This window comes from Pelodiscus sinensis, chromosome 3, assembly GCF_052426305.1.
Source record: "Pelodiscus sinensis isolate ZL-2025 chromosome 3, ASM5242630v1, whole genome shotgun sequence".
NCBI classification, from domain to species: Eukaryota; Metazoa; Chordata; order Testudines; family Trionychidae; genus Pelodiscus; species Pelodiscus sinensis.
Window position 1 is genome coordinate 22,169,063 of NC_143054.1, and position 72,089 is coordinate 22,241,151.

The following is a 72,089-nucleotide window of genomic DNA, read 5'->3' on the forward strand; positions in this document are numbered from 1 at the left end:
CAGTGGGGAGCACAGCCCCAGTGAGGCTGGCACGATGGGGTGCAGAGCTTTGGCCAGGGCTGATGGCAAGGAGTGCAGACCCAGCTGGGGCTCGAGGCAGTGGGGCCAGTGGCCAGAAGCACAGCTCTGGTTGGGGCTGGTGAAGCAGGGAGCACAACCCCGCCCAGGGCTAGTGCGTTAAGAAACACAGCCTCCATCAGGGTTGGCACAGTGTGTGTGTGGGGGGGGGGGGAGTGCAGCCTGCCCCTGGTCAGAAATGGTGGCAGGAAGCAGCAGGGCTGTCAGCCAGGAGGGCAGTCGTGGCTGGTGCTGGTGATGGAAAAACACAGCCCCGGCCTGGGCTGGAGTCAGTGGGGCCTGCAACTGGTTGTGCAACCTGCACCAGTGCCATGGGGGCGAGGGGCAGCCCTACCCAGGACTAGAGGCACTGGGACCTGTCCCTGTCCAGGTCTGGCATAGTGTGGGTTGCAGTCCCGGTCAGGGCTGGCAGGATGGGGGCTAGAGGCAGCGGCAGGCAGCAGGGAATGCAGCACCAGCCAGGAGCAGAGCCTACTGCCAGGTAGGGAGCCTTGACCTCCTCTTGTCCAGCAAACCCTGTGGTTCAGTCCAATCAGGTCCCAAGGGGGCCGAACAAGGTGCTTTGACCTGTACAGCAAATTCTCTGGTTCAGTGCTGGTCAAGTCCCAATGGTGCCAGACTAGAGAGGTTCAACTTGTAATATATACTGATCCCATGGTTATGCAATGACCATTTTCTATGCCAAAATGAAAAACAAAAATGACAAAAACAAACAAACAAACAAACCCAGGAGCTGAAATTATAATGCAATAGTTATGTGTGCATTGCTTTTTCCTCATGTTGGTGGTAATTATTGTTGCATTAATAAATGGCTTGCTCATGCATTTGATTGTATTTGTTTGATTTTTGTATTTTTCTAGGAAACAAATAATATTTTTTAAAAATCATTTCTGTATTTTTTGCTGTATAATGTATATATCGTTTTGTTGTTTTTATTCACATGCAACATTTGATATCTCTTTCTTTTCAGCAAAATAATTGTTGATGTATTAGAATGTGATCCTCAAATTAGTTTTGTCAGTTAAATATTCTACTTTGTCCTTGTATACAAGCAAAATTGCTGATATGTAAATGTGATGTTAAATATAGTAGATATATACCCTCCTTATTTCCATGGTTACTGAGAAGTTCACTAAATACTTGGGGAGCCATGTGAATAATGTTCCTCTTTTCTCACCTTGTTATTGGTGTTGGAAGTAGGCCACATCCACCCTTATTGAATTAGCACTGATGTAACGCTCCCAATTCTGTATTCCTACTTTCTGTTTCTTTCACTTCATGTGTCTCACCATGACTATGTCTAGACTACAGAGTTTTTCCGGGTATCCTGGAAAACTCTGTTATATCCAGGGAACGTATCTGTTCTTCCAACATTTTTTGCAGAAGAGCAGATGCACTCTTTCAGAAGCCCTGTCTTCCTCGTGCCAAATTTTGGAAAACCTCTTCCGACAAAATGATTGAAAAAAAGGTATGCAAATTGCAGAGTGGAATTTGCATATCTTTTTCTGATAAAAAGTGGCAGTCTAGACGTAGCCATGCAACTCATGAAAGCTTTGCCATAACAAAATTGTTAGTATTCATGGTGTCACTGGACTCTTTGTTGGTCATTCATGTAAGATTGCCATTGATATCAGTGGAAATTCTGCATGCAAATTCAGGGCACTATATGGTCCTTGGTTTATATTGTGTTTATATTGTGTAGCTGAAAGAAATGTTGAAACCTATTTAGGCAAGACATGGGATGGATACAGTAATTTAATAATTAAATTATTAATTATGATGACAAAACAGAATTTCTATCCCATGAGAAATAACTTTGTTTTGCCCAAATTAGGACAAAAAGTAGAAATCCTAGATTTGTATTTATTTATTTATTTTCAAAATGAAATATAAGGCTGAAACATTTCATTTCAATAAGGTTGACAAGTTTTATTTTGATAATAAATGTAATTATAATATGTCAAAACAATAAAGTCAAAATGAAATATTTCAACTTTATCAAAATGAAACATTTTAAATGTTCTCCTCAAAATTGTTGATAAAATCAATATGTTCACACAAAACACTTTGATTTTAATTAAATCAGCATTTACAAATGAAAATTTTTGAACCAACTTGAAATGATACTTTAACAGAAATCACTATGCTAACATGAGAATTAGTGAAACAATAGAAGAAAACTCACCCAGAATTTCATCAGATGATTATGCTTTAACATTTCTCAGGACTTACTCAACTAACAGTGCAGTTCTGACTATGGAACCTTTTTAATCATCAGATATGCTGCTCCTTATGCATATTCAGATTCATTTTCTTGAAATCTGTCTTTATTTGTTCTGTGACGCAACATCTATGGAACTATATAGTATATAACAACATTGATTTTTGCATACGTTAGAGACTAAACATCAGTGTATAGCTTTTTGTACTCAGATTCTGCCACTCTCATTCATGTTAAACAGTAGTTACTAGTGCAGAATGTGTTGACCTCAGCTTGACATCCTTGAACAAGACCAGGTGCAGGACAGAGTCTTGGTTTGGCTCAGTGGAGTGGCAACATGAGTTGCTAGGGCTATGTCTACAAATAAAATAAGTTATTTTGAAATAATAACTCTTGAAATAACTATTTTGAAATAAGCTTATTCCTCTTCATAAGCAGGAGTTATTATTTCAAAATAACAAGCCCTTTATTTCGAAACAACAGGCTTGGTAGTGCGTACGCTCACCTTGTTATTTCGAAATAACTTCCCAGTGTAGACATGCCCTCAGATTTCAAGGTCTTTAAGGCAGGAAAGCCTCCTGGGGCTGGGAAGGAAAAGGAATTACAGGAGTCCATCCCTTCTCCCCACACACAAACACACAATCTAGTGATACTCTTGCTTCCTTTAGACTATTGCATAATAAGAATTACTACAAATGGGATGGGCTAATTAGTTGTGGAAGCCCTGATCCCAGCCTGTTTTAGATACTGTCAAGATGAATAGCAAAGATGACATGGCTGACTTCAGTGAATTCAGTAGTATGGAAAAGAAAGAGTTATAAACACTCCTATGAAACTGCAAATCTGCTGACTTCAATGAGAGTTAGATTGTTTCAGGAGATGAGGTTGTAGATGGCTATGCCTAATGTTCAGAGCCGGAGTAATGCCCCGTGGTTGGAGTCTGACTGCCAGAGCCCAAGATCAAGGCAGAGCTAGAGCCAGGGATCAAAGCCAATATCAGAATCAAAATCACAGCCTGAATGACAGAGCCCCAGGTCAAGACTGAGTCTGAATCAGGAATCAGAGCCAAAGGACAGAACCACATTATATGGTGTCCAAGAAAGCAGGAACAGGCCTGATGCCAGGTCTGGAGCAAGGCAGGTAGAAGTCATGCTGGTGGCATCCTTAAATCACGATCTTAAAATGTTCATTGTCTTTATCTTGCCATATTTGAGGCTTTAAGTTGGTGTGCTATACTTAGAATTTCTGACATTATTATATTGTCTAGGAGCGGACTAGGATCATAGAATCATTGAGTCATAGAATACTAGAACTGGAAAGGACTTCAAGAGGCCATCAAGTCCAGTCCTCTGTTCTCATGGCAGGACCAAGCACCATCTAGATCATCCCTGACAGATGTTTTTCTAAACTGCTCTTAAATACCTCCAATGATGGAAATTCCACAACATCCTAGGCAATTTATTCCAGGGCTTAACCATCCTGACAGTTAGGAAGTTTTTCCTTATGCCAACCTAACTATCCCTTGTTTCAATTTAAGCCCATTGTGTCTTGTCCTATTATCAGATGTTGAGGAGAATAATTTTTCTCTCCTCCTTATATCACCTTTTTAGGAACTTGAAAATCTGCTCTCATGTCCCCTCTCAGTCTTCTCTTTTCTAAATTAAACAAACCCAATTCTTTCCTCATAGGTCATGTTTTCTAGACCTTTAATCATCTTTGTTGCTCTTCTCTGGATCTTTTCCAATTTCTCCACATCTTTCCTGAAATGTGATGCCCAGAACTGGACACAATTCTGCAGTTGAGGCCTAATCAGTGCAGAATAGAGTGGAAGAATTACTCCTTAAGTCTTGTGCACAACACTCCTGTTAATACATCCCAGAATGACATTTGCTTTTTTTTTTCAACAGTGTCACACTGTTGACTCATATTTAGGTTGTGGTCCACTATAACCCTGAGATCATGAGTGCCAAACTCAGTGCAGACTTTCAAAAAGCAAGGCAGACACCCCAAATTGGTGGTTTGTTCTATAACTACATTTCACAACCCCAGTAATAAATTTAAACTCCTGGATCACTGTAGCTATCTTACCAAGGAATCATGTACAGTCCTCTTCAGAACTTCAGTCTATCTTGCCACCGAGGCAAGCTGCACATAGTAATTGATGATCATTTATACAAAAAAATTGCAAAATATTCAGGTTCTCACAGTCCCAAGAGACCAATCATTTACCCCAGATCATTTTCATCTCACAACAAAGGCAATGCTGGTAGCCAATTCTAAAGTAAACAAACCAAGGGTATATTAATTAGGAAAAGTAATTAGAGAGTTATTTACAGATTAAAGCAGGCAATGTATATACACAAATGATTTACAGTCCATGTGTCAAAAAGATGACAAGTGCAGAAATCCATTCACTGAATGTTAACCATAGTTGATCCTACAGATTGTTGCTTTTGTTTCTTAGCCCCAGATCATGTAAGTCTAAAGAACAAAAAGAAAACTATTTCTTCTTATGAGCAACTGTATATGTGCTCCCTCCAGAGTTCAAACTAATGGGATGACTGCATCTGCACATAACTTCTTCATGTTTTTGTCCAACAGTGGCTCATTTAGTTTTGATAGTCTCTCTTGATGTGTGGGGGAAGTTTTCTTCCTGTCTAGGTTCACAAGTTCAGAGCAGGCATATTTTACAATTATAAAGCAAAAGTTTCATATTTCCTTGTGACACAGAATACAGACATTACAAGCAAGATTAATGCATGCATGTTACAAACATTTTATAGAGTTTAAACACTAAAGACAACCTTACAAGTCTAAAGTCTATCTTGAACAATACTAACATATGGGTGAGCTGATCTGGTTTCAAGCTATGAATTTGTGAGTTCTCAGCTGATGCCAAGAGCCTTGGCAGGAGCTGGTCCACCAGCATCATAGCTGTAATAAATAAATTATTCCCAATAGACTCTGAAAATCTTCTGCAGACATTTATTTGGATTGAGTTGATTTTCTTATCAATTGCTATTGTGGATTTCTGTGACTTTACTCCATAGAGGAGGACAGATATAATGCTGGGGTTAAAAAGTTGTATTTTTGTATCAGTTCTGATCACACTATTTCTCCATATCTTTTCTAGTTTATCCTTATGATGTTGTTTGACATCTAGCATGGTGTCACCATCATAGCAGTCTTGCTCCCCAGATACATAAAATGATTTACTTCCTTCTCCATCTACTCAGATGATGTTTTCTTTTCAAACATTAATAGTCATATATTATGCTTCTCCTTCTTGAACAAACCAACTTGTTTTGCACTGTCTGCCAAAATCTCGGGCCTTTTATTTTCCATGAAGCAATATCATTAGCAAATATAAGGTCATCCAACTGCTTTTTATCATTTGTCCATAAAATTCCTCAGTTGCCTTCTGCAGCTATTTTCCTCATGACACAATGACTGTTACAAACAACAACAGGGACATAACACACCCTTCCCATACTCTCGTTGTCACTGCAAACCATTGGCTGATGTTATCACCATCTCTAACTGCATATTTGGCATTATCACATAGGTCTTTGCTTATTCTAATTAAGATATCATAGCTGTTGATAAGGTAAACAGCTATGTTTGCTGTTTCTGACAGATTCTGTAATATGAATTAAAATTATCAGGACATGTATTGAAATTGGATCCTACTATCTTAGGGAAAAGGTCCTAAAAATCATCCAGTGGATTTTGAGGACCCTGAGGCTATGTTTACACTACATCTAGACTATACCATCTATCAGAGGTATCCCTAAGTAGCCATCCTGCATCTTAACAGCAAGCTCATTATTTCAAAATATAACAGGCTCACTATTCCGAGGTCCCTGTAAACCTCATTCCATGAGGAGTAAGGGATGTTTCAGAATGGCGGGTTATTTAGAAATTTGGCACTGTGTAGACAGCACCAAATTATGACATAAGCTATTTCGCAATTGACTCAAAAGGAGCTATGCAATTTACATAGCTCAAACTGTGTAGCTTATTTTGAGCTACGGGTGCAAAGAAGACACCCTGAAGGTGCATCTACAACTGTGCCTGTAGGTCAAAATATGATAAACAATCTGAGCTATGCACATTACATATCTTATTTCGATCTAATTTCAAAATAGCTTATTTTGAAATTTGGCGCTGACTATACAGTGCCTAATTTTGAAATAAATCACTATTCCAAAATGTCTCTTAACCCTCATGGAATAAGAGTTTCAGGGATGCCGGAATAGCATAACAATTATTTTAAAATGTATTTCAAAATAATGGGCATGTTTAAAGATGCAGAATAGCTAATTGGGATCCCGAAATAGTGACGCTGTCTAGATGTAGCCTAAAACAGCAAATCAGAAGTAATTCATGGTTCAGTTTATCTTCATTGCTATGCTCTAATTTAATTGACTAGTTATCTTTCTTTTGTACTTCATCCTAATTGCTGTCAGTGTAGTCTTGTCCTTTAGAAATATTTGTCAGACAATAAAAATAAGACAAAAAGTTGGCTACTAATTACTTCAGAATTTTTTTGTTACAATGCAGAGTTTCATGGTTTTGGATACTAGATATTATAGGCAGAGCTGGTACTGGTGTCAAAATTAAGGTGCCTAATGCTTCATTGCAAGCTCTGGATTTAAGTTGCTTACAGTTTTGCCAAACTATATGTTGGTTACTCAAGCATGTTGTGAGTCTGGTAATCGCTCATGGACTAACTCCTTAGAGATAACAGAGTGCTATGAACAAAGGCCTTGCATGTTATCCCAAATGTCATGTACACAAAAGGTGCCAGCTAGAAATTTACAGTTTGTGTGAGAAATGTTTTGAATCTCATGATTGCTTTGTCTACCCCCCAGCGAAGAGTGTTCCTAAAGGAGAGGAGGAGGATATGAAACAAGAGACAATGACATCTTCATTGCTTCTTCTCCCCCACCTCAACTCACTGAACAAGTTTTTTGAAACACAAACTAGCATCACTAAACTAGAGACTGCTATAGCCTGATTCAGCTTATGAAATAAGAACAGTGAACTGCCTGCAGCATCTGGTGGGGTGAGAAAGTTGCTTGCTATAAATTTTACTCAGCTCAGTAGAATTTAGGATTTAGATTACAATTTTATCATGTTAGTTCTTCTTGTAACCAATACTGACCTTTTATGCCTGTATCACTTATAATCACTGAAAATATATCTTTGTTTAGTTAATATACTTGTTTTAATATTTTATCTAAATGAGTGAGTTTTGACTGAAATTTTTGGGGAATCTCTGCACAGGTTAATAAAATCTGTTGCATATTCAATTTTTTGTGATAAAATCATGGGTTTATGAGATTGTACTATCCAAGGGGACCCTGAGCAGTGAAAAACACACATTTCTGGGGTGTAAGAGTTGTGATAGGAGAATGTATGGGTGTTTTCCTGTTCAAATGAAGAAAACCAAAAATGAATTGGGGTAGGGTCCCAAGCAACACCCAATAAATCTTCTAGTAAAGTGCTACTAAAGTTCCCAGCAGAGGGAGCTACCTTCGGGGATGGAAAAGTCTTTCTTACTAGCCCTCTTTTCAGTGAATTCCTATATTTAGTTCATGAGTGGCTGGGAAAGCATTAAGGTACCTTTGTTGGATGTGCCTTCACAAGCTAAGGCCTGTGGCAGAGCAAAGTCTGGAGGGACTGCTTTTCACTGGCAGAGCAGCATGAAGTGTTCTGAACTGGAGAGTTTAAGGGGGTACAGTGATTCCACGGTGGAGATTGTATCCAGGGAGCTGTGCTTTGAACAAATAAAATACAGTAAAATGCTATTATAGACACTCTAAAAATCAAGCCTTAGGTGTTTCCAAATGGGCACCCAAAATTACTAGATACTTCTGACTATAATATCTCTGTGCCGTATTTCCTCATCTGTAAAATAGGAATAATAATACCCCCTTTTCTCTCAGGAGCATTGTGTAGTTAAATTCATTAGTGCTTGTGAAACATCAGATACTATGATGATGACAGTCATGACAAAACACACAAAGAAGTTAATAATTCTATATTCAGAAGATCTGAAGTGTGCAGTAACTAAGACATGAGGCCACATACTGAGTGGTGAGGGTAAAATAAAACACTGAACAGCTCCCCACTTAGTAAGCACTGTATATCCTGTGCAGGCAAGTTCCTAGGGAAAGAATATGTGATTGTATAGTGCAAGGGTGGGGAACCCTAAGGTCTGGGGGCCAGATGCAGCCCCCAGTTTGCCTAGATCTGGCCCCTGGAGCTCAGGACTCCCCCCAGAATTGGGGAGCCCACACTGGTGAGGGGTGTTTTTTTCCTTTGTTTCTCATTTATGTGCAGCCCCTGACTGATTTTTATGTGGGTCAGTGGCCTCTGGCCCAAAAAAGTTCCCCACCCTGGGTATAGTGAATGCTACCTCAAGTAAATACCCATAAGACAGAGATCCCCAAACTGTGGGGCACAGCTGGTTAGAGGGCCATGGAGGAATGTGTATGGGTGTGTGGCAGAGCAGGGCCAGCTACCATGGAGGGCAGTGGAGGAAGCAGCACCCAGCTCTGCTTTCCCCATATTCAACTCCGGTCCTGGCTCTGGGCCCCAGCCTGTCTTGGCTCCCAACCTTGGCCCTCCTGTGTCTTCAACTTCAGCTTCGACTTCAGCTTCGACTCCCTGCCCTGGCTGCAGTGTTGCTCCCAGAGTCAGCCTCAAGCTGCAGCTCTGCTTCTGGCTTTTTGACGATGCCCGTGTAGGGGCATTCATTCAGTATCACCACATAGGGAAGATAGCTACCTTCTGACAGCTACCCTCTGACTTCTCCACTTCCAGCAGCAGAGTAAATAGTGAACAACACTGCACCTATTTAACCTCTCTGAGCTGGCTAGATTGCAGCACAAACAGGTACAGCTGCAACCCACAACAAGAACACTAGACACAACCTAATAAGTAGTAAACATAGATGACAGGCACTGTCCCCTAGAATTCATTCAGATCCAGACAAGCAAATGGAATGATAATAATACTGTGCTTTTCTTGGCACACTTGCTCTCTCTCTATCTGAGGCTCCTAAAGTACTTTGCAAAATGTACTGAGTCCAGTTTTGCAAAAACACATTAATTTTAAGGCCAAAAGCAACCATTAAGATAGACTTGTCTGCACTCCTGCATAACACAGACAATTGAATTTCACCCAATAAAATTCCTGCATTGAGCCCAGTAACTTGTAGTTGACCTACAGTATATTTTATAAACACATGCCATAATGACTGTCTCACTGCAACTGACTTCCAGCATAGGTAGGTAGATTCAGGCAAGCTCCACTCACTCTGGTGCTAGTGGAATAAAAGTAGCAGAATTAACAGAGCTGTACAGACAGTGCCTTCCTTCTAGGAGTCCATGCGTTTGTCTCATGCCTAAGCCTCAGTGGGATCCCCAACTCAGTGACAATAGGAGGCAACCCCACCTATCTCAGCAGTGAGGCTTAATCCAATAGGCATTCTCAAAGGAAACTTAATGCCACACAAAAGGGCTGAAGGGAAGTGGAAGGAGGAGGAGAAGGAGGAGACAGAACTGCAATGCTTTTTACTTGGTTCTGGCCCAGAGTGGTTAAAGTGACAAGGCAAATCTACAACAAAGCTGGGAAGAGATCCCAATCGTCTTACCCCCTGTCCTGTGCTCCATAGCCTACTGCAAGCTTTTTGGGGAACAGGGATTATCTTTTTGATCTGTTTGTAAAGCACCTAGCACAATGGGATCTGACTCCCTGATATCACCACAATAATAATAAAATAATAGTGAATATAACCTAACATCATTCTAGCTCCCTATAGGAAATATCCCCATGAATAGTATTATATACCTTTAACAGGGTACTGTCATCAATAAGAGATGAAGATTAGTGGAAAATGAAGAATAATACTAAGAACAGGAAACCTGAACACTATTGTCAAGCACAACTTGACAGACATTTTCAGGGAGGCCAGAAGTAGGCTCATACTCACTGAAAATATATAAAGAGTTGTGGCTATTGATGGGAAGACAGCAGATGTATCTAGTATCTAACAAAAAAGCACCCTTATGCTTTTGAGTAGTGTCACAGTACAAACACTAACACATTATCGTTAGTATTAATCTCTATGCTCCTACTTCCAACAGCTCAGTGCAGGAAAAAGTATTCACAGACTTAAAAAGGAAATGCAATGAACTGCAAAATGGAATTGGGTTGCAACTCAAGGAATCGCCATGCAGTATGCGAGTCACTGACAGGCTGAAACTTTAACAGAGACAAGCCCCAGAGCACTTCTAGCTGAATGTTCTCTAGTTTCCGGTTCTCAGGTACTGCTTTTCCCCTCAGGAGTGCTCTTGAGTCTTCAGTAATCACTCAGGATTGCCTTCATGTAACTGGGTGGTAACTATATACAATCAAATGCATCCCATTGAAGTTAAGCTTTTCTTCTTAATGAACAGGCATAAGCACCACCCTTGCTTCAGGTAATTGGTAGCTTTCTATAATGATAATCCTACCCTGTAATTACCTAGAAGTGTTTATAAATGTATTTATTAAAACGCATTTATAACAAAAAATACCTTTTCCTGAAGCCCTTTATCCATCCATGCCATTAAGGCCACAACTGTCAGACGTGACTTCACTACCTATGAGTAGTGACAGGTGTATAAACCAAAATTCTGCCCTTCAATTCTCTTCTGCAATTCGTATTATTTATAATATACATCAGAGCACCTGAAGATAGACTTGATCTTTATATCTGGGAGGAAAAGGTAGATGTTTTGTTTTAGTAAAGGCTCAACAGTATTTCAGTGTAAATATGGAACATGGTGTTACAATGTAATCAGTTTATTTTTTGTTCTGATGATAACTGTTTTTCCATTTTCATTGCCTCCCCAAAACTCTCCTGTCAGCTCTTGCAGCAGCGACTGTGGAATAGCTGCCATTAACGGTCCTCAAATATGAACATAACCCAAAAAAGCAATATTCCCTTAAAAGGAGATAAGTGGGAAACAAGAATTTATTTTAATAGGCGTTCTATATATTGATATGAAGTATAGCTAAAATGTAGCAACATTCTTATTAGTCCTCTCTATTTTTAAATTGAACAAGTAAAATGTGCCATTGAGCCAGTGTGCTATTCCTGTATTAATGCCAAGGTATGATTAATTTTTCATTGGTATTTTCAGTTTGCTTTTTTTTCATAAGATTCCTTGAAATTTCCATGAATCCTAATGGAAGTATGTAATCTAGAATTGTTGCCCACATATTATAAAGTTTGGGTATTTAATTTATCAGGGTGAGTCTTACTATCCTTTAATATCTTTCATGATTTGTCAAAACAAATAATTAGGTTTTCAACACCTAAACCCAGATTCAGCAAAAAATTTAGGCATCTGAGAGGAACAGGGCTTAGGACACTTCCTTTTCCTCACCATCTGCTCTTGGCTAGCTTAGGTGGCTATCTGCATGGTATGTATAGGGAATCTGAGGACTGGATCCTCAATGGTATTTAGGTAGGGTTGCCAGATGGTTTAACCAAAAATACCAACCCCTCTCCCCTCAAAAAAAAACCACGGGGGGGGGAGGGGGGGGGGAAAGGGAGAAAACAAAGTTGTTGAGCAAAAAATAAAAGGACCCCGAGAGAAATAAATAAATAAATAAACCAGCATGGCCCCTTAAAAAAATGCCTTCGAGGCTTTTTGGCCCTAACAGGCTGACAGCGACCAGTAACCATCTTGTCTTTCTGCTCCGGGCCGGACAGCTCCTCTGTGGAACCAGGCTAAGCACCTGGTATTTTTGCCTTCTGGGAAAAAAATCAGAAAATACCGGACATTTTAGGTGTCCAGTATTTTCTGATTTTTTTTACTGGACAGGAAGTGAAAATACCAGACTATCCGGGTCAATACTGGACACTTGGCAACTCTATATTTAGATGCCATTAAAATCTATGGGATTTAAGTATCTAAATATCATAGAGGGTCTGGGCCTGGACCCCTCACTAGGCAGCAGGTATGTTAAAATTAGGCTTTGCAGTGCTTAGTGTTGCAACACCTAAGTTCTTTGTGGATAGCAGAGGAGCCAACAACCATGCCGGCCCCTTGTCAAAGTGAGGGAGGGAGGTTGGCTTCATGCTCCTGTAAGGGGTGGGGCCTCTAGTGAAAGGGGTGGGGCCAAGGCAGCCAGCCCTCAGTGCCACCGAGAGCCATCAAAAGGACATCAGACTGTTGCCATAGAATGGAATGTGATGTCACAAATTTAGCATTCCAGGTTCCCTACAAGGACTGTAGTGGCAGGGTGGGGTAGGGTGGGGCGGGGCGGGGTGGGGCGGGGTGGGGGAGGGGGAATGGGAAGGAGGGACTGAGGGAGAAACATCATTTATACTGTAACATCATTAATAATTACCAGATGTATGAAGAACTTTATGAAAAGAAAGAGGAAGGTAAATACCTTGTATTGTTTGAAAGATTTCCAAGGTGTAAATGTAAATGTCTTAGCATAAAAATGGTATGCATGAATACAGGCACTTTAAAAGATAACATCAATAGGAGGCATTCAATTAAATAGGAGGCAGTCTAGATTTAAATTTAGATTTCGTGGAAAAAATAGAAAAAAATGTCCTACTAGAAATGTGTTCATGATTTTAAAAAAATCAGTGCTCTCAGTGCAGAATTTTATTTAGTAGTGTTTATTTTAACTACAGAACAGATGGGCTTACCCCAAATGTTAATCTGGTGGAGCAGATGAAATTATAATTATTTATTATGTGCATTACCATAGAGTCTAGTCATAGACCAGGAATCTGATAGTGTCTCACCAGCTATGTCTAGCAGCATGTCCTGGCTTTCTGCCCTGGGCTATAGCCTTTCCCAGGCTCCTTCCAAGCACATCTCACCATATGACATGAATCTGGAAGACTTACCAACCATTAAATTGCCCTGTATGCATCTGGTGCCTTTTGTAGCTAAGTCAGTGAAATCACACAAATCAAGTGTCTCTGCGGAATCCATTTTGCAGTATGGGTACCTTATGTCATAAGGACTGACTATTGTCTACCTTGCATTCATAGAATACTAGAACTGGAAGGGACTCCGAGGGGTCATCAAGTCCTGTAACCTACCCTTACGGCAGGACCAAGCACCATCATCCCTAATAGATGCCTATCTAACATGCTCCAGTGACAGAGATTCCACAACCAACATAGGCAATTTATTTCAGTATTTAATCATCCAGACAGTTAGGAAGTTTTTCCTAATAGCCAATCTAAACTTCCCTTGCTGCAATTTTAGCCCATTGCTTCTTGTTCTATCCTCAGAGTTTCAGGAGAACAACTTTTCTCCCTTCTCCCTTTTTAGGTAATTGAAAACTGTTTCATGTCCCCTCTCATGCTTTTCTGTCTTTGGATTCCCCAAGACACTTGATGCAGTGAGAAACAATCCAATCCTGCTCAACAGAACTCAAAGAGCACCATTAAATATTTCAGATGAAGCCACTGAATTTTGCATTTTGAAGGTAATGGCTTGATTTCTAAGTCATGGAAGCTAGAACACTTCAGAGGTAGGACTCAGGTTCATTGGTTCAGGCCACAGAGTTGAGGGTGTTCATACTTTCTGGTATCTGGAAAAGGGTAAAAGGAATCTTCATCACTAATTGAAGGGGTCAATTTAGAACAAAAAATACTGGAACTCAAAACCAATTGGTTTAGATTTCAATGTAAGCTTACATTTTGGAGCAGAATATGGCAATTAGCACATTTTGTAGTGGTTAAGAATAAGGTCACAATAAATAATAACTATTTTAATAAAAAATGAGTAGCCTTGAAGCACCTTAGGGTACATCTACACAGCACCATTATTTTGGAAAAACTGACAACATTTCAAAATAACAAAGTGAACGTCTATACAGAAGCAGTTATTTTGACAATGTCAAAATAATGTCCAGCCGGAGGAGTTCTTACTCCGACTCCTGTAACCCTCATTTTACGAGGATTAAAGGAAGTCAAAGGAAGAGTGCTCTGTTTCAAAGTAAGTGCTGTGTAGACATTCGAAATAAGCTATTTCGACTTAAGCTATGTAATTAGGGTAGCTCAGATTGTGTAGTTTATTTTGAGTTTAGCCCTCCTGTGAAAAGATACCCTTAGAGACTAACAAAATATATAAAGTATCATGAACTTTTGTGGGCAAAAACCACTTCCCCAGGTGATACTCATGATACTATACACATTTATTATTATTCAGATGAAGTAGTGAATTTTGCCCACGAAAGCTTACGATACTATATATATGCTTTTATTAGTCTCCAAGGCAGCAACCTATGCCTTGTGAGCCAAATATGGCTCGCTTAAGTGAGCCATATTTGGCTCGCAGCTTGAGCTCAGTCCTCTCCACTTGCTCTTGCCCTCGCAATGGGGAGCCCACATTGGCAATCCAGCCTTGAGCCCCTTGTGATATTGGAGCCAGTGCCAGATTCCTGGGGGGAAGAGGGGAAGGGTGGAGGAAGCCCTAAGCCTCACTGTGCGATCGAAGAAGATGGAGGGCTCCTTCCCCTTCCCCCAGCTGGAGGAACAAAGCAGAGACAGACGCGCTGCCTGGAGGCTTTTCCTGCTATTTCACTGTTCAGAATCTGGCCAATGGAGCAGCGGGAAGTCATGTGTGGGACAAGGAGCCTGAGAGCAGTGCAAGGTGCAAAAGCAGACCCGGCCACCATATTGTCTGCAAAGGATCCACTGCTGCCATGGCTGTGTTCCCAATGCTCTGCGCACTGCTCTGCCCCCACCTTGCACTGCCCACACTTGCCGTGCACTCAGACCCACCAGAGAACCCCATGGGGCTACTGGAGTCCATCATCGGCCTGAGCTCCTTCTTCCTGGCCTTCCTGGTGCTGGTGGGCTGGATCCTAGCCAGCCTGGAGAGCTATAAGAGGCACGACTGAGGGGGCTGATTTCCATCACACCCAGACCTACTGGCTGGACTCCCTGCACTCCTGGCAAGGCATGACCTCCATTCCACACTTGGCCCTTTGGCCGCTAACTTATTCCATCTCCCATGGGGAGCAGCAGCTGGTTGCCATGTGGGAGTGACTTGCATCTGTAACAATGAATAAACCCTGTTACAGACACGGGGGGAAAAGGTAAGTGCCGCCCATACTCTGCACCCTCTGCCCCTCCCCACACAGAGACCCTGCACTCCTAGCCTGCTCCTGCACTCCTAGCCTGCTCCTGCCCCCCCCACCGCCTGCCAGACATCTACCCCCAGCCTGCTCCTGCTCCTTACCCCCCTAGCCAGACACCCACCTACATCCTGCTCCTGCACCCTCCCCCCTAGCCAGACACCCTACTCCCAGCCTGCTCCTGCACCCTACCTCCCACTCAGATCCTGCACTTCCATCCCTGTCCTACTCACTGGCAGTTCTGTCCAGCACATTGGACCACTAATTTGTGGCCCCACCCCACGGCCTGGCGTGGGGGTGTGCACAAAGTTCACTAACCCAGGAACTCCAGAAGAGTTAATCTGGACTGAGGCCATGAACCTCAGTCTGTGCTCTGTCCCTCTTCCCCCCACAACCCATGGAGCTGGAGTGCCAGGGGAATGAGGTGTCTCAGTTAGGGGTCACATCAGTGAGGGTATGTCTACACTACCCTTCTAGTTCGAACTAGGAGGGTAATGTAGGCATACCGCACTTGCAAATGAAGCCCGGGATTTGAATTTCCCGGGCTTCATTTGCATAAACTGGGCGCCCCATTTTTAAATCCCTGCTCGTTCGAACCCCGTGCCGCGCGGCTACACGCGGCATGAACTAGGTAGTTCAGACTAGGCTTCCTAGTCCGAACTACCGTTACTCCTCGTGGAATGAGGAGTAACGGTAGTTCGGACTAGAAAGCCTAGTCCGAACTACCTAGTTCGTGCCATGTGTAGCCGCGCGACACGGGGTTCGAACGAGCAGGGATTTAAAAATGGCGGCGCCCAGTTTATGCAAATGAAGCCCAAGAAATTCAAATCCCGGGCTTCATTTGCAAGTGTGGTATGCCTACATTACCCCGCTAGTTCGAACTAGCGGGGTAGTGTAGACATACCCTGAGAGTTGGGATTTTTTGGAGGCGTTGTTTTTTTGCTTCTCATTTGTGTGGTCCCCTACTGATTTTTCTGTGGCTCAATGGCCTCTAACCCAAAAAAGATTCCCCACCCCTGCCATAAAGACAATGTTGAAACTTTTTGTGTTGGACATAATATTTTCTTTATTTAAAAATGAAACCTGACCAAGAAGCCCCCAATTGGGGCTCAGCTCCCATCTGGCCACAGCATCATAACACTCCTGCAACCCCCCTTCCCCACACACACCAGCCCTGAGCCCATCCTACACCAGATGCCCTGAACCCCTCATATCCCCACATCCCCAAACTCCTGTACCCCTGCATCCTCAGACTCCTGCACCACCACATCCTCAGCCCCCTGCCATAACACTCCTGCACCCCACCACACCCCAACCCTGTGCTCTGAGTCCATCATACATCCAAACACCCTGCCCTGAGACCCCCATACACTCTAACCCATACTCCTGACCCTCCACATAACCAACCCCCTGCTATAAGATTGACAGAAGACAGCCTGAATGCATGCATGAAGCTGGATTTGATCAGTTATGATGTAAACTTCAAAGAAATGTGTGAAAAGATGCAGCAGCAGAAGTCCCATTAAATAAAGTCTGTGAGTCCATTTCATTTATGCTATTATTAATCATGTCAATTATCAATAATATTAAGTTGCATATTTTCAGTCATGCAAATGGGTATGCTTATACAGCTCTTTGCTGAGCACTTATTCTGACTTTTGATGTAGTTTAGTTCTTTGGTTTGAAAAGGTAGCGATCCCTGCTCTAAGGTGCTACAGGACTACTTGTTATTTTTTTAAAGTTACAGACTATGACGGCTACCCCTCTGAGACTAGTTTTCATCAATAGAACTCAGTGTGTTTTACAAAGAAGGTCAGTCACGATTACCATTTTACAGAGGGGAAAACTGAGAATGATTTACCCTAGGCCATCCAGCAGGTCAATGACAGAACCAGCAACAGAATCCAGGTCTCCTGACTCTCACTCTAATGCACTATCCACTAAGCAACATTGCTTCCATTTAAATAATTCACAAGCCCTCCAGGGGTATTCACTGTGTTCTGAGTTTTAGACTAGCCACTCTGGGTATGTCTAGACTACATCCCTCTGTTGCCAGAGGGATGTAAATTAGACATACTGAAATTGCTAATGAAGCGGGGATTTAAATATCCCACGCTTTATTAAAATAAAAATGGCTGCCACTTTTTTGCCGACGCGGCACTTTGCTGACAAAAAGCGGCAGTTTAGACGGGGATCAGTCGACAAGGAAAGCCTTTTCTGACCAATCCTGTAAACCTCGATGCACGAGGCATAAGGGATCGGTCGGAAAAGGCTTTCGTTGTCAACCGATCCCCGTCTAGACTGCTGCTTTTTGCAGGCAAAGTGCCGCATCGGCAAAAAAGTGGCAGCCATTTTTATTTTAATTAAGCGTGGATATTTAAATCCCCGCTTCATTAGCAATTTCAGTATGTCTAATTTACATCCCTCTGGCGACAGAGGGACCAGCCAAAGCTATAGTGTATTCATGACTAAGCCTTGTATGTTGTGTTATATTTAATGAACAAAGTTATTTGAACTCTACTGTTCCCATGTAGTCCCTTCACATTATATTTGTTATGTAAAGAGTACAAGACATAGTACTCACCAAGCCACTGAGAGCCATCCAATATTACCGGTGGACATATCATTGTTCTTTTGTCCATATACTAGTGAGAAAATCTTAGGACTTTTCTGCTATGGTATATGTTAAAGCAGCTAAACTGTTGTGCAAGTAAGAAATCTCTAATCCCATTGACAAAATCAGTGCCTGATGCTGCAACATAATATTAAATGAATGTCAACACTAAGACTTGAGACATTAAGGTGAACCGCAGTTAGTGTCCAAGCTGAAAGGGCCACATCATATTTTTTTTTCCATGTTCAAAATTCATCATTATTCTCCTTTTTAAAAAAGCCCGAATAAACACCAGTAGCCTGGCAGCTACTGTCATAAACCAGTGCTGAAATATTAATTCTCTAAGGAAACAGATTTCAGATTATGAAAGGGAATTTCCTTTGACCCATCCATTCTCTCTTTTTTATATTATTAATAATGTTTTTTAATTACTAATATTTAGGATCTGATCCCAGGTCGAAGGATTTAGGATCAGGTCCACAATTCATTTCTTCCAGTGATCTTAGGGTACTATGTAAGGGTGAGAAACTATGATGGGGCAGGCTGTGTGTATAGGATGGTTTGCAGCCCTGGTCCCTGCTGGCCCCCAAGCTGTGTATATCTGTGTGAGTGTATGTGTGTGTGGTAGGCGGTGGAGGGGATGACTATAGCTCTGACACCTGGTCTCCCCACGCTGGGTGTATCTGTGTGAGTGCATGTGTGTGTGGAGAGGAGGGGGTAGTATAGCTCTGACACCTGGTCTCCCCAGGCTGGGTGTAACTGTGTGAGTGCATGTGTGTGTGGAGAGGAGGGGGTAGTATAGCTCTGACACCTGGCCCCCCCAGGCTGGGTGTATCTGTGTGAGTGTATGTGTGTGTGGGGGGGGGAGTATAGCTCTGACACCTGCCCCCCCCCATGCTGGGTGTATCTGTGTGAGTGTGTGTGTGTGCGGGGGGGGGGGGGAGTATAGCTCTGACACCTACCCTCCTCCCCAGGCTGGGTATATCTGTGTGAGTGTATGTGTGTGTGTGTGGGGGGAGTATAGCTCTGACACCTGCCCCCCCAGGCTGGGTGTATCTGTGTGAGTGTATGTGTGTGGGGGGGGGAGTATAGCTCTGACACCTGCCCCCCCAGGCTGGGTATATCTGTGTGAGTGTATGTGTGTGTGGGGGGGGAGTATAGCTCTGACACCTGGCCCCCCCAGGCTGGGTGTATCTGTGTGAGTGTATGTGTGTGTGGGGGGGGGAGTATAGCTCTGACACCTGGCCCCCCCAGGCTGGGTGTATCTGTGTGAGTGTATGTGTGTGTGTGGGGGGAGTATAGCTCTGACACCTGGCCCCCCCAGGCTGGGTGTATCTGTGTGAGTGTATGTGTGTGTGTGGGGGGGGGGAGTATAGCTCTGACACCTGCCCCCCCCCCCAGGCTGGGTGTATCTGTGTGAGTGTATGTGTGTGTGGGGGGGGGGGAGTATAGCTCTGACACCTGGCCCCCCAGGCTGGGTGTATCTGTGTGAGTGTATGTGTGTGTGTGTGGGGGGGGAGTATAGCTCTGACACCTGGCCCCCCCAGGCTGGGTGTATCTGTGTGAGTGTATGTGTGTGTGGGGGGGGGGGAGTATAGCTCTGACACCTGGCCCCCCAGGCTGGGTGTATCTGTGTGAGTGTATGTGTGTGTGGGGGGGGAGTATAGCTCTGACACCTGGCCCCCCCAGGCTGGGTGTATCTGTGTGAGTGTATGTGTGTGTGGGGGGGGGGGGAGTATAGCTCTGACACCTGGCCCCCCAGGCTGGGTGTATCTGTGTGAGTGTATGTGTGTGGGGGGGGGGAGTATAGCTCTGACACCTGGCCCCCCCAGGCTGGGTGTATCTGTGTGAGTGTATGTGTGTGTGGGGGGGGGGGGAGTATAGCTCTGACACCTGGCCCCCCAGGCTGGGTGTATCTGTGTGAGTGTATGTGTGTGTGGGGGGGGGGTAGTATAGCTCTGACACCTGCCCCCCCCCCAGGCTGGGTGTATCTGTGTGAGTGTATGTGTGTGTGTGTGGGGGGGGAGTATAGCTCTGACACCTGGCCCCCCAGGCTGGGTGTATCTGTGTGAGTGTATGTGTGTGTGTGGGGGGGGGGTAGTATAGCTCTGACACCTGCCCCCCCCCCAGGCTGGGTGTATCTGTGTGAGTGTATGTGTGTGTGTGGGGGGGGGGTAGTATAGCTCTGACACCTGGCCCCCCCAGGCTGGGTGTATCTGCCGGGGCTCGGTCGGGGCTCGGAGGGCGCGGCCCCGGCTGGCGGGGAGCAGGCGGAAGGACAATGTCTGGCTGGGCGCGGCATAGCGAGCTCAGGGCAGGGCCCGGCCCGTCACCACTTCCCCAGCACGGCGGCAGCAGCGGGGCGGGGATGCCCGGAGGCCACTGGAGAGCGCCGCGCTGACCCCGCTGCTGCCGCGTCCCTGTCGCTGCAGAGACCCTCCTCCTCCTCCCCCCCCGCGCCGCCCGGCAGCAGCAGCGGGCACCGGCAGCCGCCGCCCGCCACCATGAGCTCCGGCAGCTCGGAAAGGCGGCGGAGCAGCCCGAGCTGCGCCAACACCCAGCTCACGCCGGCGCAGCAGCAGGAGGCGGCGGCCGTCGCCGAGCAGGACTGGCAAGCGGCCAAGGCTTTCTACGACAACCTGGTCTCCACCAAGCGCCCCCGGCCGGTGAGTGCAGCCGGCGGCAGCCCGGGGAAGCCGGGCGGGGCGCGCTCTCCGGGGCTCAGTAAACAGCTGTGTTTGTGTCCTGCCTTCTCCCCTTCATCCCCCTCCCCCCCGCCGATCCTCTCCTTCCCTATCCAACCCCCGTGCCTGGCTTCCCCCTGCATCCCCCGGCCACTGGGTGCCACCCCCGCCCTCCTGGGTACCACTCTCACCCCCATCCAACCACCACACTGTCCTCTCCTCCATGGGTGCCATCCTTTTCCCTACCCACTCTCAATACCTGGCATCTCTGGGGGCACCCCATCCTCTCTCCCCCTTTCCTTGTGTGTCGTCTCTCCCTCCTTCCCTCTCTCTCCTTCATCTCTTGCCTGCCTGCTCATCCTTTGATTGTCTACAGCCTAAACCCCAAAATGCCATCACTGTGGCAGTCTCCTCCCGGGCTCTCTTTGACATGGTGAAAGACAGGAAAATCTATGAAGAGGAAGGGGTGGAAACCTATGTGAAGTACCAGGAGGAAAATGAGAACCTCCCCCTAAACCCTGGGCCAGCTTTCTACTTTGTCAAGGTAAGAGACCCCATTTCAAAGTTCAGGAAGCTTCTGTTCTATAAACAGTCTTGCAGGGTTTCCTGCCTGCCTACACCCCTCCCTGGAGCCAGAGTGCTTGGTAAATACATCTGTTTGCACAATCATGTCGCCATTAGCCTTTACTCACACAAAAATACACTAAACATGGCTGCTAGGCTTATATGGTGGGAGGGAACAGGATGTCACAGAACCAGGGAGGATGCTGAGAGCTCAAACTCAAATTTGGGGAAGAGGCGGAGTCTGCTACTGAACACAGTGAGGCTTCTGGAAAATGATTTCAGGCCTAGTGCCCGTTTGAGTTGCTTGAATAGTCTCAGCTTGGCTCTTTATCTCCGGACTGAAATAAATTGGAATCATTTTGCTCTCCTCTCCTCCTTGAGTCCTTAAAGATAAATATATGTAAGATCATATAGTGTTCTCTGAAGAACTGGCACAGCTTAGCTGGAGGAAGTTACTAGCTCTTGGCAACCTAAGATAAAGAATGCTTCATACAGAAGGTGTGGTTAGGATAGAATGATTGCATAGCAGAATCATAGTGCAGACAGAAGGTACATTTTTTTAAAGGCATTGTCAGATAATTTAGGCCCCAAACCATGGGCGTAGCTGAATGTGGGGCTGGATAGTTCCCAGCCCACCCACTTAGGATCCAAGTGTAACCCTTAGCCCCAGATATGCTCTGGCCACAGTGTTAGCCCTGCCCAGAACAGCAAGCTGCCATATGCTGGGTGTACACACTCCTGGCCCAATCAGAGGGGGAGGGACAGAAGTGGCACAACAGCAGGGCACCCGATAAGCTGTAGAAGGGTGGACGGGTGGCTAGCCTGCCTAGGGATGGCTATTATCAAAAAATCTAGGTTTTCTGTGTCCAGGAGCATGGGGCAGCATGGCCAGGATGGGTGCTGAAAGACATTCACACTGGAAAGTGGTGTCTCTTCCTGGGTGTGTATGTGGGCACTGGGAGCCCCTGGCCAGAGCATCCATTGCCCTATCCAAGTCCAGCTGAACTGGTGGGCTTGGTCAGAGGTAGGCCCCGGTCCCCCCTGCCCTCATCATTGCAATTCAGGCTCGGGGAGGGAGGAGGAGTGGTGACAGTGTGAGCACAAATCAGCAGATTCATGTGTTCCAAAAGTGAGAGGGAGGCAGAGGAATAGGACATGGAGGGCTCCGGTGCCCCAGAGCATGAGAGGGGCAGGGGAGAAGGGGCTCAGACTGCAGGTGGAACCCCACTGGGTTACAGATTGCCCACCACTGAGGCCCACTGATTGAAACATGGGACACTCAAGCAGCCCACTCACTAGTCTTAGTTGCCCATCGCTGCTATACAAGTTGTCAAATTCTCAAAAGATACAATTATTGTGGGGCAAGAGAACAACTTAGTTTTTACTCTATTTACTCACTTCAATTAGAATTTGCTTGACTAAAGAAGTGAGTTCAATATTCATAGAATTTCTTGCATTATTTAAAATATTTTGGCTGGTTTCAAACATTGCTGGTGCAAGGAGAACCAGGCTAAGACATTGACTCTGATTCAGGAGCCTCTATGCAGGAGTGAAACTGACTATTTTGTTTTCATTGTGTGAGCTAAGAAATACCGCAAAGGTAAACAGGCCTTCATGATGTAGGGTAAACTATATTTAAAATAGTCTTTCATCTTTGGTTATTTACACGTATTTTACAAATAAAGACTTCCGCAGGGTTGCTTGAGTGTAATAGAGAATCTGTTCCAAAGCATTCATTAAACTTCTTCAGGGAATTGTCACAAACAGGCATCACCAAAGCAGTTTTTTGAGAAGATCTACTGGATTGTCGGTAATTGAATAGAGCAGCTGGGAGGAAAAAAATCTATGACATAGCACTTCCATGTGGATTTAAAATAAACCTACTGTTTCTAAGAATAGCCTCAGAAACGCTATGCGTAACTAAACATTTTTTAACACTTTTGACCAAATTATGGGTACACTGGGTAAGGTTGTAAAATCCTGTTTAGTTAAACGGTTAAATGTTAAGTTTAACCTAGTAAATGAGGCAGACAGAGGACAAAAGGATTGGAATGTGCTCACAATATTTAAAAAAAATACATAACATACTATCTGTGTATTTGGTTAGGCGATATGTAATTGTTTTACTCCTGCTTTCAATCCCTAAGGCCAAAAAAAGGCCATTGAATCATCTATTCTGACCTCCTGCAGAACACATAGATCACTACATTGTAAGTCTAATGGGGGATTATTTTCTGCTTAGATGCAGAAATGATCAGGTCTGAAATGGTATCTTTCTACAAAATCCTTTAAGGGAAAACTTTAATATATGGTTATTTTAATTTGTTATTTATATTACCATAGCACCTAGGAGACTAGTCACACCAAAACCCAATTGTGGTAGGCACTGTACAAATCAGCTTTGCCCAAAGAGATTAATGTCAAACAAAAGTCAAGGTTTGCTGACTTTTGGAGCCTAAAACCTCGAGTTTCTCACTAAAAAATCAGTTTAAGTTTTCAAGTCCAGAAAAGTAACTTTTCTAGGTGAAATAAATTTCAAGAAATTTGCAGTAATAATAAGCGTGATCAGTGCAGTCACTGACATATATGTAATTTTATACCTCACTGCATCCACAAGCTGCTTGGGAATGTGTTCCAGATAATGACAAAAATAAAAACATGATGAAGCATCATAATATGCCAGCATGCTAACATCTCACCCTTATCTGATACTTCAGTGAATATACAGTGTTGTTGTAGCCATGTTGGTCCCAGGATATTAGAGAAACAAGTGGGTGCAATAATATCTTTTATTGGACCAACTTCTATTAGTGAGAGAAACAAGCTTTTGAGCTACACAGAGCTCTTCTGCAGGCCTGAAAAAGGCACAGAGAATGACATAGCTAAATACAAAGATCAAACAGATTATTCAGCATAAATAGCACATACTGTAAAGCAACATTCAAGATGAGGTTAATACTCCTAAATTATAGGGCACAAATGGAGGTTAGTGGGTAACAGATTGTTATAAGAAGCCATAACAATGTCTTTATGAAGACCATGATTTTTAGTGTTTAATTATGAATTTCAGCTTCCAGGATGGTCTTTTAAAAATGTTGTGCATGTTTCCTTTGAAGATGAGGACTGATAGGTCAGAGTGATTGCTTTGTGAAAATTGTCCCACAGAGCAATACTTATCTCTTTTACCAACAGAAAATGGTCCAGTAAAAGTTATTGCCTCTTCCACCCCATCACTTCAATAAATAGTCAATGTTCTGTAACACTGCAGGTCTGTGAATACAAGAATGGAAAGGGGACTTAGGTCTTATCCTCTCTCTCTGTGAACAGGATCTCTCTGTAGGTCTGTAGATAGCTGTCACTTAAAGCTTTCTTAAGCATAATCCATATAACAGGGCCAAGAATTTCAAAACTAAAGTGTTTAAAGGTAGGTTAAAAAAATCTTGTTCTTTTATCTTTACATTTACCCTTGGTCAGTGGTTCTCAAACATATTTGATCAGGCCCCTCTTCTTTGTGTATGTAGTTGTTTATGCTCCCACCCCTGAAGAGCATATGCCACCACCCAGCCCTGAAGGCAGAGCAGAGAGCAGTTGGGCACCCAGCTCTGAAGGCATTGCTAAGACAACAGAAGTATCAATACCAATTTTCACAGAAGACTGGCCATCCCCTTGTCACTTTTCTGTGCTGCTGCAGCCTCCCCAGGGCTGACAGTTGGTGCCCTGGCATCTTCAGGCAGGGGATTAGGGGACAGGGAAGGAAAGCCTGAGCCCAGGTTGCCTCCCAGTGGGGATTGAGGGGAAGGAGAGGAAACACTGAGTGGCAGTCCCATCCACCCTGGGCTGACAGATCTTTAAAAAAATCACAGCTCCACAACTCTCATCTCCTTTGACACATTCCCATGCCTCCCTTGGGGGGCAGGTCCCAGAAAAGGACCTGGGGGTTACAGTGGATGAGAAGCTGGATATGAGTCAACAGTGTGCCCTTGTAGCCAAGAAGGCTAATGGCATATTAGGTTGCATTAAGAGGAGCATTGCCAGCAGATCCAGAGATGTCATTATTCCCCTTTATTTGGCATTGGTGAGGCCACATCTGGAGTATTGTGTCCAGTTCTGGGCCCCCCACTACAAAAAGGATGTGGACGCATTGGAGAGGGTCCAGCGGAGGGCAACCAAAATGATTAGGGGGCTGGAGCATATGACCTATGAGGAGAGGCTGAGGGAGTTGAGTCTGTTTAGTCTGCAGAAGAGAAGAGTGAGGGGGGATTTGATAGCAGCCTTCAACTTCCTGAAGGGAGGTTCCAAAGAGGATGGAGAGAGGCTGTTCTCAGTAGTGACAGATGGCAGAACAAGGAGCAATGGTCTCAAGTTATGGTGGGAGAGGTTCAGGTTGGATATTAGGAAAAACTATTTCACTAGGAGGGTAGTGAAGCACTTTAATGGGTTACCTAGGGAAGTAGTGGAGTCTCCATCCCTAGAGGTGTTTAAGTCCCAGCTTGACAAAGCTGTGGCCGGGTTGATTTAGATGGGATTGGTCCTGCCTAGAGCAGGGGGCTGGACTTGATGACCTTCTGATGTCTCTTCCAGTTCTATGATTCTATGATAAGGGGATGGTTTGAGAACATGATCTTGATAACTAATTGACCATTCATTATCAGTGGGAAATAGGTCAATGGAGGGATGATAAGAGTTACTATAGAGAACTTTCTGGGTGTCTGGCTGGTGAGTCTTGCCCACATGCTCAGGGTTTAACTGATCGCCATATTTGGGGTCGGGAAGGAATTTTCCTCCAGGGTAGATTGGCAGAGACCCTGGAGGTTTTTCGCCTTCCTCTGTAGCATGGGGCACAGATCACAGCTGGAGGATTCTCTGCATCTTGGGGCCTTCAAAGTATTTGAAGGCTTCAATATCTGAGACATAGGTGAGAGGATTATTCTAGAGGGGTGGGTGAGATTCTGTGGCCTGCACTGTGCAGGGGGTCAGACTAGATGATCATAATGGTCCCTTCTGACCTTAAAGTCTATGAGTCTATGAGTTTGAGAACTTCTGCCTTAGGGTAATCAGGATTTGTTCAGCTCACTACTTGGGTTAGAAACCTTCAAGGGAAATAGGTATTGGATAGGGCAGGATTTAATGCTCATTGTTTAGGGACAAATTATCAGACCTGCCTTTCTAAAAGGTGCCTGCATACTTCTTGCGCACACCATTTATGCATACAAAGCAAGTAATCACACCAAAAAGACATTTTATACTTATTTGTGAATGTTGCAGGAGCAATATAGATGTTGAGTTTAGAAAATATATTTCATGTTAGCTGTATCCATTAAAAAAAAATCATAAACAATTACCAAAGGGTACCAGCAGGTGCCATCTACAAATAGCTGGTCCCTTGAGAAATCTCATTATCCTAAATCAGGATAAACTCCGGTCAAAGACTGATCACACTAAAACAAATGTATGTCAGCTTTCAGAATCTAGAAATATTAGATTCCACAATTCATCTGGAAACTAAAAGAAGACCTTTGGTGGCATACAGAATTTTTACACATTTATTCTAGTTGATGATATGTATCCCAAGTAAAAAAAACCCTCATTATACAGTTGAATTCTGTAACTTTCATAAAATGTCATAACAAGTCCTAGAATATTGTTCCTGGGAGGTGAAGAAGAGAAATGAATAAAACAAGTTTGGCAGGTTTAAACTGCCAAACTGCTTTCCACATTCTTCTTCAAGCCAGGGCCCATATGTATAACCAAAATTACTCTGATTGAGAGAATGCATATGTTTATGCACTTAAATGTTTCTAACCTGCAGGCACTGGAACAGGTCAATGCCCGGCTTCGTGAACTGTACCCTAAGGATGAAGAGCTATTTGATATTGTTCTGATGACTAATAACCATGCCCAAGTGGGAGTGAGACTCATAAACAGCATCAATCACTATGGTAAGTAAAATAAATAACACTTTGTAGAGCATGCTATAAACTAAAGCATGTTCAGTTTGCCTGCTCTGACCCTGGAATGGGTAGTTTCTTTGATACAGATACTCAATGCTAGGTGAATGATGTTTATTTGTGTGTGTCAGAACAAGTGAGAATTTGTTAAACGGGATTTGGCCCAAAGCTCTAGACTTAACTTGTCAAGTCCGAATCTCAGTTTCTAAGACAAAGTCCTTGAATGTTTATTTATTTCATATTTTTTATGTCTACACTTGCAATCACAGAGCTGTCTCAGAGGGACGGGGAGGAGGGGGTTAGTGGGAGATAAAGAACGATCAAACATTGTGTCCAGTTAAATCTCTTAAAATTGTTGTTAAAAGTCAGACTACTACTGAAGATGGAAAACTGCTTCAAAATGTAATGTTAATTGAAAAATAAGATTCCTCTTATATGACTGCAATGCCAGTTCCTCAGCTGATGCAAATTGGTGTCACTCCATTGATTCTGAATAGTCACTTTGTAAAACTGGAAGTGTTCAGAAGGACAATGAGGAAGTCCTTAATTGAAGATCTGGCCACTATGTCCATCTCAAGATTCACATTAAGTTTCAGTCTTACCAACATGTAACTACAAGAGTTGTCATACCAAATTAGACCATGAGTGCATCTAAGCTGGTATCCCAACTCCAGATGATCCCATGTTTAGAGGAAGGGGGCAAAGTAGCTGTTGTTCGGTAAGAAATTGGGACAAAGGTACATCATAGACAGGTCTTAACATTTAAGAAATTTCGCTCTGTTCAGCTAATAACTGCATTTTGTCTGTGTTAGAATAAAAGCACAAGGGTTGCACCTTGTCTCACACTGTTTATTTCCTCTGTATCTGAGATTTTCATGCCTGTTTTTAGGTTTATCGATTGAACGCTTCTGTATGACTGGTGGAGAAAGCCCTATTGGTTACCTAACAGCATATCTTACCAACTTATACCTTTCTGCCGACTCTGAAAAAGTCCAGGAAGCTATAGAAGCAGGTTTGGATTGATTCTTACCTTGGTTTATTTCTCACTCAAGCCTATTAACACATGAACTCATAATTATACGTATCTTTTTCACAGGAGATGAAAATATTTCAATAAATATTGAGTGCAATATATATATGTAATATGAACTTGTCACTGATTTTATTTAATTATTATCCTTCTCCTTTGATCTTGTTTCTTATAACTCCTCTCTTTGACCCCAGCATTGTGGCAGTAATGCCAGCCTAGCCAACCCCTTTCTTTATGTCTTGCTCCCAGTTTCATATGTTCATCCATCCTGCTCCTCTCCCTGGCATGACCACCACCAGTGTGCCAGTCCTCCCTTCCGTTCTCATCCAAATTCTTCCTGATGTGACCCCGTTCTCTGATGCCAAAAATTACCTAACATCCAGTGCCGTCTGCACCACCACATTAGAAAGAGACCACTTAAAATAAAAACAAATCTTGAGTAAATATTGTCCTCAAATTTCTTATCTTCTATGTGTCTTAGGGTACAATCCTTCAAACACTTATAAAGTAACTAGCTGGAGTTACCCAGCGTTGCTCAGGAAACCGGAGGAACAAAATGTAGAAAAACAGTTCATCATCTTGTTTTGAATGGTAGAAAAGTTGCACTGATTTCTATAGGGATTAAAATATAGGTCTGCGTCATCCCCGGGGGGGGGGGGGGGGGGGTGGGGGGAATGTGGCCCCAGGTGGAGGGGAGATTACATGCAGGAGGGGCTGCAGGTGCCGCGGGGGGCAGGGCAGGTGTCCGAGCCGTTGTGCATGTGGAGGTCGGGGCACTGCGTGCCGGCACGGGGTGGGGGAAAGAGGGTTGCTTATGTAACCTTGCGGGCGGGAGGGGGCAAGTCCCGGATGGCGCTGGGGGCCACAGGCGCTGGTTATGGGACCTAGGGTGGGCAGGGAAGCCACTGCAGTGCAGTGCGACAGGTTACTTTTTTATATTTACAGGTTAAGCTCGGGCCCGATCGGGTCCAAAAGTACCTCAAAGCTTTCTCCTGGATGAAAGGTTATCCCATGCAAAGTTTGGTTGCGGTAGCTCTTATAGTATCCAAGTTATTAGCGCACAAACTTACAAACTTCCTCCTTTATATATTAGACTATGCATGAGAATAATCTTACTTACATCCATGAGACTGCTTGCGTATATACAGTTACTCCTGAATGTAAATATATCTGGGATTAGACTGTGACTCTGGGCAGTGAAGTTTTGTGCTCATTCTGTGTCTATGCCACTGCAATAACAAATAATAATGTTGAGTCCACTGGAAACTGCTAACTGAAGTTGGTGTATTTTCAGGCATTGCATCTGCTACAATGTTCACTGCAAATAAAGATGTACCTTACTCTGATAAGCAGCTGAGGGTGGCGTTTGATGGGGATGCTGTTCTCTTTTCTGATGAGTCAGAGCAGATAGTCAAAGAGCATGGATTGGATAGATTTTTTGAACATGAACAGATGAATGAGAATAAGCCCCTTGCACAGGTATCTGCTTCTTGAACTTTTGAAACAACTTTTGCTTTTGTATTGCTAAGATTATAGTTAATGGTGAGCCTTGATTTTGCTTTAGATACTTTATTTTTCTCATAAGTTTATAGATTAACATGTCTTGTTCTTCATGGGTGTTTTATTTTTGATTCAAAGAACCTTTTAAGACAGTCTTTAGATTGCATGTTTGATATTTAAGGGCCTGATCCTTCAGTCCTTACACAGGATTCCCATTTTATTAGAAATATCGCATGAGAAAGAACATGAGGTTCTTGTAGCTACCTCTAGAGGTATTTTCATTTAATCATCCCAATGGCCTGATCCAGAGCCCACTGAATTTATCAAAAAGACTGGTGTTGATTTCAATGGATTTTGGGTGTGGTCCTAGCTGAGGTGAGCATGGTAGCCTCTATCCATTTACAGCAATCAGTCCTGCCTCCAAACATAGTACTCTGAAACATTTCGTCAATATTTGTGATCCTTTGTTGCCTTCTGTGCATGTAACAGAATTCATATGCCTAGACTTGAAATGTAATATCCATTCATTCTTCATTGCACATTTTATTAACATGTGGAACAGCTAATGTATACATCCCAATAACGTATTATTAATGCGATGGAATTTGTTTCACATGCCAGAATGGTTTAAGTGTAATATTTGTTTGTGCTCATTGTCAAGCGGAATTATGATGTCTCTTCAAGAATGCAAATACATTAGAATCAACTTAACCAGCTTTACTTTCATTTACACTGGCATAAATTAGAATAAGGGCCTGATCACTGAAAGCAATGGAAATTGTGGGTACTTAGTATATCAGCCCTGGTCTACACTAGGCCCTTATTCTGAAATAACCCCCCCCCCCCCAAGTCTGAATTTATAAGTGGTGCATCCACACTACCAAGCCCATTATTTTGAAGTAATGGACTGTGAAATTCAAACTCTGTATACCTACTTTTCACAAGGAATATTGCTGACTCCGAAACAGTAATTTCAAAATAATGCTAGTGTGATCGATAGGGATGTTGGATATCGGGTAATTAAATAGTTGTGTAACTGCATGAAATCTTTGCGGTTACATGACTGTTCAGTAGTCCACGGAGGCGGGGCCGGCAGCCAGTATGCTCTGGCCCCACTCTCGGGGAGCCCCCTACCACTGTATGCTGCTGCCTCTCCCCCTCCCCCCATAGAGGTAGCAGCATGGGGCGGGGGCAGGTGTCACCACGGAGCCAGCACTGGGGGGAACCAGCTTTTAAGCACTGGGTCCTGCTCTCCCCACTCCCCCGCCTGCTGCCTCTGATATGCGGGGGGGCGGGAAGGGGATGTATGTAGTCAACAAGAAATACGCGTAGTCAACAAGTTTAACTGATAAGCCTAAGCCATCCCTGGTGGATGCTTCAGAGCTGTTAATTCAAACTTATTGGCCTCCGGTAGGCCTCCTGCAGCTCCCTGGAGTGCTTCCACTTTAACCGAGCCTGCCTCAGACTAATTTTGATATTTCCCCATAGTGAGGACACACTAGTTTGAATTTATTAAATCCGGAGTTCTTAAGTCAAATTTAGTAATTTCAAAATAGTTTCCTAATGTAGCCTTAGAGTTTGACCCAAAATAGTTTTAGTTTAAAATTCTGGGCCTCATCCTCTGTCACTTAAACTGATGTAAAGTTGAAGAAACTCCACAGAAGTCAATATACTTACACAAGTGTAAAAAAATCAGTATGAGAATATAATTAGGTTTCATTAGAAAAAAAGTAAAAGGTATGTTTTTTATTTGATGAACCCTGGACAGAAATTATAATTGTGTATTAGGGCTCCCCATCAATGTTCCCTCTCATTTTTTCCATCCATGTGCAGAATAAATTTTGTTACATGCACTGAAGGCATGTGCAGATGCACACCACCAGTAGAACCATATGCTTCTAAGGGCACTCTGCTAAACAGTGGGGCAGCATTTGAATCATTTTTGGGTGGCTGACCCAGCGCTCATCTAACAGGGAACACTACTCCCCATACCCAGTCACTGTCAGGATCCCCCTGAACTATGCACTATAGACAGATTTGCACAATTCCTGCCATAAAGATCATATAATCTAAGAAGATGGGCACCATGCAAAGAGTTTAAGAGGGATGCACTGAATTATATCAAAATTATTATATACAAATAACTTTGTGGTGTAGGGAATTCTATTATGCAGATAGATATCAGTATTCAACAACTGCCCCACAGCCAAGCTGTCATTTGCTAGTTGGTTTGATTTGTAGGCATTGTGTTGAGAGAGGATTCCAAGGAGGAGCCTTATGAATCATGCATAGAAGAAAGTAGAGATTGGACCTCCCTGTTCCAACACCTTCGAGACCTGACTGGTCCCAGATGAAGGATTTTGCCAGACCAGGGGAGGTCATTTCTGGATCCCCTGCTGCTGTCCCACTTCCTCCCCCGCCGGCCCTCTGGCCTCCCAGACAGCTCATCACCTCCTACTGGCCCTGCTATTCTGCCAACTCTGCTGAGCAGCCATTGCTGCCTGGTTCCGGTAACCGTAGGGCAGCTTCACGTGCCATGCTGGGGCTCCAGTACCCATAGGGCAGCTGCGTGTGCCGCGCTGGGGCTCTGGGTTCCATAGGGCAGCCACACACATGTCTCCCAACCCCGCTGGGCAGACCTGTTGCCATGCCCTGGACAGCCTCACCAATTTGCTGTGGGTAGCCCATTGCCCTGCTAGTCCTGCAGTGATCCATGGCACTGGCCCTCCACTGGGACTCTCTGGTCCTGCAACATCTGTGCTGGACCACGGATGTTGCCAGACCAGAAAATCCCGGTTAAGAGAGCTTCAACCTGTACAAAGATGCTTATGGGAAAAGTGCAAAACATTAAACATGTTTCTGGTATTTCATGCCTAGGGTCCTTTGAAAGGTTTTCTGGAAGACTTAGGCAAGCTGCAGAAGAAATTTTATGCGAAAAATGAACGATTAGATTGTCCTATACGGACCTACCTCGTCACAGCTAGAAGCGCAGCAAGTTCAGGAGCCAGAGTGCTGAAGACTCTTCGTAGCTGGGGTTTGGAGATTGATGAAGCACTTTTCCTCGCAGGAGCTCCAAAAGGACCAATTTTGGTGAAAATCCGGCCTCATATTTTCTTTGATGATCAGATGTTTCACATTGAAGGAGCACAACAATTGGGTACAGTAGCAGCACATGTACCTTATGGCATTGGTCAGAAGTACTACAAATCCAAACCTAAAGATGACACTGTTAAAAAATAGCTTCTCTTTAACTTAGAGAGCCTCTGACACATCAGTTAAGTCTGAAAACTCTACATTTGTATATTATAAGGAGTATCTTTAAGGATTTTACTTCAGTGGCTAAATACATTTTGAAAGGAAATAATTTTTATATAGACATGTTTTAAAAGTTTTATACTCCTATTCTTGAACACTTTTGGTTTGGTTTGCTGGGGCTAGCACTATGGATTTTTAATATTAGGAAAAGTCTTATATTGTTTTTATAGTTTAAACCATATATAATATATATAACTGTGTGACTTCTCTGAAAGGGTTGTAAATGGGCTATTTCTAATATGAATCATGCTACATAAGGAATACTTACAGGTTATTTTTTAAAAGACCAAAACCACAGTGTGACCATGTTTATCTGCTCACAGTCAGTTTGTTGAATATGTTATCAGTGATTTTGTCAGGAATCTTTGATTTGTATGGGTGATTTGTAATTCCAGTAGAAAATATTAGTCTGTGTGGCCTTGTGTTTACAGGAACCCTTTATTTTTCTACACTATTTTTCTTACTTGAATAAAGTTGACTTTGCAGAACATTGTCATTTTTCTGTGTTGTAGGTGATGGGGAGGGATTCCTCAATAAGGACCATTCAGAAGTTATAGCTTTTCTGAGGCCTATGTGAAATGAGTTTGGTGACTTCAGTTTAGTTTCTGGTCAATCAGTGTCTACTTCAACACTACATTAGTGTTCATTTGCATCATTGCAGATAAGCTCAGCAGAGGACCAGAGAAGGAGTGGGTATAGAAAAGGGTATTATCCACACCACATACCTTCCCATCCGACCAGCAGTCTATCAAGAACATGAAGCCTGTTGGCCAGATGATAGTTAGCATTCTTGCATTGCTTCAGTCTGTGTTGATGTGAAGATAGAGGGCTTTTTTCTCCAGAACCATCAGCCCTTAACTAATCATGAGTTTGTTCATCATAGTAGTCAGACTTTAAATTGATATGGAAGGTTCTGTTCCTTGATGCTTTAGTTATTCAGGTTTACTTTCAGATTTGTAAGCTACATGTTGCAAGATGTAAGTAATGTAAGGTACTCAAGAACACATTCTGGCTGAGATAGTTAGCACAAATTCCATTTCATCTTTCCAAAGGAGGTTCTTCTTTACATATTTATAAAGTTTCACAACGCAAACTACACAAGTGATCAATAGAGCTCTGTGAGGATACAAAATTTGTAGCCACATCTGCAAAAATGATCTGTGGATATCCACATTGACGTCTGTGGATACCCATGGATTGAAAGCGGATCGATGCAAATTTGCAGGGTTCTAGATACAAAATTTGCATCTGCATCCATATCTGCAAAAATGAGCTGCAGCTATCCATATCCACACCTGCAGATACCTGACTTTTCAATTAACCGATATTTAACATCTCTAGCAGCTACTACTATTAGAAATAAGGATGCTTGACACTTCACAGAATTGAGCCCATGAATGATGGCCCAGAATGTACAGGTTTGACTTCATCTACCTTTGTTGCAGGAGTATTGTGGTTTTGATAAGGGTAAATGTTTGTAAGACATTTTGAGATACTTCACACTTCTACCGCTTTCCATTTGAGTATCGGTTTGTTTGGTTTGGTTTGGTTTTGGTCATTACACTACTCGGCTGTTGTAAGTATTTAAGATGCTTTGTGATCCTGATTGATCATGCTTATCTTTTAGTGGCTGAATTGTCATCAGTTATGCTATTTTCTAATTTGACTGGGAAAAAGGTTTGTCCTGAGCAAAAACCTAGACCAACATTTTCTTTCCAAGTAGAGTAATGATTTTTTTTTTCAGTGCTCAACTTGAGTAGCTTTGATTTTTAATGAGTGGATATTCAGCCCTTTATAGAATCAGATCTCTTTAAGGAGCCCCAAGTTGGGCACCCAAAATCACTGCCACCTTTGCTAAATCTTGGCTCTGGGAACTTTGTCTGAGGAGACGGGAGGCAATGTTTTGAGAGAGAGGATTCAGCTGAGTGGACTTAGTAATATCTTTTCCAATCCCTGCTAGATCCTGGAGAAAGTAATAAATTAATCTCCGGGGACCAAGCTGTACCCATTGACTTATACCACCTAGAACCCCAGTGAAGTCAGGGTAGAACAAGGCCCTAGGTTTTAGTACTCCCTTGAGATATGTGTTATGAAAAACAGGAACCTACTTAGATAATAGCAAGCTCTTTATTATGCATTATATTAAATCAGCAATCAATATAGATATATATCTCTCTCCTGAAGTTTTATACTACGAGATGGAAGGCTTTTTTCTTGTGTCTTTTAAATCGTTTTGAAGGGGGTCCTTAGGCCCTAGATAGCATTTGTAACCCAATTTAATTTATTTTTCATTGGGTGGATAGTTCAAAGTAACCTGACATTAAATACTGTTAGTTCTTTTGAGAAATATTTCTACAGAAATTGATTTGCAATTAAGCCACTTATAGGTTCACTATGTTGTATGTTCTCTCATTTTTGCTTTCGTAAGACTAACCTTCATGCTTTTGTCTCTAGATTGGCCCAGAGTTTGCATTGGGAAACCTAAAAGAAAGAAAAGGACTTCTGCATAAAAATAAGGAAGGAAACCTTGCTAGAAGCTTTCAGTATCTAAGATCAGCCTATACATAGCTGAATCCATATCCATAAGTGCATTTGTGATCTTTTCTCTATTAGTTCTATATATTAAATTCACCCATAATCAGTCATTAATAAAAAATGTAAAATGTGCATCTAGCCATCAGTTTTGCAATTAATTTATTAAGCAATATCATTCAGTAGCTCAAATCTGCATAAACATTGAGTATGGCTTCACATAACAGTGGCTATGTAGGGCTAGAACAGACCTGGGCAAAATACGGCCCACAGGCTGAATCCAGCCTGCCAAGCCACTGGAACTAGACCGCGGAGGCAGTGGGGAACCCCAGGCAAATTCCCCTGCTTGCCCCGCAGCTCTGCACACAACTCATTAATGCAGCTGCAGGGTGCTTTCTCTTTGAGTTGGGAGGAGAGGGGGGACGATTCAGACGCAGCTCCCACCCCCAACACAATCCCGTTGGCCAGTTTCTGGACAGACCCTGGCCAATGGTAGCTGCCTGTTTGAATAACTGGCAGCCACAAAGCACAACCTTCCTGTTCACTCACTCAAGCACATAGCCAAGCAGGTAGAAACATTTTAAGCTCTGCAAGCTGTTAGCTCTGCAGGTAAGCAGGCAGGCTGGTAAGTTTCCTGGCAAGAACCTGCCTCTGGCACCTCAGCTCCTCCCTTCCTCTGCCCCATACTCCTGCCCCACTACTCCCCATGCACTCATACCCCTTCCCCGATCTGGCATCCCAATCTCCTGCCTGAGATCACAATCCCCTCCTACCTTAGGTCACATCCCAAAACCCTGCACTACAGTTCCCTGCTCTAGGTCACAACTACTTCCTTCACCCAAACTCCCTTCCAGACACCATTCTCCCTCCCGCACCCCAATCCTTTACCCCACGCTCCCTTCTGCACTCAACCTCCATCCCAAACCACACACCTCCTCCATTAATACCGTGGAAGAGTGTGGCCCTCGACCACTTCCCAAAATCTTGGGAGTGGCCCCCCCATCAAAAATTATTGCCCACCCCTGGATTAGAAATAACCTCATGAGATCACTTAGTCCAGCCCCTTTGCTAGACCATTCCTGATCAAATTAGTATAACATGTTCTTGAAAACTTCCAGTGATGGGGATTCCACAACTTTCTTTAGAAGCATCTTTCAATGCTTAACCATCGTTTTAGTTAGAAAGTTTTTCATTTTATCTAACATAAATCTCTCTGATTAAACACATTATTATTTGTCCTACTTTCTGTGGACATAGACAACTGATCGTTACCCTCTTGACTATGAAACAACCCTTAATGTATATGAAGACTATTATCAATTCCCCCTGCAATCTTTTTTTTCCCAAGGCTAAACATGCCCAGGTTTTTTTAAACATTTCCTTGTAAGTGGAATTTTCTCAACCTTTTATCATTTCTTGTTGCTTACCTCTTAACACTCTCCAATTTGTCTGAGTAAAGTGGGGTGCCCACACCTAGACACCATACTCCAGCTGAGGCCTTATAAGCGTTGAGTACAGTGGGACAGTTATCTCCCATGTCTTAGAAATGACTCTTGTTCATATAACCCAGAATATCAGTCTTTTTTGCAACTAGGATTGCCAGATGGTTTCAACAAAAATACCATACACACATGACGTTACATCACAATTGACATTACATCTTATTTAGACATGTATACTTTCTCAATTTGTTTCCCGAACAAAAATCAAATATTGGACTGTCCAGTTCAAAACCAGACACCTGGTAACCCTATTTGCAACTGCATCACATTGTTAGCTATATTAATTTGTGATCCACTATAACTCTCAGATCCTGTTCTGCAATATTACTGCCTAGACAGTATTTTGCCATTTTCATAAAATCATAGAAGTGTAGGATTAGAAGGGATCTTACCTAGTCAAATCCCCTGCACTCAAGGCAGAACTAAGTAATAACTAGACCATTCCTGACAGCTGTTTGTCTAACCTGTTCTTAAAAATCTCTAGTGATAGAGATTCCACAACATCCCCATGTTATGGAAGATTTTGATCCAATTTAAGTATAGAAGTGATATTGCCTGAAAAGACACCTTAATTCTTAATTTAGCTAAAGCAGTAACCAAGATTGTGGTTTACCCTCAAAGGAATTGCTAACTTGCTGACCTTTGCAAGTACATGGATACAGCCTTCTGAAGAAGAATAGACAAGCAAGCAGTACATCTTTTAAAACAAAAATAATATTTATTCAGAAGTGAAGTTACAATAAAAGAGTAGAGATGGATTTAATAAGAGTTCACAGCGAAAGAATGAAACAGTGTAGCTGATAAAAACAAGGCAATAATAATTATAGTCAGTAGGAAAAAGTGGTGTGGCAAATGAAAGACACACCAATACAATAACAATCTTAGTTAACTCTAAGAATGTGAATGGTTAAGCTTAATGGGTGAGACTTATTGGTTACAGTTATCTGCTGGGGGATGTTCCTGGGGGCTGGAACACAGCAGGCCCAGCCTGGGCCCACTGCAGGCAGGGGTGCTCCAGCCCGGCCAGGACAGCCCCGTTCACAACAGGCCCAGCCCTGCTGCGGGCAGGGAAGCTCCAGCCTGGCTGAAGCAAACCCTGTCTGCTGGTGGGGGCGCCCCTCCCACCTGGCTGCCTCATTTAACCTAGCAAAGCCAGCCTCTATGTCATCCACATTTCCCAGAGTCGCTGTCCTGTCCATCAAAATTAGATTTATTGTCAGGCATACTTGCAGTAATACTGCCTTGATAGTAGACATACCTACTCCAAATTGATTTGCAACTGAATGGTAGCAACCTGAAATGGCCAGCTTCCACAAAACAATGACCACATGCTTCTCTACTGAGAGAGCAGCTCTCATTCGGGTATCCTTGCGCTTCAGTTCAGGAGCCAGCTCAGCATACAACTCCAGGAAGGTTGCTTTACGCATCCAAAAGTTCTTTAGTCTCTGCTCTTCATCCCAAACCTGCATGACAATGCCATCTCACCACTCGGAGCTAGTTTCCCTAGCCCAAAAATGACGATCCAATGAATATATCAATATCCAATGAGTATATCCAATGAGTCTCCTATAGCTAAATAAGGGCCAGAAAGCTGGGATCCATGTTTTCTGTCTATAGTTGCTCAAGTTGGCAGGAATGTAAACCACAAATCCAGGGAAGAAAAGAGATGGCTGATAGGACATTTTTCACATTCCTATCATGCCTAGTGTTACCTTTGCACTTTCCTATAGGACTTAGTGAGTGAAGGTGACCCAAGGAACTGTGGGATGCATACCCACAATGCTTTACTTTTTCTATCAAGGAGGGAACTGCAGATGAGGCCATGAGTTGGCAAGTATCCAGTTTTGGCAACTTCTGCCTGTAGACAGCACTTTAATCGCCGAAACTTGCAAGTGTAGACATAGCCTAACCTTCTCGGGGCTCGCAGCTTCAGGCCATCACAGGTGTAGGGAGGTACAGCAGCATGTTGAGGCTCCTCTCCCTTGGCCAGGAAAGGCCAAAATTCAGGGGTTTTAAAGACGGTGGCCCAGAGACTGGGCTAAGGAAGCCCTGCAATAAGATCAGCACTTTTGGCAGTTGGAGATCTTTTTGTGGGAGTCACCTTAGCCCGGGGCTGCACAGTCCCTGAAGCCCCTTTCTTAATCCAGCTCTCTGCATAGCACCCAACACAGCTAGTACTGTTGTGGCAGGACATCACTGTATACCCAGGGCAAGGACTCATGCAGGAGCTCTTAGGCTTAGTCAACCCCATTAATCTAAGCCTGTGATTTTCAAAGTAGGGGTCACAACCCAGTGCTGGGTCTGGGTGGCTTTGCTGTCCAGCGAGCAGGTGACTAGCCAGGATTGTGAAGACAGGCTTCCTGCCTGTTCTGGCACCACACACCGCACTGCAGGCTGGGAAGTGGCCAGCAGCGGGTCCTACAGCGCGACTCTACAGCCTGCCCTCCCCCCCCCCCCCCAGCACGGCTCCACGCTCCCATTGGCTGGGAACCGGCCAATGGGAACTGATGACAGTGCCTGTGTGAGAGCCGCGCGCGGAGCCGCTTGCGCCCCTCTGCCTAGGCCTCAGACCCGCAACTTGGCTGCCTCAGCGCGGCTGAGGTGCCGGGGCAGCCTTAGAATCCCTGTTGCTCTGCTGACTGGGAGTCGCTGGGGGCCAAGCCCGCGTCCACCCCGCCCCCAACCCCTGGTTCCCAGCCCGGGCTGTGTCACTGGCATCGGCCATTTTCTTCGACTGGGTCACGGGGGGAGCGTGAAAGCGACTGGTCTAAGGGAAACCAGCGCTCCCTGGGGGCTCCCGGTCAGCTCTCCCGTCCACCCCGCCTGCTCTTCTCCTCCTAGGGAAGAACCCGAGCGGGCAAGAGAGCACTCGGAGGTCGATCTGTCACGACTATGCAGACACAATAAATCAACCGCCAATGGCTCAATCGCCGCAGCGTCTTTCGCGTAGCTAAGACAAGCCCTCGGTCCAGGCCTCGTTCGACGTCTGGGAAACTACAAGTCCCAGAATGCAGCGCGTAGGAGAACGCGCTGGCCAATCAACATAGAACCTCTCCGCCCCAGCGCAGACCTAGTGGGCGGCGCCTGCGCCCAAGAAGAACAGCGGGGGCGAGTGTCGCTTGGCCGCTGCTCCCGGCCGGCCCCGCTAGCTGGGCTATGGCCGCCGCCGTGCTGCTGGCCGCGGCGCTGGGCGGGGGGCTGCTGCTTGTCGCTCGTCGCTACTTGTCCGGGGCCGGCCGGGCTTCGCGCAGCGCGGCCGCAGCGCTGATGCGGGGCAAGACGGTGATCGTGACGGGCGCGAACAGCGGGCTGGGCCGGGCCACGGCGGCCGAGCTGCTGCGCAGGCAGGCTCGCGTGATCATGGCGTGCCGGGACCACGGCCGCGCCGAGCAGGCGGCCCGCGAGATCCGCGCCGAGCTGGGCGCCCAGGCGGAGGGCGGGGAGCTGGTGGTCAGGGAGCTGGACCTGGCCTCGCTGCGCTCCGTGCGCCGCTTCTGCCAGAGGGTGCTGCAGGTACGGGGGGCGGGGGGGGGGGGGGTATTGGGGAGAAGTTAGGCGGCGGCAATGGGGGCTGAAGAAAGGAGGGGTGAGGGCGGGCTGGGGGAGAGTGGGGCGCTGAGAAGAGCTAAGGGCAGACCTGGGGGGGGGGGGTGCTGAGGAAAGTGAAGGGGGAGGAAAGGGTGAAGGAGGAGAGGGTTGTGCTCAGGAGAGAGAGAAGTTGCTTTGGGTTATACAGGGCCTTAGTGAAGATAGGTTGGGAAACCCTGCCTTAGACCAACACATGAGTCCAGACCCAAATATGGGTCACCTTACATTTCAAAAGGGTCTCCAGGTGGCTCTTCAGAAGCCATTCACACATTTTTTTGAATTGCCGTGGGTCACCAAGTCTTCCTGAATTGTCAAAATGAGTCCCCATCAGGAAAAGGTTGGGAACCGCTGGTCTAAGGGCAGAGAACCTTGGTGATAGTCAGGGATGGGGAGGATACCCAGCTACCTGGAGATAGGGTGAGTCAACACCTGGATGCAGGGAATCTTTGCAAGAGGATGCACTAGGGATGTTAGATAGCAGGTACTAAGGTAGTCAACTAACCACATGGAATCTTAGTTGTTAGTCAACTATTCTGTAGTCCCTGGGGGTGGCAGCCAGTGCTCTCCTGGCCCTGCTCCCAGAGAGCTCCCTGCTACCCTGTGTTGCTGCTTCTGTATCAAAGGCAGCAGCACAGGATGCAGGCTGGGAGCTGGTTCCTGAGGGGAGCCAATTTAAAAACAAACTCTTACTTGCAGGTGAGCTGCCTGCCATCGCATGCTGCTGCCTCTGATACAGAGGCAGGTGGCAGCAGCCCTTGTCCATGGCGGTGGTGGAGGCAGCGGGGGAGTGGTAGCTTCTCACAGACAGGCTGGTGGGATGAGGGGAGGGGGAGGCTACCATGAAGCAGCCTCTATTCACAGTGGCCTGGGCTGCCTATGGATGGAGGCTGCTTCAGCAGCAGTTGGGGGCAAAGGGACAGGCAGCATCAGGAAGCCAGTGGTGGGAGAAGCCGGCTTTTAAGCTTGGCTACAGAGGGGTAATATCAAGAGTGTACTGTGTCTCTGATCACTTTGACTTTGTCAGGCCTGTCCTGGATCCTCGTTTGTGAGGGGCTCATTAGGGTCATGCAGGGTTTACTAAGAGACTTTGTGGAAGGGCATGAGCAAGTTAACCGACGGTTTCACTAGGCATCTTGTAGATACAGGCTACATTGTTTTAGAGATACAGTAAACTTCTGATAATCTGGCACCTTTAGAACCCGGGGGGTGCCGGATTATCAGATATGCCAGACTATTGGAAAGGAGGGGGCTATGAGGGGTCTGGGTGGAGTGGAGGGATGCACCCCTCGGCGCTAGGGGACCAACCCAGCAGCACCCCAGCTACTCTGCCCAAGGCGTCCCCAAGTCAGCCGCTGCTGAAACTGACCAGCGGCTGACTCCGGGAAGCCCGGTGCAGAGCAGCTGGAGTGCTGCCAGGTTGGTCCCCTAGCACTGCCCCTTGGCGCTAAGGCCGTGGTCCCCAACCCAGTGCCCACGGGTGCCATGGCGCCCGCCGGGCCCTTTACGTGCGCCCGCGGAGCAATCTGGGCTGGCCCTGCCCCCGGGCATGCGGCAGTTGCCAGCCTCGGGTGCATGGCCGGCCCTGGCCCTGCCCCCAGGTGCGCCGCGCGTGCCCTTGCCGGCCCTGGCCCTGCCCCCGGGTGCGCCGCACGTGCCCTTGCCGGCCCTGGCCCTGCCCCCGGGTGCGCCGCACGTGCCCTTGCTGGCCCTGGCCCTGGGGGCGCTGCGCGTGCCCGCACCAGCCCCGGCCGCATGAAACCTGGGCAGCCCCTGCCTCGGATCGCAGCACATGCCGCTGCCGGCCTCGGGCGTGCGGCGCATGCTTGACCCCGCCCCCAGTCACCTGGCCTGTGAGTGGCCCTGCCCCCATATGCACAGCGTGTGAGCGGCCCCGCCCCCAGGCGCCCGGCAGCCCCAAAAGGTTGGGGACCACTGCGCTAAGGGACCAACCTGGCAGCACCCCAGCTGCTCTGCCCCCGGCTTCCCCGAGTCAGCTGCTGGTCAGTTTCAGTAGCGGCTGAATAGGGGAAGCCGGGGGCAGAGCAGCTCCAATTGTCCGGCTGCCTGGAGCACTTCCAGGTTCCAGGTGGTGCCTGCCAGACCATTGGATGCCGGACCACTGGAATTTTACTGTATTACAAAATAGAGGAAATGATGTATGTTGCAGGAGATTGTACATAATGGTTGAAAATAAGCAAATGCTGGAACTGCCTTCCTGTAAAACTAGTAAATATTTTTATATAACTTTCTTAAACCCATGAAACATCTTAACACTTGATGTTTCAACCTAATTTCACATTAATAATGTAATGTAGTGGTCTCCAACCTTTTTCAGCCTTTTGAATTTAAGTGCAATCCAAGATCTGCCTGCAACTTGCACCACCTCCCTTCCCACCTCTTCTCCAAGGCTCCACTCCTGCTCATTCCCATCCTCTCTTCCTTCCTCATTTCCCCCAGGCAGGGGCAGTGGGTTGGGGTGCAGGCTCTGGTCTTGCGTTAAGAGATTTGGAGTTGCTCTGAGCTGAGCTTGGGGCAGGGAATTGGGATGTACAAGGGGGTTCAGGGTACAGGCTGTGTAAGGGAGTTTGGGTTTAGGGGGAGCTCAGGGTTAGGGCAGGGACTTGGGGTGCAGGAGGGGGGTTCATCACTGAAGCAAGGGTTCAGGATGCAGCCTTCATTAGACACTGCTTTCCATAGCTGGTGCAGTGGGGCTAAAGCAGGCTCACCCCTGCCCTGGCCCTGCACCACTCTGAAAAGCAGCCGACAAACTCCCTTCATCCCAAGGCCTGTTGTGACCCCCTCTGTTCTGTGGTGATAGAATACAGGGTGGGAGAGTGGGCAGCCTGACATCAACACCCGTTCCTCTTCCTTTCCTGCCCTACCCTGCCCAGCAAGCATGGGGGCCGGGGGAAGACAGCTCCAAGACAAAGGGCAGGAGATGCACAGCAGTGAGGGTAGGGGCAACTGAAGTGCCAGCTTTTGATGATAACCTCTTGGCCAAACTTGTCAGGATCACCTGTAAGAGGCTCCAGGATCTAGCAGTAGATCCTGGTCTACTGATTGGTGACCACTGATTCATCCTTTTGATCCTATAATGTAATTTGCTTGGAGGCTGGTGTCATTTCTGTTCTTACATGTTTGCAGGACAATAGTGATTGTGAGGTACCAGAAAGGAACTGTATCCTGTACCCTTTCACATAGATAGGGCCAAGAGGGTTGCGGGGGGGGAGATGTTTTGGTTTTTTTGGCCGCCAGATTTCTGGGCACAATTCACAGGGCATGTCCATGCACTTGGAAGTGAGGCGTAACATACATGTAAGCAAGAAAACTAGAAGGAAATTAATCAGGTCCCAGTTGTCACTTTTAGGATTTTACTATCCAGTCTTAGGAGCAGGGGATGGCTTCTCTGATGCTGGAGAACTGGGAGGCTTAACAACCTCCTTCTCTTCTTGATACTTGTTAATATGGACAAAAAGTGAATAATCTTGGCTTAAATAAAGATGAGATCTAAGCATGAATGTCAACATGACATGCCAGATTCACTTCAAGATGTGATAGTTCTTACTACTTTCTAACTTGAAGAACAATAAAGAAAATCCAGTCAAAATTATCAAATTTCTCCTGGGTCACCTCAAACTGAATAATTTTGATGCAAAAATCCACTATTCAGTCAGTTTCTGAGCCATAGGACACTGTTTGAGGCACTTGTTTTTTACTTTAAATGAAAAGCTGGATTGGAATATTTTTGTGAACATTTTACTGTGTTGTAACTATATACTTAAAGGACAGTTATAAATCTATTTATGGGGTATTTTAAAGATGTCTCACCCATGTGTCTAGACAGAAAAGCATAGCACTATTTTAAGTCTGAACACTAATCCAAGATTCCCTGGAAGAAATCATGACAGAAAGGCTTATATTTTAGAGGAAAAAGGCTAAATGTTCCTTGAAAATCAATAGGATCACCACACACTTGGGTAACTAACTACAATGCTGAAACAGTTGTCAAACTGAATTTAACAGTGAAAGAAATACCAAATGAGAAGGAATGGTCAAAAAGTCTACAATTGTAGGCCTCTCAGTGCATGTTTACACTAGGAAATTATTTTGAAATAAACTATTTTGAAATAGCTCGTCTCCGCTATGGGGAAGCCTCGAAATTAGTCCAGGGCAGGCCCTTTAATGTGGATGTGCTACCTCAACTTAGAGCCCTAGGAAGCACTGGGGAGTACCACCTTTATTTCTAGTGGTATCGTCCATATTAGAATATTTTCAAAATGGCTAAAATGATTGAAATGACCAGTTTTAGAAATACTTCTAAAGGACTGTAGTATGTATGCACTTATATTATTCCTCTCCTTTTCTGAAATTGACTCCTTGTTGAAACTGTCTATAAGATAAAGGAGGTTCATAGATTGATAGGATGATGCACAGCTGGCACTCCCACAGCCTAACTTACATTATGGGTGTTCAGATACTAGAATTCTAATTTGAAATTTTCTTTTTGCTTTTTAATCTTACTGTACAAAGAGAATCTCTGCATTGTGTTTGCAAAGTAATATGCTTGCTTCAGTGATACATTTCACTATGAAGCTAGGGGAAAGACTGTTGGATTATTTCTGCCTCACACATGAGGAACCCAATCCTGTGAGATACTGAGCATCCTCAGCTCCAACTGAAATTAGTAGCAGTTAAGGGGACTTAATGATTTGTAGGATCAAGCCTCGGCTAGATTTAATTATTTACTAAATTCCAAATGCAGGATCAGATTCTGCTTTGTTATTCTTGTGCCACTGACAGAATGTGGGGACTATTACATTTCAAAGGTATAAATAAGGATAGAATCTGGCCAGCAGAAAACTTCTTACTGGTGGTTGGTAAGGAAAAAAAGAGTTCAGCTTGATTTCCAGATCCTATGTTAAAGATGCAGGATAGGTAGAAAAATGGGGGGAAGGGGGAATTCTTTGCTTATAAACTGAGCATTCAGATTGGAACATTTTCACATGATTGAAATAATTTATCACAGTGGAAGCACATTTGAAACTCCTAATCCTATTGTTGTTTTGTGTGCACAGACTATACCGGGTTCAGAACATATGGATTTGGACCTTAGCTGTCTGTTACCTGTTTTACTTTCTGATTATTGTTCATTGGCACAACATAATACCTTCATCCAACATAGTTGAGTCAAATTTCAAATTGGTATCATTGTTTGAAATCATTTAATAGCAATGTTTTCAAAATTAGTTGTAAAGATAATTTTTCTGTAATCAGATGAGGGATTTAAAACATTTTGGAGGTGTTTAACTCCAAGTCCCTGCCTCAAAGACCTAGATTATCTTTTAGTTCGTTGTCCCAGTCATGGAGCCTATTGTGCTAGGCAGTGTATTTTAGGCTTCTTAATGCTATCCAGTCAGCTTGTTTCAAATGTCACATCCTAATTTATTTTATTGATGTGGAAAGAAACTGGTATTATAAGAATAACTTCAGTGATTTCCATTTTAAAAAATGCTATGCTTAAAAAATGTTTATTTTATCTGTTCTCAGAGTAACACAGGCCCCCCACATTCTATGTGATTTGATATTCCTTTTCCTGACAACTACCAAAACACACTCTTTCAAGATATTTAAAAATAATAATCTTAAAATCCCATTTTAGAGGATGAACCGTTTTTCTAATAAAGGTCAATTAATACAATTAATCTTAACAGGTTGTTGTCTTTATAAATCTGATTATTTTTGCTATTTAAAGGAAGAGCCGAGGCTGGATGTGCTCATCAATAATGCGGGGATATTCCAGTGTCCATACATGAAGACAGAGGATGGTTTCGAGATGCAGTTTGGTGTCAACCACTTGGGTCACTTCTTGCTCACTAACCTCCTCCTTGGTCTTCTCAAAAGTTCTGCCCCAAGCAGGATTGTGGTAGTTTCTTCCAAACTTTACAAATATGGAGAGATCAACTTTGAAGACTTGAACAGTGAAATAAGTTACAATAAAAGTTTTGGCTACAGTCGGAGTAAACTGGCAAACATACTATTTACAAGGGAGCTAGCTCGCCGATTGGAAGGCACAGGTGTCACTGTGAATGTGCTTCATCCTGGTATTGTCCGAACCAATCTAGGCAGATATATAAATATTCCTTTGCTGGCAAAACCCCTCTTTAATTTGGTGTCATGGGCTTTCTTCAAAACCCCATTGGAAGGAGCCCAGACTTCTATTTATTTGGCCTCTTCTGCAGAAGTAGAGGGTGTATCAGGCAAGTATTTTGGGGATTGCAAAGAGGAGGAATTGCTGCCTAAAGCCATGGATGAGTCTGTTGCAAGAAAACTGTGGGATATCAGTGAAGTGATGGTTGGATTATTAAAATAAATGCTTGGGGGGTGGGGAAAGGCTTACTGAAAAGAATGAATATAACATACTTTGCCATCATGACATTTTCTGCAGTGGTATCTCCCCTTTCAGTGGTGTGAAACACAAATTTACTTTGTTCATAGATTTGAAAAGTTGCTCGAGTAATTTGTACAGCTCTCTTAAACCTATATTGGAAAAAATACAGAGGCAGACTGTTGGTTTATTTTTTTTATCATTAAATTGCTTTGGAAAGCTACTTGTTCTACAAATAAGTTCTTTGCTATGGAATGTATATGCTTGTCTTCCACTGTGATGTCAAACATAAAATTGAACTGTATTGTACATGAAATACATGGCTGTTTGCTGTTTTTCTTGTAGGTTTCGTAAATCTTTCCAAAAGGGTTAGTGAACAATTCATGCAATTTTAGCATGGATAATTCCACCAGGGACTTGAGCTCTTTTCCACTGTAATCTTCTAAGCTTCTCACAAATGTTTCATAGAACAAAGACTTTCCACAACTACATGATATTGGCTACCTTGAACAGGAACTATATCAAGCCATATTACAACTCATAAGTCAGATATTTTTCACGGTGATCTGTCTTCCATTTATTTGATATATCAACTTGTCAAGCAGGTTCTCTTTCATTTGAGCCAAACCTGTTCTTTTGCAGATATAGATCAGGTCCATAAGCCTTCAAAAAGCCCTCTCCCATTAACTCTTATAAGTTTTTTGTGCCTGGAGGGTGTGTCAGAGTCGACATACAGATTGTTTTGTGAATAGTCGGGGGCGGGGAGAAGTTGTCATTGCCTTCCATCCTGAAATGTGCGTGCATTAGGCTCAATGTAATATGGCCAACAGGTCTTCCTGGTAGCTTCTGTGTAAATGCTCATTTTCTTAGCCCTACTAGTGTATAAACTGTAAAAATGTGATCAATAAACTTTTACACAAAGTTGACAAAAATAGCATTGGCAGCTATCCTACAGAGGTTTGGAGAGTCTACTATAAAGAGATGATAGAATTAAAGTAAGCCAGAAATAAATCTAGGAAAATTACATGAAAATGACTCCTTCATTGTTTATAATAAATTCAGTAACTGTTTCTTGTTAATTATGATTTGTTAGTTTTTTAAGTAATTATATTTAACACTACCTTTATATTTCTTTAAAAAATAATGTTACCATTAATTGGAAGTACTCTGGGGTCTTGATTACTACAGGGTGGACCTCTCTGGTTCACCACCCTTGGGACCTGACAATCCTGCATGAGGGATTTTGCCAGACCAGGGGAGGTCATATATGGTCCATCTGACACCTCTCCCTATGACACAAAAATGCTTTTTTATAAATAATACTGAGAACCATCCCCTAGAGAGGATGGATATGATTAGAGAATAAACAAGTATTCAACCTGTGAAGTACTGTTTTACATTTATCCTGAGTCTTTCATGTAAAACAATCCCCAAATGACTATATGAAATACCATTGAAATGCAAGCCGGGTTGGAGTGAAAAGCATCAGCCAGCTACCAGGCAGCATAGTGCTCGGGCAAGGGGAAGTTTTGACCAACTGCATAGGGCACAATCTTTTAAAAAAAACAAGATAGATTCTCTCAAATTGTTACAGGCCAGAAGATACTTTAGAACTAAAGGTAAAGTAAATAGGACTCAAATTTATTATCTGAGATCTGCTTTTCCATTGCAACTCCCATCCACAACTGTGTGCATGTTATAAGAAAGTCATGGATGTGTATTGGGGCATAGCTTGCAAAGAAAAGTGCCATGTTCAAATAATTGATCATCTTTCTATACATACCTGCAGTTCATGTGAGAATAATTTGGGCGGTGAAGTTGCATAAAGAGCAGAATCTGTATAGTGTTCCAGGTGAAATTACTAGCATATGCCAGAGCAACCTCAGGAAAAGCAAAGGTAAAGCTGAGTGAAGGTAAGATGCTGTAATTATCAAACACTGACCATAGGGTGTGATAATTTGACTTATTGCAGAAAGGAGATCTTTTTGTCTGCTCAGAACTGGAAGCAAGTGAGAATACTCTGGATATATTTGCTGTGTGGCTCAGATGAGACCGTGTTTATCATGTGTATGTAAAATACCTGAAAAAGAAAAGTCCTGTCAAAGGTGAATTGGTGTGCCTTGGAAACAATAGTGCAAGCTTCCTTCATCTGCACTAGAGCTGACTTTAATCTGCTGCCTATGAGGTTGACGGTTTAGTTCAGGCTGTGTGATACTGAGTTGTGGTTTCTCTTTGGAGACTACTGAGAGAGAGTGTTGGTTTTGATGTGAGCAACTGGACAGATGTCAGCCAAAGCCTTTGTCCTTCAGAAAATGAATTATCCTCAGCCCTGGATCAGGACCCTAGAAGCTATATGAAAGTACTTCAAAAAGTAGTTTTTCCTGCCTGAATTTGGGTTTGAATCAGCAATCTGGAGGTGAAAGGTTCCACACATCCCATTCCAAATTCCCTGAGCTTTCAATGGAAAGCTTCAGAGAAGTGGCCAAGTTAGTCTGTAACTGGAAAAGTTTAAAAAACAACTAATAATCTTGCAGCATGTTAAAGACTAACAAAATATGTAGATGGTATCATGAGCTTTTGTAGGCACAACCCACTTCTTCAGATAGTTGTTTGGGGCAACTTGGTACAAGTGACTAAAGTTCCAACATGCCCTCACCTGAATTAAGAATGAGGGCAGCATAACTAAGCTGAGGACTAACAGAGGTGCGCAGAACCAAAGAACAGTGTGTTGAGTCCAGGACTGCAAAGTTAGAGGTAGAAAAGTTTTCCAGGAAATGCAGATATCTCATTACTACAATACATATAATAGCTTTCAGCTGAGTTTGGGGTCATATTGTGATAGGTGCCAAGCATCTACATAGAAAATCTCAAGGTTACAATCAAATGCCTTCTGCTAAGTGGCTTACAATCAGAATAGACAAGGCAGGCAAAGATTGGGCTAAAAAAAAAACCATTTTCAAGAGGAGAGAACAGGCAATAAGACTTTAAAGGAGAACATTTCTAAAGTACATAAGTGGTAATTCTGCACCTTAATTCCTAGGCACAGGCAAGTTTGAAAATTTTCCTAAGGGTATTTCTACACAGCAGGCCTAAATCCAAAATAAACTATGCAACTTGAGCTATGTCGGTTGTATAGTTTAAGTCGAAATAAGTTATTTCAGATTTTGGCACCATCTACACAGCAGGAAGTCTGAGAGAGAGAGCACTCTTCTTCCAACTTCCCTTAATACTCATAAAATGAGGGTTACAGGAGTCAGAGTAAGTAGTCCTCCAGCTGGACATTATTTGAACATTATGTTGAAATAACTGCTTGTGTGTAGATGCAGACTGTTATTTTGGAATAACAATTATTCCGAAATAACGCTGCTGTGTAGATGTACCCTAAGAGATTTGCGCAAGGTCAGACTGGCAGAACGGAACTTCAATATTCCTAAGGGCAGTCTGGTACCCTAATCAGTAGACCATCCTTCTTATCAAAATGGTTATCTGCAAATTAATTTGCCACCAGCTTTTGTTATTTGCAAACTGTTTACATATTAAAGAAAAAGTACACAAGAAAATACCAAGTAATTATCTCTTGGGACACACACATTGTATGAAGTCCCAAAATCTACCACTTAGGAGGCAGGTATACATATCATGAGTCTTCCAGTACAAATTGTCCATCTTAATATGAGCTAAATGATCAGTTTTTCCCATGATGCAATGAAAAAATATTTAAACTCTCATTTCATTCTTTTATGTTTGCTTAGTTTGCCCATGTAAGTTTTCTACTATAAAAAGTATCACAGACTTCAAAGCCTGGATCCTGTGAGGGCATGACGGGATTTTGCAACTGGATAGTTCTCAGTTTAAGTACATTTGATTTATTTTCACCTCAGGCCATAAAGAAAATAAACAACTTGTAAAAGTTGTTCATATAATTTTAGTGTGCAAGGCCTGTTCCCCTTTTCATATACATTTTCCCAAGCTAATCTTGAAGGGGCTATTTGGCAAAAAGATCCAGGAGGCCTAGAAAACAATCATTTTTGATGTGTCTCAGAGTGGAGCTGCTATTTCTCATAACAGAAAAAAAAAAAGTCTCCCTACAGACTTCTTACCTCAGCTACCATCATTGCCCTCGCACCTGTTGTGACTGGACTCAAATTTGAGAGCTTAAATATTTGAATATTTAATTGATTCAAAATGTTCTAAACAACGCGGTGAAGAAAGGATGTTTCTAATCATCCTTCAAAAAGGCTGTCACACTAGCTGTCTAATAATGTTAACAAACCTCTCCTTCCAGTTGGAATTTTTTACTTATTAATAGAACCCTGCAAATCCATGGATCTCTGCTTTATATCCACGGGTATCTGCATCCAGATCAGATGTGGATACAAACACCTAGGGCTCATTTTTGCGAATACAAAAGTTTGTATCCGTGCAGGCCTCTCCTTATTAAATATTTGCAGATAAAATGAAGGAGACTTACTGTAACTAGAAGTCTCAGTTACAATGGTCAGATGGCCTGCATGCCATGAATTCTGCAATGTACTGAGGTAATATCTTTTCTTGGACAAATTTAATGGCAAAAGAGATGTTTAGCTCTTCAGTTGGCTGAAATTGAGCTGACTATGAAACTCAAAAGCTTGTCTCTTTCACCTACAGAGGTTGGCCCAATAAAAACTACCTCAATCACCTTGTCTATCTGACATCCTGGCATAGTATAAAAACACTAAAGCAACAATGAAAGCTGCAAACGTGAGCATTAGGCTTAAAATACAGCCCAATTCTGCAAGGTTTGCCTGCTGCCTGGGATACTAAACTCCCGGGATGAAATTCTGGCCCTTTTGAAATCTGATAATTTTGCAGTTGGGCCAGATTTCACTTCTCATTCACTTAAAGTGGAGTCAGTGGACATTCAAGTGTGACTCTAAGCATTGTAGGATGAGGCCATTATACTCCTTAGAAGTCTATGTGCCCAGGTTCCCTCCTGCTCACTTCTGTGTTAGAAACATTAAGTTTTGGGCAGATTAATGTGCATGTCCCTTTCCAAAAAGACTTTACAATCCAAGTCTTTATTATATGGACATTAAAGATTCGAAGGCATTTTCTGTAAGAGTGAGGGTCCTCCACTTGATTATCCTTTGCCAATATTATTACCTCCAACTTTCTGTTGCTCTGTGAGTCAATTCTCGAGTTAGCTACTACTCTCCATCCATGCCAGAGATGACGGAAGGTCAGTGGTGAGTGAAGTGATTCCTGCATATGAAGGGCCCAATGCTATAACCATCATCCTGTAGTTCTATGGGAGCCCAAGTGACTCTGTGTGCGAATAGAGATTGTTGTAGGGTGAGATGCATGTGGATAACAGGGGCTTCAGCACATACATTGAAGATGAACAGCTACATTTCCAAAGGTTTAATTGATTTAACTTAATAGGGTTCTTGAGACAACCCAGCCTGATTTTCTGAGATGCTGAATACCTAAAATGTCAGTTGAAGTCAACAGAAGGTACAGTTGCTCAAAACTCCCATTGGCAGAAAAACGTTGAATTCCAAAGTTTCTCAGTGAAAAACATAAGACTTTTTTGTGTGAAAAGTTTTGCATTTTTTCCATATGTATCCATGGTCATGTGTTGTTAATTGTATTCCAGTAACATTAAGGCTCCCACCAAGCCTGGGGCCAAGGCACAGTAGAAGCAGACTAGGAGATGATGTATTGTCCTTTGTAATCACAAAACAAAGGCAACAGTGGTGTCCCCGTAAGCATATTTGGAACAAAGGTTAAGTTCTATCAAACTACTTTGCCTTTTGAATTTATTTATTTAAATAGTGAGCTTATGGACACTTATTATTTTAAAAAGGGGTTAAAACATCTGGGAAAATGTAAATGGTCATTGCTTCAACAAAACAGGAACACTGTTGCTGTGGAAAACACATAAAATGACAGGAAATGGCTTAATGGGGAGGTGTTCAATTTTAAGGATTTTGTTGACAGAAGTTGATGAGTGAAAATATTGTATTCAATAAGGACCATGGAATTTTGATGCAGCCTAGAGGGACAGCTTTGTACTATGGTGGTCTAAATTGGGATTTTACATTAATGTAACCAATCAGAACCCTTGTTAAAGCTAGAGTCAAAAGGGAAGACTGAGCAAAGGCACCACAAAGTTTATCTTTTGCTCATCTGGAAGAGTTTATTTTAAAAACAGAACATTGTTTGCTGCTGTTGAAATGAAAGTGTGAGAGTTGCGGCTTTCTTCTGATGCCATCTGGCAGATGATTTACTGGTGTATGGTATTCACTAATCCAAATAACCCTGTGTGTGGTAACCATTGTCTCTGTACTGATTATGCAGCTGGGTTAATTGAACTTTAGAGGGCTCACGCAATACTATCAACAGTGGTAGTGTAGATAATTTAAAATTAGCATAGTGTTAAGGAAATGTATATGATATAGAACATACCTGCCAAATTCATGGTGTTTTTATTAAGAATCCTCCCTTTTATTGACACTAATTCAAATTGTTGTATGCAGTATAATTGTAGCCGTGTTGGTCTCAGGATATTAATAAAAGATATTACCTCACCCACCGTGTCTCCCTGTATTCATATCAACATTTTGCCTCAATTCTGTAGTCTTAATTCACCACATAAATGCTCGTTCCATGCAGATTACTTAATTGAAATCAATACCAACATAACCTTAGAATAACACATTCGTGTATTGGACTTACTGCTTACCATTCACAATGCTTTCTCCTTTCGATTTGTTTAATAGTTTTGTTAATTATATAGTTCAGTTTTTTGTTATACCTAAGAATTGAGTAAATATGGAAGAATCACATACCTAGTGTTAGGAAGTGGACTTTTCTGCTATCAGTTTGATTGCAAATAGGACAAGAACACAATGTGGAAAGGTGGGAAATAGAATTCATTTTCCCTTCTTTTGGCATTGGGTTTGAATTCATTACATTCAAAGTTTAAGGCCAGATCCTCCCCAAGCTGGTGCAGTGACAGGGAGCAGAAGCACTGTTCATCAGACCCCATGCTGTAGATTTTTTGCTCACTTCACGCATTCTTCACAACAGACTGGTGAAAGTGGGGGGAGGAGAAAGGTGTTACTTCATTTGTCCACTGAGCAGACGTATCTCTAACTCACTATCCTATCTGCTCATGGCCTACTTTTTGAATGGTTTAGGACTAGACAACCTTTAAATTGCAGATGTGGTACATGGGCTTGAAAGGCTGAGGCTTTTTCCTGCAGCCATATTGTAAGATCTGAGGGTTTTCTCTGCCTGCCACACTGGGAGAGCAGCAGCCATGAGCCAAGAAGCAGAAAGTCATGTCCTCACATTCCATGTAAATTACATTTAAACAATGTAGGATTTGGTCTTAAGAAGGTGATCCTGTCCTGATAGTACCCACCATCACCACATAAAGAAACAGATATTAACATACTTAATGAAAATGAGGATAGCATTCTGTCTGTCAAGAAATCACTTATCAACAGTTGGGACTGTAAAATCCCTACCTGTTTATTATTTTATATTTATGGTCCCCACTTCTTTGTTGTTTATCCATATGGTCTTTGTCTGGTTCTTTGTTTCTGTCTGTTGCATAACTAATTTTGCTAGGTATAAATCTACTATGGTGGTAGGGTATCATTGGTTAAAGAATTGTTTTACAATATGTTAAGGTTGGTTAGAAATATTGCTTATTAATGTTTTAGTAAAGGGATTGGTTACAGTGCAACTAAGTAGCATTCAAGTTTCACTGTAGAAACTGGAGCCCAAAAAGAAGTTCTTTTGAAACCAACTTTAAGACACAACCCAAAGTTGCCAAACCTCAACGCCTTGCTAGTTACACCATGCAGAAGCTGGTGTTCCTGGATGACCTATCTGACCTTGACTGGCCACCAGGAAAAGTTCATCTGCTTTATTGGGAATGCTAAGCATAGTATGCTTAGTGTGTGCATTAAGTTTTGGTGATTGTTAATAAATTGGGGTTAAGGATATTACTGTGTAAGTCTCTTTCACTGGTAAAAAGTCCCTGCAGACCCATAGAGCTGAGTTCACTGTGAATGGGTGTTTTCCTCTGAGTCCATAAAGAATGGGTGTTTGTCCTGAGTCCACCAAGAATGGGTGTTATATCTTGAGTCCTTGGAGGAGTAAAGCCTGAATCCACAGAGAGGTAAAATTGGGTGTCTTATACCCAGAACCTTAGGAATTGGGAAAGGATAGGGTGCCTAGATTAATAGGGTTATGGCTTGAGCCCACAGAAATGTAAAGGTAGGTTCACTAAAGAGCGTGCAGGTAACAGGCTACCATTAACTTATCTGCTGTCCTAGATTCTGATCCAAAGCCCAATAAAATAAACTGAAAGATTCATATAAATTCCAATTACTATGGTTCCACCTTGAGCGCTCAGATAGGTTCCTATCCATGGAGGGGGAAAGGCCCATACACTTTTCTTCCTTTGTCCATCAGCCTAGTAAAGGAAAGTTCATATTCAGCAAAACACCTTAAACACATGCTTAAGTTCAACCCTTTTACTCAACGTTTTTAACCATGTGCTGAAGTGTTTTGCTTAGTTCGGATGTTTGCTTTTAATGTACATATCTGGCTTTTTGAAACTACCATGGCTTTTTCTACTTTCAAAATTCAACCAGTTTAACTAAATTTGTGATTTTAAAATAATTTAAAGTGGTTCACAAGCCTGTCTGGATTCTCTTATTTTATTTTAAAACTATTCTATATCAATTCCTTATCAAGTTAAGTAAAATACCAATATGAAGCAGTTTTAAATTGAATTAAGAGCACCTACATGGGGTTTTGCACCAATTTAATGGTTTTGTTACATCAATTTAAACGCAATGTTAATTATTGGCAAGGCTAGCATTGCTGTTAATTGTGACTGTTAGGAGCACCTGTGTTGTGAAGCATTTGAAATGGTAGCTGATTCACAAAGCCCACTGTTGATTCACGATGTATATTCATCATCATTTTCATTAGTTTTGTTACCATCATCTCAATGGCAAATACAATGTTTATTATATCATTCTATAAGATGTTTAAACATTATATGACAAATACTTCCTAGCACCTGGCTCTCTGATTAACCTTTGCCCTCTATAGTTTGTTCTGCCCCTGCAGATTTTTGATGTGCACGTCTGCATGTGATCCAGGTGGTGAGTTCACTTATAATTAATGCATCCTTAGGCAAATTTATTATTCTTGGTCTAATTTGATTCCACAGAGCTCTGACAATGAAAGTCCACAATATGAAACTGCTAGGGACATGAATGTATACACAGACATCTGCAAGTAATGATGCTTTACTATATTTAATGCACTCTAAGTTCAACATTTTATCAAGATTGCTTAGATCTCTCTTTGAACACTAAATTAGGAATTCTAGCAAAGACAACATAGACTCATTAATATATATATACAATGTATTACAGTAACAGTGTTTGGTGGACTGAACTCATATTTCTGTAGTGTAGGTCTGATCTCAGTAGAGTACAGGTAATAGATTTTGAGACAGACATATGCATTGCAAAACTGTTTTCATAAGAGCCTTTTATGGACCTATTTCTCTCCCTCTCTTCCCTTATGTTTATTCCTATCTCTTTTAACCTTTTATTCCTTTATCTTTGTTTAAGTGAAACAAGAGAATACATATTTTTGGGGAAAAAACCACATTCTTATCCTGTAAAATCTATGATGTCCAACACTCTAACTGCTAGCCACATGTGGCTATTTGGCTGGTTGAGTCTGGCTATTTGGCCGGTTGAGTCTGGCTAATTCGCTGTATCAGAAGCCACTATAGTGGCTACTGCTTCAGAACTGGTTGGACACCATGGAGAGTATAGAAAAGCAAAGAGCAGAATATTGTGCTACCACAGAAGCAAACCAGGATATTGCAATTCAAGCAGGCATAGGCTTTATCTATACAGACACTAGGCTGGCACAGCTGTACCGCTGCAGCTGTGCTGCTAAGGTCGCCCGGGTAGTCCACTCTACACCAATGGGGGAGAGGTCTCCTGATGGCATAATTAAACCACCCCTAACTTGCTACGTCTGGGCGGAGAGCATCTCCTCCTATCCATACCAGCTCTTTAGTTGGTGAAATACTTCCTGTCTGGATGTTTTTATCATACCTAAACTGGAAAAAAAGTTTTACCAACAAAAGTGCTAATCATAGAATCATAGAATAATAGGACTGGAAGGGACCTCGAGAGGTCATCGAGTCCAGCCCCCCGCCCTCAAGGCAGGATCAAGCTCCGTCTACACCATCCCTGACAGATGTCTATCTAACCTGTTCTTAAATATCTCCAGAGAGGGAGATTCTACCACCTCCCTTGGCAATTTATTCCAAATTTGACCACCCTGACAGTTAGGAATTTTTTCCTAATGTCCAATCTAAACCTCCCCTGCTGCACTTTAAGCCCATTACTCCTTGTCCTGTCCTCAGAAACCAAGAGGAACAAATTTTCGCCTTCCTCCTTGTGACACCCTTTTAGATATTTGAAAACCGCTATCATGTCCCCCCTTAATCTTCTTTTTTCCAAACTAAACAAGCCCAGTTCATGAAGCCTGGCTTCATAGGTCATGTTCTCTAGACCTTTAATCATTCTTGTCGCTCTTCTCTGTACCCTTTCCAATTTCTCCACATCTTTCTTGAAATGTGGCGCCCAGAACTGGACACAGTACTCCAGCTGAGGCCTAACTAGTGCAGAGTAGAGCGGCAGAATGACTTCACGAGTTTTGCTTACAACACACCTGTTGATACAACCTAGAATCATATTTGCTTTTTTTGCAACAGCATCACACTGTTGACTCATATTCAACTTGTGGTCCACTATGACCCCTAGATCCCTTTCCGCCATGCTCCTTCCTAGACAGTCGCTTCCCATCTTGTATGTATGGAACTGATTGTTCCTTCCTAAGTGGAGCACTTTGCATTTCTCTTTATTAAACCTCATCCTGTTTACCTCTGACCATTTCTCTAACTTGCTAAGGTCATTTTGAATTATGTCCCTATCCTCCAAAGAAGTCGCAACCCCACCCAGTTTGGTATCATCTGCAAACTTAATAAGAGTACTCTCTATCCCAATATCTACATCATTGATGAAGATATTGAATAGTACGGGTCCCAAAACAGACCCTTGAGGAACTCCACTTGTTATCCCTTTCCAGCAGGATTTAGAACCGTTAACAACAACTCTCTGACTACGGTTATCCAGCCAATTATGCACCCACCTTATCGTGGCCCTATCTAAGTTATATTTGCCTAGTTTATCAATAAGAATATCATGCGAGACCGTATCAAATGCCTTACTAAAGTCTAGGTATATGACATCCACCGCTTCTCCCTTATCCACAAGGCTCGTTATCTTATCAAAGAAAGCTATTAGATTAGTTTGGCATGACTTGTTCTTCACAAACCCATGCTGGCTATTCCCTATCACTTTATTACTTTCCAAGTGTTTGCATACGATTTCCTTAATTACCTGCTCCATTATCTTCCCTGGGACAGACGTTAAACTGACCGGTCTATAATTTCCTGGGTTGTTCTTATTCCCCTTTTTATAGATGGGCACAATATTTGCCCTTTTCCAGTCTTCTGGAATCTCCCCTGTCTGCCATAATTTTTCAAAGATCATAGCTAAAGGCTCAGATACCTCCTCTATCAGCTCCTTGAGTATCCTGGGATGCATTTCATCAGGACCTGGTGACTTGCTGACATCTAACTTTCCTAAGTGATTTTTAACTTGTTCTTTGTGTATCCTACTGTAGACCAAGTCATAATTCCCTTCTGGGTTCCCTCACTGCTCTGGAAAGAAGCAAATTTCTGAACCCTGTAAGTTTCTCTGCTGTGCCATGTACCTGCTTATGTCCCTGTGCCCTCACACTTACTTGGCCAGAGGTGAGCCCTAACGCACTGTACACTTTAGAGAAGTGTGTTTTTAAATTTCAGAATTTCTAGTTAGCAACACTTTCCCACTTCTCAGTGGGGCAGATTTTTAAAAGTATCTACAAATGCAGAAGTATAAATCCCAATAACTTTCAATGACATTTTTACTCCTCTATCTGCTAAGTGCTTTTGAAAAATCTCTTTGATAATTTGTTAATGACTGACGTGTTCAGCCCTGGCTGCTGGAGGGTAGGCAATGAGGCCCAATGGGTTTTTGTCTGTGTAGAACATTCATAACATTAAATATGTTAACTGTTGCATTCAATTTATGTGCATTAACTTTCTTTGCAGTATATGATACTGTACTTCATTAAAACACCACTTTTCTTGTCAATTTGCATCTAATTTACAATTTGAATCTTGGAGAATTTAGTCCTGGTTTTTGTTAACTAGATTAACTTTAAACATAGAGCTTAAATCATGTTGTTTTGGATCTTTCAGCAAGTCAAAGTGGTTGCCAATTTCCTGGAAATAAGCAAACTGACTGTTTCTTATAAAATGTATTGTTTGTTTGAAATTTGCAGTGGGGCATTTCCACATGTTTGTACATAGGCTTCACTTATGGTTCTGCTTTCTGTTCATAACTTATAACATTGCTTCATTACTCCCTATGCATTGATCTCTAGCTTGATTTTAGTGTTTTAGCTAGTTGGTTTCCCAGGAAGAAACAGTTGATATCTCCCTGCCATGTTCATTTAGCTCCCTGGAAACACTATTAATGATAACTAGCAACATTTTAAAAATTGGGCTTTTTCCCTTTTTTCCCTCTTGATGGCGTATCAAAGTTTTAATATATATAGACTGATGACTGGAGAGTGTCTGAAATGGTGACATCACAAGAGTGTAACAAGCAAAAACTGAGCGTAAAGTGGGTATAGAATTTGAGTAAGGCTTCTTAAAACAGTTGTTTCTGTTCTTGACACCTATTTAACATCAAATATTAATTAACATTTTGAAGAAAAGGAGCCTTTACTAAATTCTCTCGCCCATTCAGCTAGGTCACAATAAACAATATCTCTCACCTGCCCTCCAACAAAGCCAGGGGGAATGAAACAGTATGTTCTTGGTATTTCTAAGGTAAAAAACCCAGCAGCTTTAAAATAAAATTTTTATTTTATTGATAATAAATACAAACACATTCAGGCCTTTATTGTGTATAAAAAGAATGAAAAAATTGCAGAAGTTACATTAAAAGAAAATCCTTTACAGATCACCTTTAAATATTTGTCAAAATGTGTTGGCACATAGTAACACAAGTGATGGAGGCCACATACTAGTGGGGACTTGTGCTATTGGAGAAGTCTTCCATAGGAATGCTCTTTGTTCTATTTGTAATTAAATGTCTGAGCTATTACAGTTTTGCCTTATTAGTAAAATTTCCCCATCTGGTTAAACTCAATATGTAGGTATCCTGCCTCTTCTATCCTAAAGTAATCAAATCTGGAGCCTACTTTTGAATAAGCACTGAGCAGTGTTGCCAGATAAGCCAACAAGGAGCCTTTCAACAGCAAAGATCTCAGATCAGGAAAACATCTCTATTCAACAAGTGTATGTCTTCAGTACAGAGTTAGCCCAGATTATAGCCTTCGTGTTGTCCATTAACTTCTGTTCACATACAAAAACCTCTAATATGGGCTTGAGAATGCTTTAAGCTAGCAGGCATGGCTGAAGGTACAGTCTTGAACTCAGGTTGGTGACCTATTTAGTAGTGAAAATGCAGCCTAATCATTAGTCCTTAAGTCCTATCCCAGAATTTCACCTGGGCCGTACTTTCTTTCCAGCTCCTATCATCTGCCATTTAACCCCAAGTTTGCGTGCTCCATTTCTGCTGCACTTTGACCGCATTTGAACAGAGATTCCAGCCAAAAAATCCTCTTCCATACTGCTGGTTGTCCAGAAGCTGACACCAATCTTCTGGGAAAGCTGTGGTATGATATCACCAGTAGAGCACTTCTGCATAGGAGCCCAGGAAGGGCAGCCAGGTCCTCCCACAGTGCACTGCAAATTAATTCAGAGTGAATGGCCCCTTTTATAGCACCACTAAGAACTATGGGATATCCTGATAGAAATCCAGCCCAGCTAATATATCACCACTGTGGACTTAGCGTCTGTGTCCAAGGTCCGTGTACAGGGTCCGCCATCAGCGGGCAGCCCCGCTGACTCCCTCAGGTGACCACTAGTTCGTGTGGCTCGTCTCGGCCAAGCCTCGAACTGAGAGACCGTCTGTAGGGCCCGGCCCTAGGCCAGGGCGGGGCAAGCAGATAAAGGGTTAACACCCACACAAGTCAAGAATCCAAAGTCTAAGGCGCAGCCCTGAATCAGGGTGACAAATGGCTACCACCAGCAGGGTAGCAGAACACAGTCCGGCCACATCCTGGCAGGGCAGGGGGTGGATCTCCTCACTTCCGGAGAGCCCACCAGCGCAGGGGGTTTACCCCCACTGGGAGAATCTGCCACCCAAGGGACAGGGTGGCAGCGGGGGACATGGGCCTTCCCTACTCCACCATGTCCCAGCCCAGGGCCCTAATGGTGGCTGCCCTGTGGCCACTGAGTTGGCAGGGATCTGGGCTGTTACACACAGGCTCGGTCAAGGGGTCAGTGGACACACTGCCCACCCGACTTCCATCTCCTCAGCCGCCCCAAGGTTGGCTGTCCCTGGGCCACTTCCAAAGTCCCTCAGGGGGTTTACCCAACTCTGGTGCTGCTCCGGTGGGACAGCGGGGCATGGAGGTGCTGGCAGGGTGTCCATGGGTTTGGGTGCTGGCAGGGGTCCAGGTGGGTCGGCCCAAGTGGCGGGGCCCGGCAAGGGTCCCGGCTGGCTTGGTGTGTCCTTAGGTGGCAGTGGACAGGACTGGGGCAGCCCAGGCCAGGGCTTGGGAGTACGTAGAGGTCTAGGTGGCCCAACCCAGTAATCCAGCTGGGGGTGGCGCGGCCGCACCCTTCAAGGTGAGAGCGGGCACCAAGTGTCTGCCCTGGTCGGCTGCCTGGCTCTGACTGGGCCCTCCGCTCTTATACTGTTAATCCCACCCTCTATCTACTGTAGGCAGGGTTGGGGGAGGTTGGACCCACCCACCGAAGGGTCTTAGAGGGCACTTCCTCCTCTGGATCAGACAATGGCCATGTTGCTGTCCATGACTCATTACAGTCTGACACAGGTAGGAATTTACAGTGCTGATGCTCCACCCAGGATGGACTTGCCTGAGCTAACTCTCCAGTGAAGACATACACCAAAAAACTGAAGCACATGATTAAGATCCACTGAAATCATGTTAAGCATATTTGCATAAACCTGTAATAAGAGTGCTAAATTGCTTTCAGATGGAGGCTGGACTTTGTGTATCTTGAAATTACATGCCTCTCTTTACATAAAATACTGTAGAATATTCAGAATAAACTGTTTCTCCATCAAAATTTGAGACTCCTGCACACAGAAATAGGTGCAATATATTATATATTAATCCTTTTATGGAGTTAGAATAAATGGATTAAAATATATTGTATGTCAATAGCTTTGATCAACAAAGAGCACCTTTATATTTTAGTTATTTGTTTTTGTCAGAGGCAAAGCTCCAAGAAGTCATCTTAACAAACTGTTCATTCATAAAAGCATAGGACTGGAATGGACCTCAAGAGGACATCGAGTCCAGGCCCCTGAACTTATGATAGGTTTAAATATTCTCTAGACCATTTCTGACAGATGCTTGTCTAATATGTTCTTAAACATCTCCAATGAGGGAGTTTTCACATCTTCTCTAGACAATTTATTTCAGTGCTTAACCACCCTGACAGAATTTTTTTTCCTAACATCCAAACCTTTAAGCACCTTTGCTGCATTGCTTTTTGTCCTATCCTCAGACATTAGGAGTACAATTTTTCTCTCTCCTTGTTACAACATTTAAGTACTTGAAAATTCTTATCATACCCTCTCTCAGTCTTCTCCAGACTAAACAAACCCATGGGTCATGTTTTCTAGACTTTTAATAATTTTTGTGTGTCTTCTCTGGACTTTTTCCAGTTTGTCCACATCTTTCCTGAAATGTGGCACTCAGAATTGATTGCAATTCTACAGCTAATCAGCATGGACTAGAGTGGAAGAATTACTTCTTGTGTCTTGCTTACAGCTCCTGCTAATACATATCAGAATGATTTTTTTTGCAACTATGTTATACTGTTGACTCATATTTAGCTTGTGATCCACTCTGATCCTTTGATCCCTTTCTGCAGTAATCCTTCCTAGAAAGTTATTTCCCATGTATGCATGCAACTGATTTGTCCTTCTTAAGAGGAGTACTTTGCATTTGTCTTTATTGAATTTCATCCTATTTACTTCACACCATTTTGAATTTTAATTTTATTCTCCAAAACAGTGACAACCATTTCCAGCTTGGTATAATCCACAGACTTTGTAAGTATAGTCTCTATGCCATTATCTAAATCAATGATGAAGATATTGAACAGAATTGGACCCAGAACTGATCCCTGCAGGACCCCATTTGATATGCTTTCCAGCTTCACTGTGAACCACTCTGACAACTACTGCCTGGGAATGGTTTTCCAACCTGCTTTACAGCCACCTTTAGGTTATATTTCCCTCTACGTTGTATTTCCCTAGTTTATTGATGAGACAGTCATGCGAGACATTATCAAAAGCCCTACAAAAATCAAGATATTCAAGTAATTATTCTCTCTTTTTTAGTGCAGTCTTTAGGACATTTCAGTTACAAATCATGTTTGCTTTTCAGCAACTAAAGCAAGTATTCCATATGGCAATTCAGCAATAGTAAATATTCATCCACAGAGAAATTCCAAATGATCTTCATTTGTGTTTTCACAAGAAAAAGGATAGAATTTCAGTAACAATGAGCAAAGAAGCATATGCTGTGTGGTTTTTATTTTAATTAATAAAGGGGTTTTAATTTGAAGGGTGACAGAGTAAAAGCTGAAGTGACCTTGCCAGATTAGTCTGAAATGTATACAGTAGCTTCTAATTGGCTCCTAGAGTGATTATAAAGCCATAATGATTGTTTTCGTCAAACATCCTACTCATTCATATGTCATTTCTGGAACAGGTGCTAGGTAGCACAGGATAATTCCTTTTAAATCGATCATTAAAAACTGTTTTCTCAACCAGACTGTTGAAATCAGTCAGATAATTTGTAGTTTCTCTGTCAGCACAACTTAATTTAAAAACCTCCAGTGTAATCACCCTAACTTTAAATTGTTTATCAGGATGGTTTCAATAAGCACAATGTAACATAGACCAGTGCCCAGTATAACCGGCTGGATCAGTGCCAAAATGATATCATCTTTCATTGGTGTTAGAGGAATAGCACAAACAATGATGTCTGAGTTATGTCACAGTACTGTGATCAAAAGGAATGTATTCCTTAAATATTATAATAAACCTAGTGATTTCTTTTGAAATAGAATGATTTTAATTCACAAACATCTGCTTGAAAGTCCAAGGAGATTAGAAATGTCCAGTTATGAAAACATACTAATTAAAGACTCTAAATACTTAGAATAGTTCTCGGGCTATGTAAGTTGGTCCAACTGATAACACAACTTGACATGTTTCATATTATTTCAACTTCTTTTATTTGAACAAGGGAATAGATAAACAAAAGGAAAAGATCCCGTTGTTTTTTAAATTTTATAAAAATATAACCCGAACAGAGGTCAGACTTCAAATGTACAGTCCATATGGCTTGGCTGACAGAAAGTAGCTATAAGGATAATGTCATTTTGTATGCACAATGGATTTTAGCTCCATCCCAACACAGTGCAATAAAGGAATGGAAAGAAAATGTAAATCTCACTACCTCCTTATCCACTGTTTTTCATGTTTCTAGAATTGAGTCATTTGTAGAAGCTTAAATTATTGAACATGAAACATAACTTCCTTATATTTTGATTTTATAACTGATGGACTACTAATTAACATTTCAAAAAATAATTATCGTCTAACTCATCTAGATGGTTGGGACTGATTAGTTCATATTTACCCTCTTTGTTATTGGATGGCACTATTATAGTCTTGCAAATTCTTTTAAACTGGCTGCATGTATCTTAGGGCAGATATATACTGTGGGTGCATCTATAAATCAGGGCTTAATTCAAAATAAACTGCGCAAATTGAGCTGCGTCAGTTGCGTAGCTTATTTCAAAATAGCTTATTTTGAAATTGGGAGCATCCACACAGCACTCATTTCGAAATAGAGCACTCTTCCTCTTACTTCCTTACTCCTCATACAATGAGGGTTATAGAAGTCAGAGTAAGAAGTCCTCCAACTTGACAGTATTTCGACATTATTCCGAAATAACTGCTTACTGTATAGACGCGGACTGTGTTATTTCGAAATAACACTAGCTATTTTGAAATAATGTTGCTGTGTAGATGTACCCAATGAGTCAAAGTCAACCTAATTCATGCAACTCCAGCTATTTGAATAAAGTAGCTGGGGTCGAGGCCCTGCTGGATCTCCACTGCAGAGAGTCGATGGAAGAAATTCTCCCGTTGATTTCCCTTATGCTTTTCATTCTGGTGGAGTACCAGAGTTGATGCAAGAGCAATCAATGGTCAGTTTAATGGGTCTTTACTAGACCTCCATAAGTGTAGACAAGCCCTTCTTAGAGAATACCTTTTGATAGTTGTGGAACAATTATTTTGGGGAAACTTTCATTTAACAAGTAGACCCTCTTTGTTGCTGTACTCCTGAATGAATCACTCCTTAGATGCAGCTTCTGCTTACAAAATAAACTGATACAAACAAACAAACAAACAAAAATCACCTGGTGGCAGAACGTCGCATAACTTAGTTTGTCTACTGCATAACTGCATTTTCAATTAGACACCTTCTACTTCTCCACTTCCTGTTCTAAATTGTAGTATGCTGTTGCTGTGCACTGGTTAATTGGGGATTCCTTCCAGCTGCTCCTTTTCAGTAATGGATAAAGTGGATTCTATATATACTGGGCAACATTCTGCAATTATTTATTTGGGTGCAATTCCCCAATTCCCTTTGTGAAGTCATGCAGAAGTATGCAGAATCAAAAGAAGCTGTGTTTGTGTATCTGGTACTAAGGTAGCCTATGATTTGTAAATCACTTTCGGAAGAAAGGTGCTATGTAAATGTGAAGATGTTAATATTAATATTGACTTAAATTAAAGCTAATGATCACTTGCACTACATGCTGTGAAGTAATTAGTGGTAAGTACAAACTGCAAAGTTTGCCTGCCAATCTGCATTTCCCTAAAATTTCAGGACCAGCAGTGTTTTATTAAGCCCATTGTAGTGATATTAGCCTCATGGTTATGTTTAGCTCAGGGGTGAGCAATGAGCAATTCAAGAGAGTTAGCTGGTGGTAGGCTGCCAGCACTTTATTTACCTGCACAGGCATGGCTGCTTGCAGCTCCTGTTTATTTTATTATTTTATTTAAAATATTTTACCCTGCCTCCCTAGTTAAAATATTTGCAGCGGATATATATATATATAAGAATAAAATACAAGTCCCCAAAGAGGAGACAAATAACCTACTAAGACACCTCAGGAGGAGGGGGACACACATACAAACTCAGGCACCAATAAAAACATTGGTAAAAAGAGTGGCCTTAGCCTGGCACTGAAACAATGCCAGAATAGGTGCCAGGTATATGTCCCGAGAGAGAGAATTCTGGGAGCAAAAGGCTGAAAAGGCCCTGCTCCACGTAGATGTCAGCCTTTTCTCCATATGTGGAGGAGCACGGAGCAGAGCCTCCCCAGCCGATCTCTGAAATGGCAGAGAAAGGAGTGAAAAATGCTTCAAAAAAACCGGAGAAAATGATATTCAGATTCCTTTGGATAAGAGACATTTAAAAGCCCAGTTAAAAAAAAATTAAAAGGAATGGTAAGTATTGTGGATTGGAGGGAAAAAAGGAAGACAATTCTATAAACGGTGCCTCAAACGAGGGGATAATGTGTTACTCCAAAGTTTTCAAAGGCTCAGTGAAGTGCTCATATTTCATCTGTTAACTGGTCACTGTGAGTTGACACAAGTGCAAAGATTGGCTACAGATCATTGTTCCCAGCCAAAAGGAGCTGTGGGAAGTGGCATGGACCAGTACATTGCTTCCTGCGGCTCCCATTGGCCAGGCACGGTGAACCACAGCCAACATGAGCTACAACGTACCTGTGGATACAAAGGTAAATACAGTATCTGGTGGTGACCAGGATAATTCTGAAGAATCATGTCCAGCCTATGGAACACTTACTGCCCACCCCTGTTTAGATCCTTATACAAACCTCTCCAAAGTTTAAGGGTGTTTGGCCATGATAATTGGTTCTAGCCCATCTACTCCTTCTCACCCAAAAAATAATATGAGTTTTAATAAATGTATAGAGCAGACACTGGATTTCAGCTTGATCTCATCATGGAAAGAGTTATAACCAAACTAATAACAGTGAATAAGGAGATGATGTCTCAAATCAAGTGTAAGAAGCCTTATACCATAAAAATTAATTTATTATTTTCACAGGAAGGACATTGAATGTATAAACACAAAAGCTTTGTATTTGCAAATATGCAAAAGCAAAGTTGTACAAATAGAATAACAATCTAACAAACACATGTCTTGTGATACGCCTTTTTGCATTTTACAATAGTTTCAAATTAACATATTTTGTCAATAATTTCTTAATTAGTAAATTTGAAAACTTTTTATCTACAACTCAAAAGCAGCAACAGTTACAAAGACCCATTTATTTAATAGAAGCAGTGCAACATGTAGTATGTCTGTTTGCACATCACATTACCTTTAACACTGACAGTTGAAACATTTTCTTTTTTGATTTTTGGAGACCAAAGTCACTGATGATGTCCTAAAAGGATAAGCGCTGGAGTTTGTCACTTTCAATGCACATGAATGTTTAGTGCAGACAGCTTTTCTTGCAGCACTGTTGTCTGCCATTCATTGTTGATATAGTTCAGCTGCCAAAATGGCTTTTCTTTGGAACAGTCTGTTACCATTAAACTAAAAAAAGAAAGCTGCATATTTGTATGTATGTTCACACAGCTTTTGGGGAGGCACACAAGGGAGGCACCGGCCATGTGACCACATCCTCACATGACACCACCCCCATACCACCCTTAGCCTGGGGGAGGGCCATCCCTAAGAAAGTGCAGGTCCTGGAACCCTCCCCTCTCCACTCCAGGCCCCACCTTTTTACTCCACCACCCACTCCTCCCCTTACCCCAAGCCCTTGCTCTGTACTTTTCTGTCCCTTTTCAAGCCTTTCCCCAAGTTCCCATCTCTGCTCTGTCCCCTCCCCATCTCTTCGCCCCCCCTGCTCTGCCCCTGCCCCTGCTCCACCTCTTCTCCAAAACCTCCTTCCCTGAGCAATGTGGCCCAGGGGAGTAACAGGGCACCTAGTGCTAGCCCCAAGGATTGCTCTGCCCACACACTCTTGGACTGTTGCAGCAGGAAGCAGGGCGACCAGGCTCCAGCGTGCTCTGCTCTGGCCCCCAGCCATATTGCTCTGCTTCCCACTGCTGGTGATACACATGACAGTTCCACCCCTTCCTGCAAACCCTCTCTCCTGAGTGATGCAGCAGGGAGTTGGGGGAGCAGAGCAAGGAGAGCTGGATTGCTCTGCTTCCTGCTGCTGAGTGTGGGGGTGGTCCAATTCCTTCCCCTGAGCTCTTGGGTCACATGTTGGGGGGCACAAACACCAAGTGGGGGGGCAAGCAGCTGGCGTTAGAGCTGTCCCATCCGTTAGTTGGTTTGGGGCAACAGCCCCAGGCTCTGCACTTAGGGGACAGGAGCAGGACTTTGAGGGAAGGGGTGGAGTGGGGGAGGGACAGGGACAGGAAGAGATAGGGTCTGGGGAAGGGGGGGTTTTCCTGGGCCTTGCACTTTCTGAGAGATGGCTGTTCCCTGGGCTAAGGGTGGCACAGGGAGGAGTCAAGTGGGGGGCAGTCATATGGCCCCCTTGTGTCCTTCCCCAGTAATCACCTATGTTTGAGCCCCTCCCCAAGCAATGCAGCAGGGAGCTAACAGAGTGGAGTGGGTTGGAGACAGGTTGATCCGTTTCCTGCTGTTGGTGTGTGTGGGGGGGTTGGGCCTAACCCCTACTCCTTGCACCAAGCCCCCACCCTAGGCCCTGAGGGGCCCTCAAAAGCTCGGGGCTTTGGGTGGTTTCCCTGAACTATCTAATGGATGGAATGGCTTCTAATGCTGGCTGCTGGACCTTTGCCCCACCTCTCCACACCATTTGGCACATGACTCTTTGTGTACCCCCTGACACATCACCCCTCATGAACAGATCACAAGAAGAAAGAACACACAAACACTTACGAAAATGGAGAAAAGCAGGATTGAAGGCACTATAGGAGCGAGCCAAGATGGAGGTCTTCCAGCAATTAACAGCCAAGGGGGACACTATACATTATGTCACTCCTAGAACGAGTCCCACATGAGTATGAGCTTGGCAGGATTGCTTCACAGCACTGCCTTTTCTGACCTCATATTTTTCCTGATTTTATCGACAGCCAGATTATTTATGTATTTAAGTAAGTTATAAAGGCATAGTCAGAATTTTACCAGTAGCAGCTGGCCAACAAAATGCTTCCTTAGGAGACCGATATCAGACTTACTCATAGTAATACTAATTTTAATTATTGTTTTTTTCTCCATCTTGGCTACCCACCTGTTGATAATGACCAATTAGTGAATGGTAAGTGTAAGGAAAAGGAAAGTGTAGGGAAATATACAGCGGTGTATATTTGTATCATATTTGAAAAAATAAAGGTCTGTATTTACTGAGACTATTCTTTTCCCCATATCTCCTTTTACTTATCAACCCATGTTGATAAAATTGGAAGTGGAGTCAGTTTTTTCTTTTTTCAGAAGCCCCTCATCTTGCAAGGCCCTAAGATGTAGCTTAGTTAGTTAAAGCCTTAATCCAGCACTGTGCTCCAACTCACTAGAAAGGATGGTGCAGAAGCTAAGAACTAAATAGTCAAAAGTCTTTCCTGTGCTGATGCAGAAGGGATAGTGAGGAGTAATTCTCTGATGGCAGTTACTTCTTTCAAATACAGCAAGTGACACATTATTATCCTTCACAGATGGTATGGGGCTAAGGGTTAAGAGGAGTGTACAAATAAAATTAATAATAGAGCACAGGCTGGATGACAGGAGATGGGGGGGGGGGCATGTTCCTTACTCCCCCTTGGGGATAATACTGTTTATATAACAGGCACTAGATATGTGGGGTTTAATTAACAGAAATGTTTATAGAGCATTTTGAAATACTCTAATGAAAGACACAGTGTTGGTTCTAATATTTGCTCTTATTAGGAGTGCTATTAACAGGTTCATCCCTACCAACGCTGGTGCCCTATGCAGCCCAACACCCTCATCTCTGTCCCTGTGGGGGTAGCAGCTGCTCCACAGGGTGAGGGACTGCAGGGGCAGAAGCTGTGGGAGGCAGGGAATTGCCGATGTTTCTGCAATGGCATCTGGTCTCTCCTGTCTAGGAGAGTTGACAATCCTGGAGCAGGACAGGGAGGGAGGGTCCTCTGCAGCCTCAGGGCAGCAGGCAGGCAGTCTGGGTGGCAGTGAGTGGTAGGAGCATGGGCTGGAGGAGCAGAGAGTGGCTGCACTGCTGGGCAGAGAGAAGCAGCACTTTGAAAGACAAACCACCACTTTTTTTCAGCCATTGGCTGCGTGGCTTCCCCCTGCTAATTCAGAGTCCTCCAGGCTGCGCTCACACCACTCCCTGCTGCCTAATGAGCTGTCCATGTTGGTGGGGAGGCAGCAAGGGGGTGAGGCTGGCTGCAGGAGCTGGCACTGAGCCCACAGGAGAGGGTAGTTCCTATCCTTACGAGGCAATCTTTCTTAGGGGTTGGCCTAAGCCCATGGAATTCACTCCTGTAGGAACTAATAGTGCCCACAGAGCTCATTACTTTCCAGTCCAGATGCAAAACTTGTTTCTTCTTCTTTGCTTTCCTGAACCACCACACGGTACATGTGTTTGGTGAATATTGAATTAAAACCAACATTAATGCCCCCCTTACGATGGAGGAATTGGCAGGAAAAAATATTTGATTGCCATTAGCCTCCTTGCTTATTTTTAACTTTGGATGACACTCACGTACCATTACAACAGGTAAACTATAAGAATAGCAATAGATTATAATAATAATCTCCAGTTGTTATGTGTGAATTTCAAAATGCTCTACAGGCAGTCCCCGGGCTACGTACAAGATAGGGACTGTAGGTTTGTTCTTAAGTTGAATCTGTATGTAAGTCGGAACTGGCATCCAGATTCAGCCGCTGCTGAAACTGACCGCCAGTTCTGACTTAAATACAGAATCAACTTAAGAACCCCAAGTGTCCCCAAGTCAGCTGCTGCTGAAACTGATCAGCAGCTGATTCCATGAAGCCCGGGGCAGAACAACTCTGCCTCGGGCTTCCTGTAGTCAGCGCTGGTCAGTTTCAGCAGCGGCTAAATCAGGACGCCTGGGGCAGAGCAGCTGGGGCTACTCTGCGCTACTGGAGCAACCCAGCAGCACCCCATCTGCTCTGCCCCAGGCGTCCTGATTCAGACGCTGCTGAAACTGACCAGCAGTGGCCGAATCAGGACCAGAGCAGCTGGGGTGCTGCTGGGTTGCTCCAGTAGCGCCCAGAGCAGCGCTGCGGGACCAACCAGCAGCGCCCCAGCTGCTCTGCCACAGGCGTCCAGAGAAAAGCATAGTCTGCTGGGGGGGGGGGGGCGTACTAGCTGCACCCCCCCAACCTAGCAGACCAGGAAGACGTGGGCGGCGGACCGAGACGCACCGCGGTCCCGCCGCCTGGGTCCTCCGCGGCTTTGCTCCCCGTCTCCCTGGTCTGCTGGACACCAGCAGACCAGGGAGACGGGGAGCAAAGCCTCTGAGGACGCCGGCAGCGGGACAGCCGTGGGGCGTCTGGGCTGTCCCGCTGCCGGCTTCCCCCGCGGCTTTGCAAAGCC

General features: G+C 43.4%; 2 protein-coding genes across 6 annotated transcripts; both read left to right on the forward strand.

Annotated features, from left to right (window-relative positions):
* Nucleotides 1-12,592: 12,592 nt before the first annotated feature.
* NT5C1B (5'-nucleotidase, cytosolic IB) lies at nt 12,593-35,797 on the forward strand. Of its 5 annotated transcripts, none has more exons than XM_075923443.2 (8): nt 12,593-12,749; nt 20,522-20,755; nt 21,150-21,317; nt 27,147-27,276; nt 28,175-28,297; nt 29,610-29,794; nt 32,693-33,089; nt 35,585-35,797. In XM_075923443.2, exons 1-7 carry the CDS (start codon nt 12,720-12,722, stop codon nt 33,053-33,055), a joined length of 1,233 nt encoding a protein of 410 aa, XP_075779558.2. In that variant the 5' UTR covers nt 12,593-12,719; the 3' UTR covers nt 33,056-33,089; nt 35,585-35,797. The 5 variants fall into 5 exon arrangements, with proteins under 5 accessions (XP_075779558.2, XP_075779559.2, XP_075779560.2 ...); XM_075923444.2 differs by having other exon boundaries at nt 32,693-32,972; XM_075923445.2 differs by having other exon boundaries at nt 32,693-32,905.
* Nucleotides 35,798-40,233: 4,436 nt separating this feature from the next.
* On the forward strand, nt 40,234-53,566 carry RDH14 (retinol dehydrogenase 14). Its single transcript, XM_075923446.2, has 2 exons — nt 40,234-40,677; nt 46,505-53,566. Exons 1-2 carry the CDS (start codon nt 40,321-40,323, stop codon nt 47,120-47,122), a joined length of 975 nt encoding a protein of 324 aa, XP_075779561.1. The 5' UTR covers nt 40,234-40,320; the 3' UTR covers nt 47,123-53,566.
* The last annotated feature ends 18,523 nt before the right edge of the window (nt 53,567-72,089 follow it).

What these genes read in the sequence shown, in the direction of transcription:
- NT5C1B (XM_075923443.2), top strand. Translation starts at nt 12,720, where the DNA reads ATGAAGAACTTTATGAAAAGAAAGAGGAAG. An exon ending in CCACCAAGCGCCCCCGGCCG is followed by an intron (nt 20,756 to 21,149) that starts GTGAGTGCAGCC and finishes GATTGTCTACAG; the next exon opens with CCTAAACCCCAAAATGCCAT. An exon ending in CCAGGAAGCTATAGAAGCAG is followed by an intron (nt 28,298 to 29,609) that starts GTTTGGATTGAT and finishes GTGTATTTTCAG; the next exon opens with GCATTGCATCTGCTACAATG.
- RDH14 (XM_075923446.2), top strand. Translation starts at nt 40,321, where the DNA reads ATGGCCGCCGCCGTGCTGCTGGCCGCGGCGCTGGGCGGGGGGCTGCTG. An exon ending in TCTGCCAGAGGGTGCTGCAG is followed by an intron (nt 40,678 to 46,504) that starts GTACGGGGGGCG and finishes TGCTATTTAAAG; the next exon opens with GAAGAGCCGAGGCTGGATGT.